The sequence below is a fragment of the Harpia harpyja genome, chromosome 10 (assembly GCF_026419915.1).
Source record: "Harpia harpyja isolate bHarHar1 chromosome 10, bHarHar1 primary haplotype, whole genome shotgun sequence".
Taxonomy (NCBI): Eukaryota; Metazoa; Chordata; class Aves; order Accipitriformes; family Accipitridae; genus Harpia; species Harpia harpyja.
In genome coordinates, this window is record NC_068949.1 from 18,387,792 (window position 1) to 18,448,739 (window position 60,948).

Genomic DNA, 60,948 nt, shown 5'->3' on the forward strand with positions numbered 1-60,948 from the left:
TTTTGAAAAAGGAAGGAAAACATCCCAGCTATGAACTTTAGACAATGACTATAATTTTTTTATCTACCTATAATTACAATTCAAAAATTATTGTATCTAGTATTTTTCAGAAAGCTGCCCCTAAGCATTGAGATACATTAATCTCATTTGCTGCAAATGAAAAAAAAAAAAAGCAGGAGAAAATTTGCAATAACCTCTGTCATGGAGAATTCAGCTGAATAGAAGATTTTCTTTCCTATCGACCTGCAAGTTTGCAGGCAAGATGCATGACATGTTTGCTCTCTCCCCCTTCTACATATATTTATGGGGCTAAAGAACTTGATAATCAAAAAGTTTGTTACAGCATAAATTCTTCACCAAAAGAAGAATTATCTGATGCCAGCATCCCCTGTTGTACCTGACATCTAACTGAATTAGCAGGTGTTTACCACAGTTCTTGTGTGTGGTGTCCAGTTTGCCATAGTGAAAATAAAAAGGCAAAACACAAAAACCACACAGCATTTTGCAGCTATAACTTTGCTATGCAGAAAAAGGTGAAATGTCCTGTTGTGGGGTAACAGAGGCATACAGCATGTCCTCAGTGGACAGGAATAGCCTCAGACAGTGATGAGCTATGACTCGGCAAGCACAGCTCAAAGCTGGGTATCTCAGCACTGTAACAGCACACACACTCAGTACAGGTTAGCTCTATGCACCCTAAGATCAAAGGCCAAAACCTCATGGTCTGAAGCCCTCTTCTCTAGAAACACATTATCAGCTTCAACACCTACAGAGCATTAGCTCAAATCCAGCAGCATGAGGAGAATACCTTTGTAAAAAGCTTTTCAGCTCCAGCCCAGTAAAATCAGATTGCTCAGCTAAATTAAAAGGGTTTTGGGGTTGTTTTTTTTTTTTTATATACCATTCAGGAACAATTAAGTACATAATGTACTCAAACTATGAATCTGTGGAATTCTCATATTTAGTTGCCAGTATAAAGCACTTCTTTTTTCCATTCCTTTTATAATATTAATCATCAACATACAATCATACTCCATGCAAAACTATTTAAAAACAGTGAGAACAAAGAATATGTTTAGAAGATATACTTGCTATTCGATTGCAGAAATAAAATTATAATGGAATTTCTAGAGACTGAAATATTTCAATTATTTTTTGTGGGAATGAATTTAAAGTGCTTTATACTTTTCCTACCTTTCCTGCCTATATTTGCATGAGCTTTGTTGAAAGAAATCAGTCTTGGCTCTTCTAACAAACCAGAAAGGTTAAACCCCCGTCTCAATAAGAAAAGAAACAAATTAAGAAAATGCTAGAACCGATGGATCACGTGTGCTTTCTACTATCTTCAGCGTAAGCACCAGCATGTTTTAGACAACAGAAATTCTCCAATCCTATTTTACTTCAGTAGTATTTGCAAGAATTAAGTAAATCTCTACCACTTCTCCAGTAACATAATAAATATGAATCACACCCCATAATCGGTAAAACACATAGCATCCTGGTACAGTGATGAAAGCCAGCAAGAGCTAATGTTGTGTGGTGGAAACCAGGCACAGCCAGGAGACCCCCATGCCTGAGGGCTTGCCTGTGGCATAAAGCGGGCTCAGCTGCCTTTCCTGCCTTTGGCCATTCTTCACACCTACCGTATATTCTTTTGTACCATGAGTTTCCTTCCCAGAGCATGGAATAAAAAGGTTACTTCAGTCAGCCCCTTTTGCACTGTAATCCAGCTGACCAGGGACATGCTTCAGTGGGTAGATGCGCTGGTTTCATACTTCACAAGTAAGCAAAACAAAGAGCAGCAACAAGCTCAATGTGCGAAGTTACACATCACGGAATAAAAACACCTGGCTCATGTGCCCACTCAAGAAAACCTAGTATTAGCCAAAATATAAATTACTAGTATATATAACCTCTGCAAAGAGCATTTCTAGATCTACTTCTCAGTGCCCAGTAGGTCACAAGACACTTCCATTTCACTGAGAGAAATCAGCCTCATTTCTCTTGTCTTGAGGAGGGCTGATTCACAGGACCAGGAAACAGGAGGTACAAAAAGATCCATACCAGTCTTTCTGTTGCAGGCAAGAGCTCCACACGTGCTGTGGACTGCAGAGCAAAAGGTAACCTCTCTTGGTGCTGCCCCATGTGCAGCAGTGGCTGAGGAGCATCCTGTCATCCTGGGCTGCCAGTAGCCCCTGCTGCTGGATGGGCAGCAGCTGCCTGACACCTCACCTCCCTGGGCACCAGAGAGGGGAATGTCACATAAGAGCAGTGTCTGGGGAAAGAAGTAGCCTGTTGAAGTGTGTACAAACTTGATTTCCTTCCTGATGTCCTCTCCTTTCTTCCCTTTAATAAGGCACCGCTTTATTACGTTACTTGGCAAAGAGCAGCTTGTTCAACACAAGGGCAATTAGCTTAAATTTTTCTGTGTAGGAGCTTAAACCAGCATTTGTTAGTGACTGCTAAAATTCAAGCTGGGTCCTTGTTGCTGTCAGCAGCATCCTGACAGGAGGTTAGAGGTACAGTACAGTAACAAGCAATACAGTGCTGCTTATTTTACGGTGTGTGCACCCAGTGACCAGCCAGCCTACTGCTTCCACTTGCAGGGTAGCAGAGGAACAGACATTTGGGACTTCAGCTACCAATTCAAGACAAAGTCAAAAAATTGAATTAAATCAACAAGATTTCCCCTTTTCTTAACACAGAAAGGAGAAGAGAACATACCTGAAGCAGCATGCTTGCCTTGTCATAGCAGTCCTCTTCTCTGCCCTCATATCACAGTTTAAGAAAGCAGGCTGGGATTACAGTAAGACTACAGTGATGACTTAACTGCTGCTCTGAAAAATACAGACCCTTTGCCTCTTGTAGCCCTTTTCCTGTGCTTCCAACAGAAGACTTCCTAACAGGAGAGGAGACCTAACATCTTCATTTCTTTTCATTGATGAAAACTGCTAAGGGTAAACACCTTTAACAGAAATTATGTGTTATCACCAGCATGACTGAATATCATAGACAATGCCTAATGTCCTGTAACAAGCCATGGATTTTAGCTGTATGACATGCATTTGTGCTAACATTTGCAATGGAGACAGTTTAGGGAGATGGAGAGGATTTAAAACAGTTCGCACAAAAATGTATCAAAATAACAATCAGTAATAAACCAACTGCAATCCAGCTCTCGAGCTCTTTTTAGAGAATGTGTAAAACTCGTTGAGCTTTCAGCCTGTTACACAGAAACAGTCTTCCTAGGCAAGCCCAGCAGGCGCTTACCCAGAGCTTTGCTCAAAGGCCAGAGAGGATAATGGGAGTTCGCTGAGGCCTGGGACATATGGAAGCAAACTACTTCAATGTCCAAATTAGAAAGCTGCAACAGAGACAATGAAGGGTGTTGAAGTTAAAACAATGCTTTTTAACAGATATTTCTTTATAACAAAGAAATATTTTAGCAAACCTATATTGCCCAGGTGAATACAAAAAAACGTTCCTTCAAACAGGGATAGCACATAGCGTCATTGGGCTCAGCAATGTCAACCCACTCAGCCAAAACCCATCACTGAAGTAAGAGCCGTTTCTCAAACTATTTTACAAAAACACCTCTCTCCCACTCTGCTGAGCAGGCGGCTCATTCTCACGCTTCTTAACCCACTCTGGACCTGTTTGGCTGCACACCCTGGTCACAGTGAGACATGTATACATACGTACATACACGTGCTTCTTGCCAGTCAGGATGTGCAGCTTCATAAGTACTACACCTCCTGTCACCGAATAGGGCTGAGCCTCAACAAAATGCCAGATGAGTTTACTGGTCTAAAGACTGAAAATGTAGCCATTACAATTAAACCTTAAACTTTTTCTGAAGGAGAGGTTCAGGCTGATAGTGTGAGTCTCCAGGCCAGCCATCACTCTGCAAATGCCATTTCCCAAAAGGCAACAGATGACTGTACGCTGGCCTGTTTCCACCTCAGATTTATTACACTCTATGGAGAATAAATCTTAGTATCCAAGAAAAAAAACAATGTAAACTTATTACAAATGCATGGTTTATGAACTTATTTTTAGAAGTTGGTTAAAGAATCAAGGGTTTTTTCTTGGTTAAGTTTTGTTTCCTTTTTTCACCTCAAATATGCCGGTGATTTAACTAATGGGAAATTAGAGAAGACAGTAAAAGTTAGTTGAAAAAGTACATCCTTCCCGATGTAAAAGCTTTAGTAAGGCAAAGTATTCCCTGAATATTGAAAAAAAAAAAAAAAACAACAAAAAAACCCACACCAATATTATTATATACCAAGACAGAAGAGTTATATTTGCCTACTATTTACTAGTTACAATATTTATTCCAAATTTTCATGGCCTTGGACACACAGCTGAAGGTACAACATGGGTACTGATGGAAGAATAAACAACAGCCACAGCTTTTCCTTACTACCTTACATGCCACATCAGGTGTCATTCCTGCCGCAACACTCAGGCAAGAGGCACCAGCCACCCGGTGCTGCTGCTCAGGGATCACCAAAGGTTTGGTGTGGGGAATGGGACCTCAACCAGAGAAAGAGGAGAGGAGAAGGACCTGGAGATCTGAAGCCTGTCTACCTGCTCTCCCAGCCCCAGGTCTGCCAAGATACCTCCTCACATTTACCATCTATGAGCACAGTTACTGCTCCTGCAGCCGTATTTCTAGCTTTTCCGTCTAACACATCCCTTTGCCATCCATTCACTCAAGGCAAATGCAGCAACTTCTGCACTAGAAACTCCTTCAGAGCTGCATCATATTTGTAAAACAAACCTTCAGAAGGAAAAAAAAAAAAAATATAGAAATACTCATCCTTGGCTCTTTCAATGTATTTTTTACACTGTATTATACCAAACCCACAGACATAGAAAGAAAGGGGGGTAGGGGGCTGCCATTCTGTTTGTACAATTTATTTTATCCAGTGCATAGCATTTTCTACAGTTGCAGCACTATATTCTGCAGGAAGAAATGCAGTATAAGTATTCTTAACCTCCAAGGAAGCTTAGGTTAAAGAGCCCTCCAACTGAAACCTCTGTTTTCTCATGTTTGCTATACTTCCTAACTTTCCTTTCTCCTCCACGTCTCAGAACAGTTGCATTAATTACTCAAGCTATAACATCAAACCTCCCTCCATAACTAATACTGTTGGTCAAATCCTGGAGATATTCACTGTTTTTGTTTAAAATATTTTCTCTTTCTGCTGATAGTAACAGTGCTTACTAAGCCTGAACTCTTAATCACCCAAGGTAATCAGAGAACAGTCTTCAAGGCCTACATTTAGTTAACTAAGCTTACAAATTTGCATGCACCTAGGTGTTCTTCTGGCAAAGAAGAAGAATATGGAGTTCTTCCTCCAAAAATTTTACAGCACATATCTTTCCAATCACTTTACTTGGGGAAAAAAACAAAAAATAAGCTATGGAGTAGAAGAGTGTGGATGGTTCCAAATTTTACAGAGTATCAATTAAAATCCTTTTCAGTGCAAAACTCAATGTAAAAAAAAAAAAAAAAAAAAGATGAGATATGAAAAAGTAAATTGTGTGCAAACTTTCCACTGATGGCAACTGAAGAATAAAACACACAGTTATCCAACAGAGAGAAGGTTAAGAGGACAAAAGAATGATTGGGTGGACATGAAAAATTGAAGGAAAGACAAATTCGGAACTGATGTCAGGCCACAAATTTTAATTGCGGAACTGCATGCCAGACATTAACACAGAGCCAGGGTCATTCAGAGAACGATCAAAGGGCATTTGGGGGACATTGGGCACTGGGGTGCAACAACTTCCTGCAAAAATCTTCTTAGTCTTTACTTGTACTACTGCTGTGTTACTTGAAACAGCTAGCATGAACTGTGGTGCTCCTTTAGGGGAAGAGGGGAAAAAAAAAAAACCCAAACCACCACACAAAAAGAAAGAAAATAGTCATACCATTGAGGTTGTCAATCATAAGCAAGAAAAACTACAGGCATTCAAAACAAACTGCCCCTTCGGAGCTGAGGTCACCTCGTCAATATCAATCTTCTCATTTTGATGCACATTAAGAGCTATTGGAGTGTCCCCTTTTATCCTATGACTGTGATTTGACCTTACTGACACTACTGAATACAATACAGTCATTTAAGGATGTGGTAATTATTGGTAACTGCACTAACTAAGTTAGTAGTGCATCATTGCTCTGGGCTTGTGTTGCCACCTGGCCTTTATTTTAAGAGATTTATTCAATTTCATATGCCTTGACTCAAACTATATTCTCATCAGTTCCTTATTTACAGTTATTTTCCATTGGACTCCCATGAAAACTTACACTAAAAAGGAGTATTTTTCACCTGAAAAAAAAAAAAGCTGTTGCTTTACAAATTTTAAGTAAGCCTATAAAAGCTCATACTACACAAACACAAATACCTTTAGCCTTCCAACCTTGTCATAGCACCATTCTGCATGCTCTTTCTTTAAACATTATGTCAAGACACTGGTAGGAAAAAAACACTGCACAAGTACTATCTTGCCATTTGCAAAAGAGAAGAGCTTATTGGAGAGAAAGGCACATCTGTGAAGCATTACAGAGTGTGATATACACACCATTATGCCATGATGCAATGTGCTTGCTAAACTTCAGCCCTTTAACACAAGCACTGAGACCACCTGCATGCGGGGTAGCACCAGTCTAATGACCTTAGTTTAGATAAAACAACACGTGTAGGATACAGTTATCAGTTTAAAGTAGGGTAAGAATTAAGTTTATTCAATAACAATTTAAGATGTGATCCATGCACAAAACTATGACTTTAGCAAGACAGGCTTAAAATGCAATTAAAAAAACCCAACAAAACAACTCACTGTGACCGTGTGTTGCTTTGTATGAACTTCTTGATTATGAATAGCAGTTCTCAAAAGGGAATACTTTGTGCGCACTACTACCATCAGCATGGTATTAAAATGCTCTTTGTCATCTCACATTTACTCCTTCTGACAAAAACACTTGCAAATGAATCAAACAAGGCTTCTGTCAAAATACAACAGAGGAACAACAACAGCTAGGTCATGAATGAGACCTCCTGCTGTGTATGTCACAGCCCATCACTACAGAGGTGACACAACACACACAACAGCACCTCTGATATGCACGAGCTCATCAGAAGCAAAACCCACCAAATTGGAGCACCCTTTCTCCAGGATCATACTCCACTTCCAAAGTGAATCAAAAGGTAAAACAGCCTGCCTCCAAGACTCAAGATCAGGAAGGGCGGGTGCCTAAGATACATATACATGCTCCTATTTGCGTGACTTCTGAGCAACTGCAGCCTTGTGAGCCCAAGACGTAGCCTTGCCAAGAGGACACTGATCAACATGGGCACACACGCCAGCTGCTGCACCGCTGCCAAACACAAGCCACAGTGCTTCCTCATGCAGCAGCTTCCTTTGGTCTGAAATTGGCTTTACTGATTTACTGATGAAGATATATAATGTGATCACCATAGAGATGACTTTTTGTTAAAAGGAAAAAGAAATAATCAATAGTAGCTTGGGCTGGAAAGGGACCTTGGAATTGATTTGCAGATGACATGCTGGGCTTAGGCCCAAAGCTGAGATCCTGGCCGAACAGAGAGTCTAATGCTTTTGGAGTTCATTTAAAGATGACCCCAAATTAAATTTCCAATTGTAGGGGCCTGATTCACTCCAGACTGTTTAGAAACACTGCTAAGGAAAAAAAGAAAAGAAAAATAACAACACAAATATCCTTCTGAGGTTTTAGAGTTCAACTTAATAAATTTTTAATCAGACCTTGTATATTCTTCCATGCTTGTTCACTTTTGTTGCTATAGGTTGTCACATTCTGCTAACCCAGACAATCAATAAGGAGGCAAGCTTCTCCGACAGCTTGCAAACACTACCGTTTTCTTCACACTGTTTCTATTCAGTGCTACTTCTGCCATAGATACACCCACATTTTTAAAGCTATTTATTTTCCCCCCAAATAGATACAAAATGCTGTAGCAAAGAGAAGACAAAATACTCTACCTAATTAAGCTAAGCAACCAAAAATATCTCACCTTGTTTTGCCATATCACGTCAGACTTGAGAAGTTACCTGGCTTTAGAGATTGCCATACATTCATCCCTGCAGACTGCAGCCGTCCCATCACATCAGATTCATCTGCAGTGCAGTCTTACCTACAAACTGTGCCAGCAGCGTTTTCTTTGCAACTGTATGAAAAGTGACAATAAACTACATGCTGATGACCATCAAAAGCTCACCGAACTCGGCCCCACTGTGAAATGCCACTATATACATCCAGGAAAAGATCCAGAGCACCAGAAATGCAGCAGTGATGGAAAACCTGTCATCTGCTACTCAGAGAATTTCAGTAGCTCCTGCAGCCTGAACAGTACCTTTGCACAGCTCTCAATGCCAAAGTCCTAGTACTTACCTAAAGCATCACTCTACAAAGATAAGGGTGATGGGGTCAGCAGGGAGGGAGGAGACAGGGAAATAAAGGTGAAAAACACTTCTTTAAAGTGAGTCATACTCACTTTCACTGCAGCTTCAACTGTGTCTTGACAAACAATTAATGCTAGATTTTCACACTACCACTCATTTGGCAGAACGTATTTAAGCCAATATAAAACACAGATCGGATTTCAAATTAGCAAGATCACCAATGAATTATATGATGAGAATGATAGCAAGTCTGTGCTGGCATCAGCCTTCAGCATGCCACCTGGTATTCCAGATTGCACTGATCCCAGCCTGTGCTGATCCCCACCACCTGGTGCATTGCAAAATGCCTCTTCTGCAGTACTGCAAGGCTTTCTGAGCAGCCCTCTTGGAGGGGCAGCCCTTCTGTTCCCAAGGTCACCCACATTTCCAAGAAACAGCCTTGCAGAAAGGCTGCTCAGCTGAATCAGACCTTTATTTGCATCTCAGCACTGCAAGAACTGCACATTGTTTTAGCCTGCTGACTGACCAGTGCTCCTGACACTGCATTCATTCTCATGACCAGGACTACTTTCTCATGTCCATTCTGCTCATTGAGGGCAGCTATACTGTGGATTGTACACAGTACACACCCCCACTCCAAAACAGCATGCATGCTTCTGCCCAAATCAGCTTCTCCCTGCTGCTTCAGTGCTACTGTAACTTCACTGCATACAGCACTGAGCATCTATTCTCCACAAGAAAAGAAGTGAAGGCAGTCGTTGTGCCCTCACAGCTCAACAGATAAATAACACTTATGGACCATCTCCTTTTCTCCCGTTGAGCCAGTTTGCACAACAGCTCGTCCCCGGTCACAGCTGGGGCCAGACCGTGAGCTAAAGCATACCCAGACGTGCCCAGCACACACCTTAGCAAGTCCTGCTCTTTGCTGAGTTGAGGGCATCCCATGCTGTATCACCTGACCAAGAAACAGAACTTCTTAAACATGAGCAGACAAATTTGCTACCCCAGAAACTACCCACAGGAAGGTCTGTTACTATATTTAGCTACAGATAATATTGTAAGTCCAAACAATAATGATCAACTGTATAGCAGAAGAGGTCAGATACCTGGTCTATGTTGATGTGCGGAGGGGAATCTTGCAAGGGTCCAGCCCAGCTTCCCCACAGAAACCTCACTTTTAGCAGGAACAAGTCACCACTGTTGTTGCACACAGGCAGCTCTGCATTTCTATTTATCTTCTTAAATACTGACAGCAAAAAGCTCTAGGGGTAAGGGCTGAAGAAAAATGGACAGAGGCTGCAAGCCTTGGCCAGGGTCCTTCCAGTAGCACTCACAGGGACACAGCACACAGTACCTGGTGCTCCAGCCCTTGCCACCCCCCAGGGACATGCAACCAGCTGGACCCCACACTAGAACACAAAGCTCAGCAAGCAGCAGCATCTACAAAATCAGCCCACCCCATTGACCCCCTGGCACTGCACATAGTAAGTACCAGGACTGATGCAAAATTCATAACAGCAGCAACATGCTTGGCTTAGAAAGCCTTTTTCTTGCATTAGCCAGTGGCTCCTAAAGGGGCTTCCAGCAGTACTAGGTAATCAGTAGTGCAAAGGATCATTCTTACTTACCTGGTTTCACCACCATTCTCCAAGCACAGCAGCTTTTACAACCATGCTCAACTTTTAAATGGACCAACTTCAGTCACCTGACACTGAACAGCTTTGATGCTGAAACACCTGCAAAACAAGGTGTAGCAGATCGGTTATCACTCACCTTAATCAGAAAAGCCTGTGTCTCACCTGTTAAGATCACAGAGCCCTAGCAAATTTTCTGGGGTCTAGCTAGCATAACAGTGGGGAGGGGAGCCAAGGGACTATCAGGGACATACAGAGCCTGCTTGTGTGAGGTGCGGTGCTGGCACACCAGCTGAGCTCCTTGGACAAAACAAGCACAAGAGAGCTAGAAGTAACCTGTAGAAAGATTGGTGGAAGGTCTGGTTATATACTGGAAAACAAAAAAGATATATAAACTGGAATAAAGCCTGCTAAAATGTAGTTAAATAACTATGGTGGGGTTTTTTTTAAATACACACATTTTAACTCATAGGATAAAGATATATGGAATTACTGCTTTGTGTCTCACAGCTATGATGTTCTAAATCCAGTACCAGGAACACTAAAGCACATTGTCATGCCATTGCTCTGTTGCCCACCTTGGCAAAAGGAAATAATTTACGATCTCTCTGCTATCAGGGTAGCTTAGAGGCTTCTTACACTAACATGAGTAAAAATCGTCGAGACTCTTAGAGTAGAGGTAGAATAAAAATGCAGAATAAATTAACTCTCCACATTAGCTATGGCTGGAAGGAAAATAGGAGGCTCAGCAGACTAATTGCTTTACTCAATATGGCAAATTATCCATTCCAAAAGGCAACTGGTGGCATGAACATAAGTAGTGAACGTTAGAGGGCATTAGCAGAGGTGCAAGAATTCCTTACCGTTAACAGTACTAGTTTAAGCTTTTAAGTTTACAGCAAATTAGCCATACCTTTCTAAAGCTTATCAACACTTCTCTCACTAGAAATTAAACCTTGAACCCTAAAATATTGGCATCTCTGCCTTTTCATAATAACAAACCTTAAATGAGATAAACTAATACTTTTCTGTAGTGGTTAGGAAAAAACACTGATTCAAATCATGCAACAGTAGCTTTAAAGGCAAAAGTCCACTTATCCTTGCCTCTCCTAATGTATGATCATTTGATTCAACGGGAACATTAACATTCAAGAGGAGCCAGATCTACTTCACCTGCTCCAATTTACCAGAAAGGCTGCTTTGGAGTCACAGCTGAAACCCCAGTCGCACAGGCTGCCCTCAGCAGGACACGCTGTGCACACGTGGCCAGTGTATGCTCCAACCCACGGCATGGATGTGTGTTCAGGGGCCCCGTTCATGTCAGCGAGGTGAAGGAGCAAGGAAAGCTCTCAGACAACGTGTTATGGGTTTGAATGGAGTAAGTTACTTGATACTGTGAAACAGTCAAAGGGAAATCACTTCTGGGCTGGGGGAGCAAGAGGCTCCCACACACAGTTAGGTGTAGTTAAATGAAGGGCACATTTCCCTAATGAGCCCTTTTACCCCTACAACAACAGGATGAATTATGTCCAATATATATTCCAGTTCACTACTTGAGAAGATTAAAATGGCATCTTTTAGTTTTCCAGAAGTGAAAGGCTGGATCACTATCTTTGCCACTTGCAAAGCCTCTGGGACTAACAGGCATCGCTCCATCTGGGAGAAAAAAATCTGCCCTTCCAGCTGAGACCATAACCCATGAGTATTGATCAAACATCCACCTCCCTTCCACATAATAGAATTTCCCAGTGAGCTAATTGTTTTTACTTCTTTCATCTCTGTAAATGAGGTCAACGGCAAGGGCAAAGAAGAGAGAATTAGCTCTAAGTGTTCTTGGCTTCAAAGCAAGAGGAGACAGAGCTTCCAGATTTTGGAGTGCCGTAGCGGGTTTATATAGCACCATGGGACCTTCCAAATATCTGAACTTAGAATTGCTTCAGCTTAGGATGAGGCTTGCCTGTGCTGCCCAAAGATTTATGCTTTCTACGTCTGCCGTTACAGTTTGGCAATGCCACTTGTGGGTCAACGGTGGCCTTAATTCATGCTGTCCTTCCAACAGTGACCAGCTCTCATCCACAGCTCCTAAAGCACTTCTTTGCAAAAATGCATGAAGCTTCACAACAGGTGTGGAGGCAGGCAAGTACCACAGTGTGTATCGGTGTCTCATCCTCATTACCATCTGCCTGCAGTGACAGAGCTGAACAGCACCTCCTGCCCTGCAGCCCTGCATTGTGAGAGTGTAAGCAAGGCAAGGCAGAGTCATAACAATGCAGATTTGTGCATGCAGATATACACCAACATCAGGTTTACGGAAACGAAAACTGAACCACCAACAAAGATGTGAACGGCAGAATTAAAACCTGACTCTCAGGAGAAAAGTGGGTCCTTTGGCTTTCTCTCCCAAAGCAGCAATGATTCTCTGAGGTCTGGCCTTCAGCCCTCATCACTTTCCCCCCCCCACACACACGGGCACATGTCCTAAATCAAGGCTTTCCCTTGTGCAATACTGCAGTTTCCTGCAGTATAAAAACCCTACAGGACCCATTAGTGTCTCAGCAAAATAATATTTTATAGCATGGTTATCACAGGCAGAACTATTAACAAAGATCAGGAATGATGGCCTGAGACAGGCACCTGCAGACTTCTGCTTGTATGGGTGGGGAAGCAATTAATTTGCTGCTGAACTCTTTACAGAGTTAATTCCCATATTTTGGGAACAGCTAGAATTGACAAGAAATCATGCTGCTAGTATAAAGAGCAAGAGCAAAACTTCAGTTCTCCAACAGAAAGGTTAAAAAAAACCCCAACACCTCAACTTTGTATACAGCACAATGACCATATCCCATATTTTTTCAGCGCTGAGTCCCAGCACTATGAGACTAGCAGCCTGAATGCTGGTTGCATATGGTGAAGCCTCTGGCATGCTCAGGGCTATTGCATCATCTGCTTTACAGCCCTCAGGTTATAACTGGTTCATAACTGCCCAAGTACAAGACAAGGTGAAGAAGTTAGAGCAGGGCTGAGGCTTTGGGAGGTGTCAGGTCAGTTATGGCCTCACCAGACCTTGCTCCTGCCAGTCTTCAAGGAGGCCACTAGTGCCAACCACCACCTCTGCAGGGCAGCTGGGAGGAGGGCTCTCATCTACCTGGGCAGCCAAACAGCCAACAGGTGGAAACACTTTTGCTCTCTCCCACTCGAGGCAAGAGAAAACTCAATGCTGGAGGTCTCAGCAGTTTGCTGTTCCTCCCTAAACACTGATGCTAAAGCTTTACAAATCAGTTTTGTGTTCAGAAAGATGCTTTTTAAGCCAAGCTCTGATTTTGTGGAGTTTGCAGAGACCACCTCTCAAGAGACCGAAGAGGCCTAGCAGACATTACTGCTCTCAAAATACATGCAGTACCCTGTCCTCAGGGATCAGCCCCCATTAACCAAAAGCTGCAATACAAGTAAGGTCAATAGCAGCAAAATGTCCAACAATTGTAAATGGATTCTGCAAAGCAAAATTGTTATGGGAATCTTCCTGACACATCTACATATGTTTCCACTGCATTATTGCCAGAAAGAACACCTTATAGAATATAAAACTACCCCAAAACATATGCAGCTCAACACTGGGAGTAATTTTTGAAAGTCTGTTCCTTCCTGGATGCAGGCAAAGGTTCTTATGTGTCTAGAATAGATATAGTCTAGACAGATGGAGCATCATGGGGGGAGGAGGACTGAACTCACGATCTGTTTGTTTCCTGAAGAGCCTTTTGTAATGAACTTTGTAAAAAGCCTTTTTGTAAATCCAAGTGAATTAAATTGCTTTATATAGCACTGGGATAAACAACTTATTGACAATTAGATTTTTTTAAATTACTTAAACAATGAATGTTGGAAAGAGAAGAACAAGCAGGAAAATTCTGATAAAATAATTTTAAAATACACACATTCCAGTAGGCTGGAAATTAATTCTCTTACAAAAAAGCATTTTTAATTTAAATCATACAAGCAATCCCATCAAAGTCAGGGGTTTAATATTTTCAGGAATAAAGATCTCAATCTTTCTTTTCAAGCTATGACCAATGTCAGATCACAGAATCATCTATCAAGATCCTCAATAATCCATCTCTTTCCCTGCGTTGATTACTGTCTGTAATGAATAATGTGCCCTAGAAACTATTGCATGATCCGAAGACCTCTGAATCTTTAGCAGTCTACAGCCTTGTAAGATTTACAGCCTCTCTTGTAATTTTTGAAAGAGCATACAACACTATGAACACATGCTGAAAACTTGAGCATAAAGGAGAATTCCTATAACATAGTTGTGTTTTTGTCTGGCATCAGATATATATTATTAAAAAAAAAAACCACAAAAAAAAACCCCAGACAAACAAAGCAAGGAACTTATGATCTTACAGCCAAACCAGAGAAAGAGAAGACCTGAGACAATCTTAGGAGGCCTGATGAGGCTGAAGTGATTTTCAGCTACAGATGATGTTATTTTAACCTGTTTGTTCCTATTGCTTAACCCTGCTGTGGCACAAAAGCCATATTCTTCATCATGCACTGAAATGTCACGTTTGGTGCAAATCCCAGGGGGAAAATATGAGCACATTTCAGTTCAGTCCCAACTATAATATATCCACTTACTAGCCTGCTTCGTCCCTGGCACAGAGGTTTTACCCCTTTCCCAATTCATATGGAAGGAGCTCCAGCAAGGCAGAGTAAAGGGGTTCATGATCACTCTTTTAGCTCTTTCCCATGACATGGTGGTGGGACTTCTGTCTCGAGGTCCTACCAACTGCTCTTCTCACAGGGAAACAAGAAAAATATTTGTTCAGACAATTCAAAGTAAAAACCTACTGCAAATACACAATTTGTGTTTGAGTTAACTTTTGAGTTAGCCAGTCTTTACCTTGTTTTGCTTACATTCAGGCTATAACGTTCTCCTACATGAAAAAATCTTGGGAACCCTTCACAGATATTATCTGCAGATAATTTAAAATGAAGCTTAAATGGCAACCTGTTTATACCACAAAAGGTGAAATTAGTAAATGGATGATACTGTAAATAATTCAACTAGCTTTTAATATTTAATTTCTATGGATCATAAGTTTGTTTCATAGTTCTGATGAAGCCTGCCCTTAATAGTAAGTAAAAATTAATTACAATAGCATTCTTCAAACATCTGTTTGAATGGTGATTGCCCTGAGCATGAGGGGCTGCAGCCAGTTTAGTAAGGTAGTAAAAGCAAAATCTGGCTCAATGAATTTGCCCCCTCCTCTGCCTCCCCATGAGTTTTTGCCAAAGCAGATGATACACTGAGTTGTGCCACATGGCAAACTGGAGCCATTGATCTGAGTCAGAAGTACCTCCCCTGATTTTTCCTTTAGACACCACTGATAAAGGAAGCCAGCAGCATTCACTTGGGATTACTATCCAAATGCCCGTGGTCCTTAGGGCATAGTCTGAAACCCTGATTTTGCATCTAGGAAACCTGGCATTTAGCAACAGAAATTCAAAGCCAAAGAGCCAGTCACTCCAGACTGCATCTTCACAGATGACCCGTCTCGGGTTCACTGCTAAGTTATCTTGCTGCCAGGTAAGTTTTCAGTATGACAGTCTTCCAGTGCAGGAATTTAAGAACCTCTAAAATAGGAAAACATAACCCAGATTAAAAAAAAAAAAAAAAACACGACAAAACAAATCCAACTATACCCAGCAATATCTTGGGGAAAAAGAAATGGAGGAAGAAGTTGTGGATAGCTCTTTATCTGATTTTACACAATCAGCATAGAAATGCTTTATCATCCCCTACAATATAAGCAACCCAACGTGTTTAGTACTATACAGAAGCAAATATCATTTTTGTATTAAAGAGAACTAATTTTAATCTATTTCCTCTGTATCCTCCATTCAGGCAACTGGTTAATACATTGATCTTCCATGCATTTCCATTTTTTCTACCAATACATTTCTTATAATTGGAATGAGCTGCTCTATTAAGCTTCTTAATAGATTCTATGTTCTCAAAACCCAGTAACTTCAGGACAATACATTAAAATAGACAACAAATTAAGCTTGGTGTTTGCAAATGCGAGGCTCCATCAACAGTGACCTTTAAAGCTACAGCAAGGATACTGTTTACAATCAGTTGCAGAGAAACCAGTGTCTAATATGTCTAATTGCTTTAGTTTGTGTCAATGCTACAACACCCTGAGACTCTTTGCAAACAGTTTGTTGGTGGCCAGGACCAAATTACAGTCCTGATGTGAAGCAGCAATGGACACGTACAGATGTCAATGACTTCACATAGAGCTGTGGGTCCATAGCAGTTGTGAAAAAAGCAGGACCTCTGTATTTAGCTGCACCACCCACCACAGACACAGCCTAGTTTGAGTGATGAAGTCAAGAATGGCCTTAGCTTTGTATATGCAAGCAACATTGAGCATTACGCACAGCACAAAAGTATTTTGACAGTAACATAGTTACTTTAATTATATAAATTGAATCCAATAACTATGCCACAATATCACATTAACTTAGTTTGAAATACAATGTGAATGGAGGTTTTATTTGCAAACCATTACAAAGATGTAATTCCATTTTAAAATAGCAAATGATATAAAATAATTCTCTCAACGCTACTTAGCCCTGATATGATTCCTACATCCTCCCATAGCTATACAGCCAGCTATCTTCACACGTATTTTATACCACCTCTTAAGTCAGTCGGAGAGGAGTTTTCCACCACAAGTAAAGAACATGGTGACCTGCCAATGTGTGGGGTGAAGTCTTGAACACACAATGAGCAACTGGACTGGGGATGCCCAGACAGACACTTTTCAAACCGCCTTAGCAGGTATTTGCCAGATACCCACTGCACAATCCAGCCTCTGGGACAGGGCATGAGACCTCATCTGCTCCAGTATATGTATCACCAATTCCAGCTTGAAATCACACTGAAGCGACACTAAGAGTTAGGAGGAATAAGGTCTAAACCTTGCAAAATTAATCCAAAGAGTTAACCCAAAATGGAAACTATCATTCATCTAGCTTTATGCTTCCTAGGAAAGCTTTTATTTAAAAAGCCAGCTCCCAGCTGCTCTTCACCTAGCATTAGCCTTTGCTAACCATTTGTACAGATAGCACTGTGGGTAACAGATCCCCATCAGCAACACGACTGCCCTCTTGATTGTACTCCATCACCCACTCACATCTCATCTATTTTTAATTCTAATTCAAAACCTCATATGGCCTGTTTCTTTGCAATTTCAGTTTTTCTCCCAAGTTACACGTTTCTGCAGCCTCATAGGTTGAACCGTTGCTGATGAAATCCCCTTGCTCACAGGCAATTAGCATCCTCTCCTACCTGAAATATTTTGGGATACAGTTCATTTCATATTACCCCACCTGGAAGACCTATACTGTGCCTTCTACCCACCAATTACTTTTTTTTTTTTTCTCCTTTAACATGGAAATCATCGTACAAAAGACTTTGCTTTTGTTACAGGTTTTGATGTTTGCCTAGGGCTTAATCATGAACAAGATCACTAATTATTTGTACCTCCTGCAGCACTGACTAGGTTTATCCAAGATAAGAACAGTTCAGCCCCTTGTTCCACCACCTGCCAGCACAAGACTGTTGCCAGCAATTCCCTACAATATCTCAGGCTTTTTCTGCAGCTGACAAGGAGAAGTAAATATTGGTTTTGTTTTCCTAGCAGCAGTTTTACTTGGTTGCAGTAAGGGACACAGCCTGCAGGGCAGGCTTCGGCCTCCTCCCTACTGAAGGCCCAGGCAAGAGGGGAACACAAGCCACCAGCCCAGCCCAGTGGCGGGAAATGGGTTTCTGAGGACAGGGGGAGGCATTCGGTTATGTAATACATACAGACATAACTTTTTTTACATAACTTTGGAGGTTACTTAACATAGTGCAGGGCCCTCGCTTTCTCCAAGGCCAGCAGCTTTCACCAGCGCCAGGCTGGCGCGCAGTGGCTCTCCAGAGCAAACCTCCCTCAGCCGGGGTTCAGGGGTGCCGGTGCAGCACCGGGGAGGCGTTGAGCACTCGGCCCAGCGCGACCGCCTCAGTGCTAACCACTGCCCTTTCTCATGCCGGGGCAAAACTAAAACATTCAATGTTAAAAAACAGGTCAAAAGCACTATTAGAGGTCGCTGTTACTATGAAAACCAAGGTTTTATTTAGTCTTTCTGGACGAAAAACAAATACCTTTGTTACCAGGACTCTGGCAGCTCTCCTTACATACAGTATTAATAAACATCTCTCCCAGCTACGCAAAGGCTGTAGCACAGCTGTCATTTTCAGACAAATACTGCAATGATTTCAACCTATACATTGTACGGCGCTCCCTCACGCTGGAGCAGAGGATTTACACTGACCTTCTCCGCAGCACTGTAAATCATGGCCCAGGAACACTTAGCAAACGTACAGGCCCTGGCCAGGCTCCCCGTCACAATGCCTGGGCAGCACGAGGCCTCCTCCAGCCAAAGCAGAGCCAGGCTCTGCTGGCACAATTGCTAAACTGGTTCTCTCTTCAATTTCCAAAATAATGTCAGCACTGCAAGGGATTGCAAAACCTCTGCCTTTCTTTTAGCAGGGCTCACAACACACACCAGCTCCTATCTACAACCCACTGCATATTAAACTTATTTTTTACTTTAAAACAATCTGTTAAATTTACAAAATTTTCTCTCCCTTTGAAAAGGGCTACCTAAAGAGTTAAAAAAAAAAAGTACAATCCAGAACAAGTATCTTGTATAGTCTTCGCAGGTGAAACATCTTCATGCTCAGTTGGCGCTCTGAGTGGTTCTCTCCACAATGAAAACAAGACTGAAGTCCACCATTTCCCCATTTTTGTCTTTACCAGAGCTATTATGAACAAAACTAGATCAGAATTATTTTTCATTACACATAAATCAGAGACGTGAAACCTCAAGTCAAGTGTTGCAGTGGCAACCTCTCAGGCGCTCAAAAAAACGACTACTTGTCACATGTGAATACATGGAAGATGCAAACAACAGCACGTAAGATGGAAGTTTGATCACAACGGCATAAAAATAGGATTAATAGGAAACACTTCCTTGATGGTTTAGATTAGGCCTCGCCTAGCATGGTATGACAGAAAAGGTAACAACCCTGCAGAACAAAGTCATGGTGGACCACCCTGCGTCACTCTGTGGGGCAAAAAAAAGCCAACAGCTTTATTGTAAATCTCTGAAGGCAGCAGTTGTCTATTCAGCAGAGAATCTTCAATTATTTAAGCATAAACCATGTTTTCATATTCACGTGACCTCAGCTTAATCTCAGAGGGGAAAAAAATTACTGACAAATTAATTTGAGTCAGGCTTCAGCCTAATATCATATAGGCAAAGACAGATGCATTAGAATTTCACTATCAGTACACAGAACATTATGAGATTAATTAAGAAAATCCTGAAGTGCTAAACATTCAAAAAAAAGTCTATAAACCCATTCAGCAGAAAGCTTTTGTGTGAGGCAGCCTGATCCCACACGGGATCTCCCATCTGAGACAGCAAATATTACTATGATGTAATAATAATGAATTTTGGCTTGATGATAAAGAATAAACTCATTCAGGAAGGAGACCAAGAAATTACTGATGTTATCTGACCCACTGCCTGTTGGAGGATGAAGTATTAAAGATACATGTATCACTAACTATTTCATGCCATATATGGCATAAAAAAAAAAATAAATTCCTCTGCTCTTCCAACAGAATGATCATTCAAAGCCTCTTGTCATGCAGAAAAAGACTTCCACTCTCAGATAATTTAACAGGATTGAAACCATCTACTACCTCTCCTCTCCATTCATCTTAAGAAAGTCTTAACACCATACCATCAAACTAAGCTGGCTGGACATAGGAAGATGCTCCCAAAGGAAGCAAGTTACCCCACCTGTGCTTACCTCACAGAAACTCACCAAGTAGTTACACACATTTGAGAAGGGTCTGATCCTGCTTGCCCAGAAAGCTGCAGTCATTGATGGACCTACTGACAGTGTGCAAAAACTGGTCAAGTAACAGAAGGTCTGGATGGAACAGTTTTGAAGATCTGCTTAATATCTAGTGAGAAGTAGAAAAAACTGAGATGCTTTCATGCAGGACCAGATGATCTAAGCACAGGAGTGAGCTACTCTGATGGTATCTGCTAGCACATCAAAGCTAGAGAATCCAAAACTCCTGCCCAGTAAGAGCTGATCTTCACGCTTTTTAATGGAAGATTTGCCAAGGGCAAAATTTAGGCCAATGGCTCAAAGTACTGCCAAAACATTAACACATTCAGAGACATCCAAAGGAGTTCTTTCTCCCACCAAAGTCCACTAGTACCAAGACAAAACACTTAAAAACAAACAATATTCTGTAATTGACATTAAAATACTTTATTGGCTAGATAGAACATGTGGTATGGATAGAAATATACTGAAATACAAAGTCCTCCAGAGTCATCATGTAGAAAAACCACAATCCATACTTCTACATCTTATTTATACACATCGCCAAATGTATTCAAGAGCATGAATAAGGACATATTTGCATTTTTTTCTTCTCTTGAAAGCGCATCTAGTGTAGTCCAAGGCCTTTTTGTTTCTTCAACAGAAAATTGCACAGCTACCCTATTTCCTCATTTGGCCTGAAATCTGATGAAATTTTACATACTCTTCTCTCCCTTGCTAGATCCTTTCAAGCTTGACTTCTGCCTCTTTTTCTCCCTTTGTCCCAGTATGCGATAGATTTTTTTCTTAGCCTCCTTTTGCCTCTTGAATTTCTGTTCATCCTCCTTCTGCTTAACTTTGAGATATTCTTTAAGCTGTTCCCGATGTTTTATTTTGGCTTTCTTTATCTTGTAATTATTCACTGTACTTAAAGCACTGAGTAGGGCTGATATCTAAAACAGAAAATAGAGAATCAATATACAAACAATGTGGTTTTGGTGAACAAGAAACACTTTAACCTCAGCAGAAAGCCATATAATGAATTAGAGATTAAGGCAAGTTCCTAATTATTTCTGCACCTGTTAACCAATTTCTAAAATGGTTTAATTATTTATCTTGTTAGGAAGTTAATCAAAGGTTTAATTTTTTTTAACTCTGATTTTTGTTAGATACTATTTAAAAGGCTATGCCTAATTGCTACTATAGAACACTTAAACTGCAGTTTGGATATTCTTGCCTTTGCAAGCACTCTGTAATTCTCAATTTCTGAAGCAGAGTATTTGCTTCAAGTCCTGTCTGTGTTAATAATGCACAGCAATGACAAGTCAAATAAAAGACCACAGCTGCCAATTTAAGTCACCCATAATGTGAGAGCAGTACACCCAACTGAATTATCTTGCAAGTGCTGTGACAAGGACAAAAGTTATATTTAGGCTTCAGGTGACCCAGTAGTCTAAAAAAATCAAGACCGTCCACTCAGCAACAGTTCCATGTACATACTGCGTGCCAAACAGGCACAAAACAAATTGCAGGTGATAATTTTTCACTAGGAGCATATATGTCTTCAGCACTAGCAGTAAATTCAAGTGCTGAAACAATAGTCAGAAATGGTCTAAGCAACACATTTACTCTTCGGGAGTCCTCGTTTGAGAATAAGTGATAATTACCTTCTTTTCATGAGGCTCCCTGATAACAGCTGGTCTCCACTGGTCTTTTGGAGTCTTGCCTTTCTTCTCAAGATTCTTAGGCTTGTTCTTAAAAGGCAGTGCCTTCTGCAGTGCTTTAGGAATGTGGAGCTTATTGAAATGCCTTTTCTCCCTCACAATAGGCTAAAAAAATGGATATAGAACATACAAGATTCATGATCTTAAAAAGCTTTCATTTTGTTTTCCATCTTTCAGGGGAAAAAACCCAAACCACCACAAACAAAAAAAAAAAAAAAACCAAACCCCCACCCCCTCAAAGAAGAACCCCCAAAAACATTCTGTGATGTCCTTGCACTGAACCATGAATCTGTTCACCCCAATTTTACTGCTCTCAGTTTGCACAGGTCTGAGACAGAGAGCAAATTTGACAGTGATCACTGGTTTAAAAAAACAAACAAACAAACAAAAAAAACAAAAAAACCCCAACCTATCAAATATACCTTATAGAGAGAATCTTTGTTTTGTTTCAGTTTGATGCCTCGCTCGTGCCTCAGCTGGCCTGTTGTCTTCATTCCACTCCAACTATCTTTCTCACCTGCTGGCTTCAGCAAGGATGTTACGGGGTTATAAAATGTTGGGATAGAAACAGGATACCAAGTCCTCACAAAGACAATATCTGAAAGAAAAGTAAACATTACTTGGCTCTGTAACACCACAGTTCATCACATCCATTTTCTAAGCAAGGATTGCCTGAATAGAATAGATAACTAGCATCTAGACCACATGTTTGGTATACATACCAAGTCTCTTCAACATTAGGCAAAAGCAATGTAACTATTTGTACACTCGGATTTTGCAAAACTCCATAAAGTCATAAACAGTACATATTCCTGAAGAGCAGCCAGCTGAGAATACCACCCTATTCATTATTCACATTCAACTAAAGAACTAGCAACAGAGTGCATATATGCATCTGTGCCTCTACTATTACTGACAAAAACAATTTGCTTTTCCTCTGCCTATTTCTATAAAGTAACTAACTTGCTTTTATTTTGCACTATCCATAATTTCAATGGGTTCAAGAAAACAGAGGTCATATAAACCCAAATAAGCACAAACTCATGTTCTCAACATCACAGTGACACTCAGTAAACACAGGAGATCACTTACCCCTACCCTCTGCATAATTTCCCCAAAAGGTTAGGGAAAAAAGTTAACTAAAGTTACAATGCCACTCTTTGGATTTCCCAGAAAAACGTCCTTCTAGCACTTACACCACTAAATACAATTCATCTTCATGTTCAAGAAAAGCATACCATGCTGTGTAAAACACTTTTGAACACTCTGAGAAATACGTCTCCAAGACAAACCTTTTCATCTGCATACTATACGACTTCTGAGTATAACAAAGAAATCCAACATAAAATGTACTTTCTTTAAATTTCATTCTGCATCTCACCAGATAGTTCATGCTCTTTGAATTCACATCTCAATTATCAGATTCCAGAGATTTTGAAACACAGCTTTTCAATCTGTGAAGCAGGATGAAAGTTGTGCGATAACTTTCATGGAAAGTGCAACTTACCACTCATCAGCAACTTGTCTTCAAATGTTGCTCTGAAAGCACCTACTGGAGTTCGGAGGGCCTTTTTGATCTGTCCTCGGATACCACTCACAGTACGAATTGCTGCACCTTCAAATTTAGCCACTTCCAACTGAGAGTTAAACATTCCCTAAAAGTGTGAATTACCCACCATCATTCAAGATTCTAAGTCTCTCTGTGACCTATGTAGGCCACAAAAACACAAGTAATTCCCACAAGCATATCATATAAAGAAATAGTAAGAACATAACACTGTCTTTATACTAAGAGTGCTGACCATACCATAAACCTACTGAGCTGACTTTAAGGTAAGCTACTAAAAGTAATCTAGTGTCATATACCACAGGCAAGACTTCTTAGCATTAAATATAAACATTTACAATTCTAAACCAGAACATATTTAAGAGAATCTGTCCAGTTCTCTTTTAAAGTCATTTGCTGGAACACAGCATACCTTAAAAGCAAGTAAGCTGCCTTAAGTTGCTAGCTCAAAGACTACTACAATACAGCTCTTCAAGGTTTGTGCTTCTTTCGTAAGTCACAAGGAAGTCAGGAAAAATTCTGTGTAGGCTTATTAGTGCGATACTTGAGTGCCTCACTGTTGAGATCAATGCTTAGTTACTTACTGCCCCAAATGCAGAATAACCCAAGCTCTTCCTGAGCCTAGAAGCTGAACTAAGGACAACTGGAATGTCAATGAAAATTCATTTCTGCAACACTTCCTGCCCCAAACACTTTTGTAACTGTAATTGTGAAGTCCTAAGCACTGCTAGAAGTCATCTTTGATCCCAGAGCTGAAATTCAGTGGGATCAAACTGCCTGAATGACACCAGGGACAGGTTCACAGTCTCCAGAGGTGTCTGCCACTGTGGGAAACCAATCAGTGGGTTCAAGGAAGGAAGGGGACAGGACAAAAAAAAAAAAAAAAAGAAAGAAAAAAATCACACTGAACGTGAGCCAGGAGACTGTTCCAGAATTTTTCTCTGGTTAACAAGAATTCTTATTCATTGGCTAACGATCAGTACCTTTAGAGACCGCACTGAAGAGAGCTCAAAAAAACCCAAGCAGCTACTGAGATCCAGAACAGTATGCAACAATTACAGGGAACTTCTGCCTTGTGAAAGACAGATGGAGTCCCAGGTTGCATTCCTCCCTAACATCGGTTACATGTGGTTTTACAGTATACATACCTACATACCTACCTTAATAAAAGAAGTGTTCTTAAAAATTTTGAATGGAAAACCGGTTAGCTTTAATTTCTTTACAATAGTTATCGATTTATCTAAATCGAGCACAACTCCTGTCGCAGCAATCCGGAAATCAGGCTGAAACAGACAGATGAAAGACACTACTGAATGTATATTTTCCAGACAGTGAAGAAACCATTTCACTGATAAAATATCACTCTTTTTTAGAGTTTGAGTTCAGAATTTATAACCTTTACAGGAGTACAGCAGCATGACAAATGCAAATTGACTTTGTACAGACTAGCTGAGGTGCTGCTGACATAACATTCCTACTGCTCACTAATGAGATTTTCAGAACTGCCATTCTAATTACCTTGGAAGCAATCTAAGAGTCCTTGTTACCTACCTGTGTTCTCTTTATGAAACAGAATCTTACTCAGACAGAAAGTCTCAAAGGAGAAGTGCTTTGTGCACTGCTGTAAGTCACTGTATTATGCTAGGGACACATGATGAAAATAGCCTTTTAATACATATAAAAAGATGACTGTGCAATAGGACTTAAACAAGGCGTATTTTAGGAAGGAGATAATAATCACCACTCTGATCACTATCGTGCTCATTACAATGCCATGCAAAGCTTTCATAAATACGTTGTATGTAAACATAAATCTACCTTTGGGTAATGCATATGCAACAAAGATCATATTTGATAAATACTGCTTTAGCACTATTTAAATTAATTCAGATACCCATAAATATTCTAACAAGATGAGGAGAAATCACACTAAGAGCAAACTTTTAACAGGAACATCAGTATCTCATCCTGCAAAAAGGTTTTAAAAGCTATCTAAATACTTAGTACCTGAAAATCAAGTAGGTATAAATCCTTCCACAGAAAATAATAAAGCAGTATTTGTCACTTTCAGTGTAGCAGATGAAAATTGAAAAAAAAAACCAACCCAAACTTCACAAAAAAGACAACAACAATCCCAAAACCCCCAAAACCAACCCTCCATCCAGTTTCCTATCTCATCACAAGACACCTTTCAAAAGCTTGAGTCCACTACTTTCTCAGATCCTACATCACTGCTTTACCATATGTAAACCTTCCCCAAATCTATATTTTATCCAAAGACCCATGGAAAGCAGTAATCAACATTTTGCAATAACAAACCTACCGTTGTGCCACTGACAGACTGAACTGCCAAAAATCCTGTCCCCTGAGGAGTGATAGGCCCTGCAAGGAAATTAAATTTAAAAAAATTATGAAAAGTTTTATTAGGCAACATCTAGCCTGTATTTAAAGAGAGAAAGCTTAGAAATACATGCCAAATATTCTCAATGAATAAAACCAAAGAAAAGTTTAACGCATTCAACCCGTTACTCGCATATATAGCCCCACGGAAGTTAAAGGAATGGTTAACAAGAAGTTACTCATGTACAGAAGCAGGGCAAACTCATGTACGTTTGCAGGGCTGGGCCCATAACGTGTGCAAGTGTGTCTCTGTACACAGCCAACAAATCAGGTTCCTCTTTGATACGATACAACCTAGCAGAATGCTCAGAATTTCATTAAAAGCCAAATAAATCACAAATAATAGGCAATTGCCTATTTTCCCATACTACTTGGTGTTATTTTATATTCCACGGAGAACACAACTTTTTAAAGACTTCTCATTCCAAAAGCTACTGGCTGTATTTCCTGATACATCCTGTAAAGCTTGAGAATTTTATAATGATTAAGTGATACAGGACACTAACTCCAGAACACCCTCACCCCAAAAAGTTGCTCCACAATGCATATGTTGTGGTGTGTACTTCAGAAGCCTATGACGCCCATTGTGATCTTCAATGTAGAACATGGGGATAGTCTGAAATCGCCTCCACCCTAATGAGAGGATTAAAGGATCACGTGTCTTAAGTATCTTCTTATACCATCGGTGCTTCTTCAGGCGCAACTAATTAGAAGAAAAGATGAACAATGCTATTACAGGATAACATCAATTCTGAAATTCAAGCCTTAATTTTCAGGAATGATTGAAAGCAACTTCCATCTACACTAGAATGTTTTATTCAGTAAGCTTTATATCTTCAAACATTCTCATTAACACTAGGTTGACTGGAAAGATAAAGCTAATCAGTATTTCACTCAGTTTGAAGTCCTGTTCGTATGCATACAAGCAAATATTGTACTAAAAAAAAAAAAAAAAATATATATATATATATATATATGTGCTAGTAACTTCTCTATAGCCACTCGTCCATTGACCATGAACCTCAGAGTGCAATTTAGGTTTGCAATTTAGCAATCACAATCAGACCTTAGTCCTGAGACATGTCTGCAGATGAACATTCAACAACAGTAACTTCTTCTTCCAGTTATCCAATTAAGCCTGTAAAAATCCAGTGTCTGCTACTGTACAGTTAATTGTGTCAAAAGCAAATCCCTTATTCAAGAGACAAAAGAAAAAGGTTTCTCTCTGTGTTTACAGTATCTTTAGTAGACAGAAAATAAATAGTAACTCCAGACACTCTGAAGCATACCTGTACCGATATAAAGTGCACTCACAGCTTTGGCTACATACCTGTACATATCCGACATTTCCTTCGCTGTTGCCTAAACCACCCAGGATAATAGGATAATGAGGGTCAAAATTCAAGACAAATTCACATGGGACATTCTCAATCTCTATTCGAACATACATCCCAGGCCGGAAGCCCTCATACTGCACTCTGGTCTCATCATCTTGATCTTCAAATTCTGCTCGATTAAGCTATGTGACAAAGAGGAAGTCACCATGTGTTTTACAAAATTCAAGCATTAACAACTTGTTCATGAGGTGCCAGTTCTATTTAAAACATGCTAACATTTATATAATCTTTTGCGAAAGATCTGACAGGTTTTGTGACTTTTTATTCAGAGCAAGATCTCTGCCACCATGAATTCCTTCCAATTTGAAATCCCAAGTGGGCCTGTTAGTCTACTTGAAAGACACTACCCAAGAGAAGCAAATGACTGAATGACTTCTGATATACCTTTCATTCCAGTGACTTTGGATTTTAAAGATACAACTGTCAAAAGTACATTTTTGATTTAGGAGCCCAAGTACCTTTTAACGCTAATGTCCTGATCTTTAAGGTGTCCCTTTATGACGGCTCCTATCTTACTCAGCAGCTTAAAAATATTTCTGTGCATTCTCTCACTGTGTATCGTCAAAATGGTCTTTTAAAGCTCTTCTGTACCATATGAATGCAGATATTGTGTAAATATTTAACATATCCTTGGGAATAACAGAAGCCTCACCCTCCTGTTCTAGCTCCTGATGTTCAGCTACCTATAGGACACCAAGTTTAAGCAAACTAATTATTAATTTAATTTGTCAAGGTATTGAGATATGGCACAGATCTTCTGGTCCAAGTGTATTTCTGTAGAAGCTTTTACACATCCCCAGTCTGAGATCCTTGCCCTTCCATTCTGCAGTAGGAGTATTGCTAATATATATTTCTGTAACAGACCTCAAGTGAAACAGTTGTAAATTGTCTTCTATTCTTTTACTGGAATGTCCTTTCCACTTTAAGTGCTCTTAGTAAGTACATCAGCATACCAGAGCTCTTAAGATCACTTATGACAGAGGCTAATGCAAGAAGGTAACGATTAATTTAATGACTATTCAGGGCAAAATTTTGTCAGAAGAGAAGACAGTGAAGTTATTAGCAATGTAAGGCAATGCTCTTCCAAGTCAGCCAAAGAAAGAAGCTACTTTTAAGCTTACAAGATTTTATCTAAAAAACCAAGGCCTGGAGCAAAATCAACACCTCCAAATTCTAGATATAGTTACCCTGAAGACTCCTACCACATCTACAGAGCAATGGTCCTCAATTATTTTTTCCTCAAAATAACTTGACAGTTTGATGAAAAGACTGCCACACAGAACTTACTTATCCATTAACATTGCAAAAATCACACTAAAAATAACACCAGAAAAGTATTTGACACAAATTAGTATGAGAAGGGTTTTCACTTTCCTACACAAAAAAGAACGCCTTCCCTGGCCACCCCCCACCCTGCCCCTACCTGGAGGGGAACCTTCTCTCTCACGTTTTGGTTTGTTGGTTGGGTTTTTTGGAGACCTGTCATGCTCGTTCTACCACTAAGGGACAAATGGATAACTGTTAAAAACTTTTAAGTAGATGAAGTTTAGATGACACATCCTGACTTATTCCGTGATTTAGAATATGGTTAACTACTTAAGTCAATTTAAGTTAAGCTTTCAGTTGTTTGGCTTGTTTTTCTTTCCAGGTAATGGAATCAAAAATTTCAACCATAAAAAACAAACAAACAAACAAAAACCACAAAACCCAACAACAACAAATCACAAGCATGTATTTCTTTCTGTGTACTTTCTGAAGTAGCTCCTGAATGTCATGCATGTCTCCAGGAAAAAACCTTCAGGCAAACTCTGTGGGATATTTTTGAAGATGTAGAGCCAGATAAATTGCCAAGTTAACAGCTTGTACCTGTGCCTGTTTATGCATTTCTTCTTTAAGATCATCAAAGTATGTGGCATCCCCTTCATCATACTCTGCATCAAACATTTCTTTCAGTTTCCGTTTCTTGTCCATGCGCTCCTTTTTCTTTTCTTCCTCCTCAGGTTCTGGTTTGGACATTTTTCCATCTTCCTCCTCTTCTTCACTTCCAGACTAATCAACAGTAAGTTATCAAACATGTAAAACGTTTCACTGAAAACAACCCATTCTGATTAACAGTTTACTATATATTATTAAGTTGTATTTTGTCATAATGCAAATGAGACACTTTGAAAATATTTCAATCTTAGACAGAAATTAAGTTATTCATACAAGATGATGTAACTTCAGCAATGGCCAAAACATTTCATGATCTCATCATATCCCTTTTCACTGAGAAAACTTCTTGACTTAACATTTATTTTAGTGTCAGGGAACAGACCCTAGAACTGACCTATCTGTTATTCTACAGCTAAAAGAAACACACATAATAAAAGAGGAAAAAAAGTAACTGTTGATAGCACTGAGTAATACTGTGCTGGAAGGCAGCACTCGTTAGAAGCCAGAGCAGAGGAAGTTTGTTCACAGACCATTTGAAAACTGCCAAAATGATGCCGTTGCCCTCAATTTTATAATGAAATGCAAAGCCATCAAGTTGCTCCTTCCGAAAAAAAATTGATTTTTCAATCTGTATTGTCACAGACAACTACATCTCTGTTCTTGGAAGATATCCAAGCCACAGCATAAAATCGCTTCCACCAGCCTCTTTTATGCAGATATGAGGAATGACTAGGAAACTGTGTCAGCTTCCACAATTTGTTGTGTTTAAACAGAGCTCTATAATCTTCTGCATCAGATTAAATGACATAGTACAAACAGTTATGATCACATTTGGTTTTAAAATACTTCTCCCATACCTCCAGATCCTCCAGCTCTTGATTAAGCCTGACACCTACTGTTAAATAAGTGAGGTGATTTCTCCTACATAATTAACTTTACACAATTCAGTTTGAGACAAAGAACATGCCATTCTAGGTATTTATAGGTTCCAAAGTCTGTAATACATATACCTTTTCTTCCTTGTTCCCATTGATTTCTTTCCTATTGATTCATGAAAACTAAATTTATTACATAGGATGCCTATCACTTGATCAGGAACTTATATACATATATGTTGCTAAAAAACATAAAAATACAGGTCAGACCTCATCTCCTTCAGCAGCATGCTTTCCTTTGTGCACAACACCGGTTTCAAGATCTTCAAAATCTCCATACAGTTCTTCTGCAACAATAAGCACCCAAGATATCTGACAAGTTAACCACTCTGTTACACTGCAGTTAACCACTGTTGTATTGTTCCATACAATTTCTCATATTTTCAGTATTGTGTATTTCTCAGTACTGCTGTGGTAGATTAGTTGCAGTCCAAATATTTTTTTCTTCCCATCAACAGTTTTGTAAGTCTGTTCTGCCCTCTCTATAGTTTCAGCTGAAAATTCTCAGCTGAACTCCAGTGACTCCTCCTTTTTGCTTTCAATACCTTTAACTTAATGATTTCAAAGATGTAAATAAAGTTTAGATCATTCCAAAGGACCACACAGCACATTTGTTAGCACTCTAACGACACAAGACACCAGCCAACCAATCGAGCTCCTATCTTTAATTTAAAAAAATAAACTTAATAAAAAATTAAATACAGTAGACAAATTTTAAGTTAAAACCAAATGCTTATAGAAGCCTGTCAAACCACAATAATTTTGCATATAAGGTACAGGCATATTATTAAAATTTTCTGAATATTTCCTAATTAAAAAAACAAAAACACCACCTCCAAAACATCTGAAGATAGATATCACTTCTCAGCCAAATGTGAATGACCAGTTTATTAAAGAAGAATTTCTGCTTATTTCTACCGAGAGTATCCAAAAGAATAAACCATACATAGAGGATGAATAGCTAAACTTGGATACATAACTTAAAAGTTGGCATGGCCATGTGATGACTACGGACTCCAATTCCTAATTAAAATTATATACCCTATTTTTCAGAGAATAAAATTCCAGAATGTGCTACTTGCCTACTGTTTGTAGAGAGTTTTACAGCAATGTTTTATTATATCAGTATCTGTATAATACTTTACGTAATAGTTTGAAAAAATTTGCAAGTATATCACTAATGCAAAACATTCTACAGCTGTAACTACAAAACTGTACTTCTCTCAAAAATCTTGTATGCATTAATCATTTTTAGAAGTCTTACACATACCATCTTCCTCCAACAGCTTTGCTGCATCTTTATCATCTTCCCACTTTCCAGTAACAAAGCAGTCTCGAATACTGCTCATAACCTGCAAAATAATAGTGTCGTTGCCTTGTACAGTTACATCTTGTCATCAACAGAAACAGTCTCTAGTATGTTCCCCACTCCTCCATTACCTCAGGGATCATCTGATATTCTCACACACAGCTCCACATCAAGCCATCATTACCAAAAGTATACAATGCCTTAGCAAAAGCAGGAATGTGAAACCAACTCAACTCTTGCTCAAAGGTCTTTACACTAAAGGTCTCTACCCAGATCATATTTTCACTCAGGATTCCTCTGCTTTTTACTTTTCAGTAAATAAATAGCAAACTGTGATCCACCAAATAGTCAAGAGCGCCAAGCATTAAATTGACTTATTCTAACTTTCCATTCCTGTAAGAACAGACCTTGGAATCTGTTAGCTAGTAAATACTTCTAACGACAGCAAGTAGCAGAAGATACTCTAGCTACTGGCTGTAGCTCCCATAGGTCTGTTTCAATGACAACTCAGTGGCACTTCATGAGACACAGCCAGGACATAACCAGTATAGGATATGCAGAAACAATTATCCAATGGTATTACCTCTTCTAAATCCCAATCTTGCGGCTTTTCTATCAGAAATTTGGAGCAGTCAAGAGCATTAGCGTTCTGTTTGGATGCTTTGTCTGGACGGCTGACACGAAACAAACCCCCAAGTTCATCACCAGCATCCTCATTCTCATGGTCCTCATCCTCGACAGCTAAATGAAACACACAAGCTGCAATTATTTACCCCACAGTACATGGATTACATTCATTAATAACCTCTCTTCTGCCTCATGTTTCACAACACCTGCAGTAGTTTGAGGAAAAAAAAAAAAAAAAGATGCAAACTAAAAACTAAAAATAGTTTTAAAGATAAAAGACTGAAGAAAAAGGTATACTGATCCAGTGTAAGAGTTAAATTAATACCCTCACAAGGACAAAATAAGGTAAGCAGCAACCACAGAGATACTAAACACTGTGATCATAGTGAACTTCAGTTGTACAGTTGTTCCACATGGAAAGATGTAATTCATTTCACAAATTCCACACAGTGCAAATTTCTTTGAACAACCTGAAATCTGGTTCTATTTGCATAACTGGAATAATCTGAAAAAATAATGCCCAATAAATAAACACAGGATGTTCATTCAATATCATAAGTAGAAACAATACCAAAACAATCTGTGGATAGAAATGACATTAAGCTAATCTGTAAATCAAGAATACCAGACTTGAGAATCTGTCAGCAAATCTTCCTGCTCCTGCACCGTGGAAGGTTTACAAAAGCCAAATTCTCATTGTGTTCTACAGACGTTCTGCCTGATGAGGTTTGTACACTCAGACAACTACTGGAAAAGTTGTTAACTAAAAAGGACAAGTTACATAAATAGCACTTTTCCTTTTAAGCCAGGTAGCTTTTTCTTCTTGACAAACACCCTTATTACAGCCATGATAATACTAAGTCACACCTAAGAGAATATTCCATTCTCAGTCACTGTGAGACAGATACTCCTCAAAACAGCCAACAAACGACATCCCTTTATGAAACACATCAATTACCACAATGGATTTGCCTAATACCTACCAGATAATTATACAAATGACCAAACTTGAAATGTCTGGAGGGAAATAGTTGTACAAGAAAACATGAGTAACAACCTAGTAGTCTGGAAAATGAGCTCAAAATGCTTTTTATTGAAAAAGTCAAAATTGTCTTTATTATTAGTGAAAATTAGTACCAGCAACTAAAAAAGTCAATTATCTCTCCTCAAGCCTCCCACCAAAAGACAGTGCTCAAAGATTCAGACTTGCAAACTTGGTAACAGCTAAAAAGCTACCATATATTAAGACAGTACAAGTTTCCCAACAGATTTGTACCTGTTCCATATACGAGTTTACGAAGATTGGGAGTTGAACGCTGCTGTCTTAGAAAGGCCTGAGCTGCCTTCTGTGTAAGGTCCTCTTTCCACTTAAGTGCACCTGAAAAGGGAAAAAAATTTGCATTCTACCTTCAAGAAAGAACAAGAATAAGAAGCTACAAAATTTAAATACAATCATGACAACAGGCTTAAGAAGCGTAGACACAACCCACAGTTTCTTCTTTTCATAGAAACATAGAATCATTCAGATTGGAAAAGACCTTTAAGACCATCAAGTCCAACCGTCAACCATGCCCACTAAACCAATATACTATAACCATACTCCGTAACTATAACTATACTCCATATATACACAGAAACATAAATTGTGGCTAACAAGTTATATCACTGATTTTTTTTTTCTGATGAGTCCTAATTTTAGGACAAAATTTTAAGAGATTAATATTAGCAATAGTAACAGATTTGATTATTTTCACGATGATACGTGTCTTCTTCACAGACTCACAGAATGGTTGAGGTTGGAAGAGACTTCTGGAGGTCATCTTGTCCAGCCCCACTGCTCAAGCACGGTCACCTACAGCAGGTTGCCCAGCACCATGTTCAGACAGCTTTTGAAAATCTCCAAGGATGGAGATTCCACAACTTCTCTGGGCAACCTGTTCCAGTGCTCACTGAGTAGTTAATACATTTTAGTAACGTTCCCCCAAGAATGTTTTATTCTTTCTAAATGTAATAGAGCATCATAATTTGTTTTACACACATAGCCATAAAGATAAAGTTAGAGAAATGTATGCAGAATCAATGAAGTTTACAAAATGAATCACCTCTATTTCAGAGGAAGGAAACCCAAGACCTGTATACTACATTGCAAATCAAAGTCTTAATAGCAGATAATGCCTGGTTTCCCAACTTGAAGTTTGCCACTTAACAACTATATATATATTGGAGGGGCAACATTATATAATATTTACTAATTACTATATCCTTTAACAATGAACCCAATTAAAAATGGACAGTAAAAATTTTTAACATATATCATTTACCTGTCGTGTCAGCAGAAAAATCTATTTTTTCTTCATACTCCTCTTCCTCTCTCAGTAGATTCTCCACATCATCATCCACAGCTTCTAGAGCTTTAAGTTTAGTCTGTCTAATACTATCAGCTTTCTTTGGAGTGTGCTGGCATCCCTTCCTATTTGACTCTTCAGCTTCTGATTCATCATGTGATCCTTCTTCATCATCGCTCTCATCAAGGGAAGAGTTTTCAGCCTCAGATTCCGATGCCTCTTCTGCTGTGCAGTTTCCTGAATCTGTAGTGAGCACTGCTTTTCTTTTCAGACTGTGATCTGAGATTTGTGATCTCATTTCTGTATCTTCACTATTTATTTCATACTGCTTAGGTTCAGCTACTCTTTTGCTTGCAGCCTCAAATTCACTATCTGAGCTTTCATTTTCATGAGTCCTTTGATCATCCTCATTCTCCTCCTCCTCATCATCATCTTGCTCCATCTCATTCTCTTCAGGGGCAGTTTTTCCTTCTCCTTCAGAACTCATCTCAAGATCGTCATCACTGTCTGCAAACGCTGGCAGTTCATTCACAGCTTCTTCTTTAGCCACCTCTGTTTTCAGACGTTTGGCTCTCCTAACAGCCATCTCTTCCCGTAACAGCTCTCTGTCACTTTCTTCCTCAGCATCATCTTCATCATCGCCATCACTTCCATCCTCAGACATTGCCGCTGCTTCTTCTTCTTCTTCATCTTCCTCATCACTTCCTGCATCATCATTTTCTTTCTCCTCTTCTTCAAATAATGCCTTCCGACGTACTCTTCCAGTCATCAAATCAATCCACCTCTCTTCTCTTGGCATCACAAACCTGGTTTCCCAAAGATCACATTTTGGGGTAAGATGATAAAGTACAAGGAAATTTTAATGAAACAATGAAGCTTCATGTCAATATTTTAAAATTTTTTTTTTTTAATTTTTTTTTAAAAACAGACCGAGGTTATGGAGAATGTTAAAAAGGCAAAGGAGTTCTTTAAGTACAGAACATGGGTCTTAATTCAAGAATATACCCTATGTTATAGCCATAAATAATTCCAAGAAATTTCTTCATTTTCCACAGAATGCAAATAGGTTATACAATGAATTCTACTGAAGATTATAACTGCCATTCTCCAAAACTCTGATGAAAAACAGAGGTATGTTACTTACGGCTGTAACAGCAAGGAATTCCTGGAAGGCAGGGCTATACTGCTTGCAAAACTTTTCTAATATCACTTATTCCTATCTCAAAATACACGTGGCATATGAGTAGTCTCAGAAGAGGAAGAATTAGGCAATAAGCCATTCAACTAATGGTGCTCTATTGAGAATTCTTCCTGAATTAGAGCCTGAAATTAGAGATTCATTCATGCTCAAACACTGCTCAGCATTCAAAACTTACTCTTGTCCTACATCTTCTGAACCTAAGGGTCTAGAGTCCATGAAGAGAGAGACCTTGCTTGACGCCATCTTAACATCAATGGCTGAATGTGTGGAGATGAGGCTCTGAACTAGTTCATGATTTGGTCTCACTTCCTCCTGGAAAGCCAAGATTTTTTACTTTTCAGTTAAAATGAATAAACAAATGTCTAGTGAACAGCTAACAGAGTCATTAATCTGCCTAGAATAGTAGAAATATGCATATGCAAGAAAAAATTCCAAAGCATTTTAAATAAACATTTTCTCAGAATAGCAAGGTCTCCCTTCCCCTCTTCACATTTGAAGAATGCATACAATATTAAACAAAGAAAAATTAAAGAGGGCCTCCTTCACAGTATACAACCACTACAGTAAATATCAGCAAGCACACATTATCGTAGATCCAAACATATTTAACATGTAGCACAATACAGGGGAAAAGAGCTGGATTTAATGTATGTATGCAAATGTTTTCCACCTCTCCCTTTGACCAGTCAAATCCCGTAAGTGTTCTCCCACAAAGACCCTGCCCTGCAAAATAAGAGTGATAATACCCCAGTACCAGGAGTTTTTATAAATCTTAATACAATGCTTGGAAAGTTAATGAAAGTAACTTTAGGTACTTATTATTAACTGATCCTCCAAATGTTTTGCACAATATTTTACACAGAGATAATAAAAATATCCCTCCTCTGAAATCACCAGAGGAAAAAAAAGTTACCAACTACAAATGTATAAAGATTGATTATTTTAAAGCAGCTTATTTTTAAACACTTATTTTGACTCTAAGGATAAAAACTACATTTTGCAAGAGAATTCAAGTCACCAACAGCATTCCCTTACCTCTTCTTTTTCATGAGCATGGCTTCCACCAAGGTCAATATAAACAGCATCTTTATCATATACAATGCCCCCAACTCCTGAAAGGGGGGCATAGACTAGCTTCTCTTTCTCATTTAAAGAACGCTTCTTCTGCTGCTCAGGTAGAGCACAGGGATCCGGTAGGAAACTCACATCACTCACAGTAAAGTCTCCTACACCTGGGGTGACAGACAAGGGAAGTAACAAGGTTTTCACAAAGTTTTGATTCTGAAATCTGTACAATTCACCATGAAGAGATTTAAAAAAAAAAAACAAAAACAAAAAAACAAGACACTCTAGCATTCAGCAATTCATCAACAGCGAGTTCTGTATCGAACATCCAATTCTTCTGCCTTACCACTGAACTTCGAGAAGCATTCTTAAGTTCACCAGAATACTGCAAAGCTTTGGGTTTGTTTGCTTGTTTTTAAATGAGAAAACTAGAAACTCGCTTTTCTGAGTAGGTCTGTAAGTTTATTATTAAAATATTGCCCAATTTAAGCTTGTAAATCATTCACTTAAAATATTAAATTTATTCAATGAGCATGAGAAATTTTACATAACAATTTACAAAACTGCATAATTAAAAGCAAAAGTATTCACAAGGATTTATTTTTACAAGAAGATGTATTATGAAAATTAATTTCCAAAAGCATAACATGGATTTAGAAAGGTCAAAAATCGAGTTTACAATGAACAGTTTAAAGATACAACTCATTCCACAATAAAAACAGCAACAGCTATGTTGTTACGCACAGACCAGTACAAAAACAGTTTTAAGAACCCGATAAACTACCTGGCATATGAATTTGACTTTTGTTTTTTAGGTGTGCTCCTCTCAAGTATCCATAAAGTGATATCTTCCTGTCACATTTGGGATTGATTCGAACATCTTCCAGGTTTGTCAACTCTTCCATTCTACCCAACATTCAAAAAAAAGTTAGAATATCCAGCAGTCCTAACAGTAACTTTTGAAAAAAGGTAATTTAAGAAAAGAGAATTGCAGCATCACTGCTGCGACTGCATGCTCTGCAGACTCTAATAATTAAAATAGAAGGATCATAAGAAAAAAAAAATCCATGGAAAAAAGAGCTTCCAAAAATATTTTAAAATTATATTTTAAAACTTGTATAATCACGTTCAACAATATATTTCCAGAAGACTTACTGACATTTCAGTAAACATGTACTGCTTTCTTAGCACAATTACTGCTTATACACTTTCCACACACAACCCTCCTCAAATCAATTTTGCCATTAGAGGGAAAACAGCTGAAAGCCACATTCCCTGCAGCCACACACCACGTTCTTTTCCCTATTAATGGCAGTGAGCAACACAAAGACTACCACAGGAGAGAGGAGAGGGAAAGAATGGCTGTTATCAGGCAGATGAGGAAGGAACTCCTTCCAGAGCTTCTTTCTACACTGCACAAGGGAGGCAAAACAAACACACAGCCAAGGAAGAGGATGGGACACATGTTCTGCCTGCAGATCAGCTTAAAAGTGACCCCACAACCAAAATAACTGTAACAGTTATAGCAACCTAAAACAATGTTACTGAAAGACTATGGAGTGTTTTTTTCTCATTTTCCCTCTCATTGCTTTCTGTATTTTGCAGGACTTAGCATGATGCTTATGTTCTTCTCTGACAATTTTTTCTAAAGAATTAGAACTTTTAGAGAGACTTGTTCTAGGCACCTTGGATTCTTGTGGGACTTCAGTCATAACTGTAAGCATTCTGACAATAAAATATGAAAGGTGAGGTAATTTCTTAGGTAGGCACAGCCACCATCAAGATTACACTCAAGTTTCAAAGAGACTGTGAATCAAATGCTATACATGAAGATGGAGCAGAGGGATGTTCCAGGGAACTCAGATGACCAATTCACCAGCTGTTGTTAAATTGCTGGAATACTGTTTCTTTTCCACAGATATTCAATATAATCATCAACAAGCAGGATTATTTTAATCTTTTTTTTTTTTTCCTGTGTTTCAAAAGTATTTACAATGTATCAAAGGCCTAACTACAGGATCCCATGCAAGTGAAAACTGAATGGCTAAAGTTATTGGCACAAACCTGAAAAGTATGCTTTCATTTCCCTAAAGCCATCTAGATAACACTAAATACCCACTCACACATAGAGCTGACTGGCTCTAATATTACAGTCTTTTTTAAACAGCAAGGTGCTATCTATGCTGAGATTGAAGAACAGAGAGAAAAGCACACACCTGTCTGCGAGAACATACGGATGAGACGTTTGCCAAGTAAGAGGTCGGAATTTCATAACTGAGATAAAACGCCCCAAATTGTGAACTTCCTGCTTTTGATATTCTCCGTGAACCATCCCAGACAGATAAAACAGCTTAGCACCCTAAACACATTAAAAAGACATAAAAACATTAATCATCAATTTAATATCTACAAAACTAAAAAAGGTAATGCAATTCTCATTTGTAAATCATAATTGGAAATTGCAGGTTACAACCGCTTCCAAAAGATCATACTAACTAGTTTACTTCAATATGAAAATTGCCCCCTTTTTACTAGTATCACGTTTAGTAGCGAGTCACATAGTCACACTGGGAGAGAATAATTACACAAGTAGTTTAGCAAATAGAAGAAAGATTTCATAATTTGCCCATTTATAGTATTATTTAAAAGATGTGAGAACATAATAGAACACAGAAGTATTGCCCCATTTTTAATTTAGCTTCCACAATGCAAAATACATGGAAAAATCAATGTTGAATATCATACCGGATACACTTCAGTCCAGAATCTGTGCTTTAACTTCTTTTTGGTCTTCTTTAATTGTTTGCTGTTCTTGAATATATCCAGGTGGGTAAGAACTCCCATAATTTTGGGAAAGCCATGTACCTGACAAATGTTCAGGAATTCAAATGTTTCCATCTCAAATCCAAAGCTGGCATCAATAAGCATTAGAACCTGAAAACACAACATCAGCATTTCACTATAACAATACCACTGTGCCCACATGAACCAATTTCGAAGACCACACCTTTAAAGTCATAAGCTTCTTGGGAACCAAAGTCTTGCAAGAAGTTTTGTTCTTTATTTTCATATAACCTGAAAATCAACTTTGGCTTTTTAATTAAAGTATGGATCTTAGCTGCTTTAGAAATTAGTGTGGCTTATGAAATCAAATCTCTTCTTCCAGTCAGTCAAATCTCCTTTATATAGATTTGATTTGCTCATTGTGTTCAAGAAAACTATAGAATAATAAGGCTGCTCTATGAATACAGTAACATACAGTATCATAATAAGTTCTGAAGAGGTGTTTACTTGGAAAATTTAAAATATGCAAAATAGAGTATCCTTCAATATTTGCAGGAATGTCTGAAAAAATAATAATAAGATTTTTATATCTGTATCTCAGATGCACTAATGCCTCTAAGGCCACATCTTTGGGAAAAATGAGACAAACTTAATTCACACATTGCAATTACTGTTACACATCACTAAAACACACTGATATGGGAAAACAGCACCCAACAGTCACACAAAAATGGAAGCAAAGTTGTATTAGAGCCTCAGCAGTTTAGAACTTAAAACACATGGGAACTGATGACAGAGATCTGCAAGCGATTATGTAATCTCAGCCTCCTAACAATAAAACCAAATAGATTCTCAGCATCACCATGTGCATGCAAAGTCTCAAACATCTGTCACATCTACTAACAAAAAATTTTTGTATTTTTTAATACATCTCCTTTCCTCAAGTAGAAAACATGCAAGTAGAAAAATATCTGGACTAGTGCACACATGCATTTAGATATTTAGATACTTAATATTTAGATAAGGATCCCAAACCCTAATCAGTTATAATACACTCCAAATCCACATGTAAAGTAAATTCTAAATAGACAAATGGATCATGCATTAGGTCCCCAAGATCAGTTGACGTAATCCACTGAACCAAAAGTTACAAGTAAATTACAACAGTAACCACACTCCACTGAAATCAGTCGTATTACCACACAGCTGTCTTCAAAGACAGAGACATCAGAGTGCATCAAATAAAACCAACTAGTAAACTAATACATATTTCTACTTTATACATTAGTTGAAAACTTCTTGACTAAAAACCATTTTCAGATTTTTGACCAAATCCCTTAATGAAAAGTTACTTTATCACCTTGGCTTGTTATTAGATCTTCCACTAAGTTTACCAGTTGCATTAGCAATGAAGTTCAGTTGCATTTCCCTTCTTCCACATCCTCCCCACCACCACATACACACACTTTATTCCCCACCACCGCCGGGATAAGGAAAGTCCTAGGGGCTGCTCCAGAATATTAGGTCTATTGTTGAGCTTAGTCCTGTTCTCTCTCAAACCAAAGACAGTTTTGCCTTTGATAGCAATGGGTAGAGAAATCAGACATTGGCGCAGTCCAGTCAAAAGTAGTATTTTCAATATAAATTATAGTAGAAATCACATGCCGTTGTTAACTTACCAAATCAGCAACTTTAGCCAGGTCAATCATTGTGTTAATGTCACATCCACATTCAATAATAGTTAGCCTGCGTTTTTTACCTGAAAACAGAATTAAGAATCAAAAACTGAAACAGAGAGAGCAAACTTATTAGTCCACTGTTTTCTTTTCAGGTCACATTCCTGAAGTTCCTAAAGAGTATCTGGGACTCAAATTCTTGTCTAACATACAGATTGTCCAACTTGCACCATTGTAGAAGTGCCTGTTTTCAAATGTTCATAATTGCACTAAATTTTAACTTTTTGGTTTAAAATTATCAGGTTGAGTACATGTTTTCAAGAGAGTTGTTCAGTCTTTTCCAAAAACACTGCTAATAGCAAAAAAAAAAGTGGTTTGTTTTTTTTTCACTTTGGAAAAAAAAGTCTCTGCTTCTTTTCTCTTTAGCGCCCCAGAGTTAATACTATGGATTTTATTTTACCATATATTTTTGTTCTTTTGATGTTATTAGGAAAAATACACTCCATTCTAGCCTTTAAAAAAAGGGCTAGATTTACATACCAAAAAATTTCTTAACATGCATCCAAATGAGAAAAAAGTACCCACTGTTAACTTGGCTTGATTAACTTGAGTTAGCTAACTGAACTTTCGACAACAGGAATAAAAAACTTTAAACAACTATAGACAACAGGTATTGTGTTCTTTTTCTTCAGGTTATCAATTGCAAAATTCAACCTTTGTGTCCCAATAGACCAATCAGGAAGCCCAATTTAACACATGAATTTTCCTTGCCATTTCTACTTTCCCGTATTTGTCAATCATTCCTTGCAAAAAAAGGAGATTTGTTAAAGTCTCTGAAGAGTCTAACTGCACCAAACATACAGTTGTCTGCGTCCAGGCAAGATCTCCCTTAGAAATTGGTTCCTTGAGCTGCTGTGGGCTGTACTCCCCCTTCACCATAACAATCCCCCCAGTAATATTCAGGGAAAAGTATGAAGGGAACAGAGTAAGACAAGTGAAAACTGGGACTAAAAACTTAACAAAAAGGAAAAAGGAACTGACCGGGGGTGAAGTGGAGAAACATAACTGGAAATGGCTAGGCAAACTAATTCTTTGCTTAAGAAAGAAAAGGACACAAAGACGGGATTATAGACAGGGAACCTGAAAGAATGGGAAATGCGTGCAGAGGTTAGGATGAAGCCAGAGGAAAACAGTTCAAAAGGGAAAACAGAACCCAGTGGAAAAGGAAAACTTGGGAGAAGACTGGGGGGGATAGAAGAAACTGGGAAAAAAAATCCAGAAAGGGGAAAAAAACCAACCAACCAACCAACCACAAACCACCAAAACACCCAGAATTAGGATCCCAGCAGGGTGGAAAACAAGTCTAGAGGAACAATTCCCCCAGAAGCCTAAATCCCACTATTCTTTCACTGTTAATAAGTATGCCTGACAACACATCCAATGATTTCTTCAAAATGGCCAAAAATTATGAGAACATGAACACGTCCTGGCTCTAAAAGCAAGACAAACGAGGAGTGTAAAATAAGCATTTCCATTTCTCATATCTTTGTTCTCACCTGAGACAATTGTAACAGGACCCCGAATTTCAACCAGTTTTTGCCTTGTGAAGTTCTTAATGAGACACTTTATTAAGGTGCTCTTCCCAACCTTGGGAGGGCCGACTACAACCACCACCACAGGAGGTGGCTCCAAAGGAGTACGGTCAACCACAGGAATGTGATGCTTTTTAGTCTTCAAGTCCTGAGTTCTGAGAGACATTTGTAATAAATAAATACAAGAACTTAAAAACCAGTAACATTTATTCCTTGAAAGTCTTCAGTATTTGCAAAAGCTTGGACACAAAGGTTTGCCAAGAGCCCAGATACTAATATGTGTGTGGAACTCCCACCAAGTCTAAGGAGCTATACACTTTTCTTCCATTAAGACTAACACAGCTGTACCACATAACGCAGATGCGGAAAGCATCGCGCTCCTGACACACGGATAAACTACAACACGAGCTGCTGAATGATGAAAGCTACACGAGCACACCAGTGAAAATTACAGTACGTATATTTCTATGCAGAGTAACAAAGAAACTGCCGCCAGCACCTATCCATCCAGCCAACCTCACATGCTCTATAACCAATTCCCATTTCTTACCTATGGAAAGTCCTGGCCATCCGCACAGCGGACTGGACCGTAAAGGCTTTGGGGTTTCTCTTCCGCGCATTCTCCTCGTCTCCTATTCTTAGGTCATTGAGATAACGTTTCCTTTTCTTCTCTGCCTTCGGCCCGCTATGCTTTGCGTGATGCTTCTTTTTCTCTTTTTCCTCCATCTTACTCTTTCAGCAATTGTTTACGATCAATATGACGTAGAATGCCTCTGCACGATACAGTGCACAGCCAGCACTGGAAGAAAAGGTAGTTAGCGCGTATGCACGCAGCATACCTGCGAGAGAACAGCAGCACTATGCAAACGTTACTTGACCACCTCGGCCAGAACAGCCGGTTCTCGCCCTGCCCGGAGGCACACGAGAGGCGCCGAAGCCCGCCCAGGGTACAGCGGTGCTGCCGGCAGCCCCCAGGCCCTGCGCGACGGCCACCGCGCTACCACCGCCACGGCCGCGGGGCTCGGCCCAGCCCGGCCTCCGCGCCCAGCGGGACGCGGGTCTCCGGGCCGGCCGGCAGCCCGCCCCCGGCGCTGCGGGCCCCTCACACGCAGCGGCCGGGCGGGCCGGGACGGACACGCTACTTCACTCCGGGCAAAGCCGACTTCCAACGCCACCGCGGCAAGGAGCTGCCGGCGCGCCGCGGGCCGGCCTCACACCACTGAGGAGAGGTAGGGGGAGAGGGTCCTCCCGCGAGGCTGCTCCCCACGGGACGGGGCCGCCGCCGCGACCGACCACCTACCTGACCTGTCCTGTCCTGTCCGTCCCGCCGCGCCACGCCGCCCGGGCCCGCGTGGGCCCGCACCGGCCGTGCCGCTGTAGCGACCCCCCGGAAACAGCGACTGCGCCCGGAGTTCCGGGAGAAGCGGCCGCGGCGGAACCCTATCGCCGGCACACACGGCGGCAGCCCGACGGGGCCGGGAGCCGGGGCCGGGGCGGGGCCGGGAGCCGGGGCCGGGGCGGGGCCGGGACCCGCCCGTCCCCTCCGCCGAGTTCGACGCGCCGGGGCCGGGCCGGCAGCCCGGGAACCGGCCCGTGGCTGCGCCTGCCTTGTGAGTAAATACCTTTCCCGCAAGTGCTGCGAAGGTCGGCGGCAGCAGTGCGGCGGTGCCGGCCCCACAGCACCGAGGGCTGAGGCGGCGTGCGGCCGCTGGCGGCCCGGCGGCCCCTCGGGGGTTCCCGCCTGCTGCCGCGCAGCCGTTGGGCCTGTCCCCGCACGAACAGACTGCTGTGGCCCCAGAAATCAACGGGAAAAAGATCGCTTTTAAAAAAAGAAGTCTCTACCGAGGACTATGGGAGGGCAAACACGTCAGAGGGTAAAAACCTGTGAAGGGCTTTCCAGCGCTGTGGACTGGGGCGAAATGTACTTAGGTGGGGGCTTCTCGCAGATACCAAGTCCGCCACCCCATAAGGACGTGACTAGGCATGCAGGAGTCGAGGTACTCCAGGTGAGAACTGAGCAGTTGTTTATCTGTGCCTACGCCTTAAGGCAAGTCCTCCTGAAGTTATTTATAAGCACAGGCCCTGCTTAATTAAGCAAAGAGCCCTCTTCCCCGGGGTAATTTGCCTCATGCCAAGAAACAGCGAGGCTTTAGGGCTGCTAAAGAGGTGTCCAGGTCATGAACTGCTGTCTCTGTGATGCTGGCCAGATCCCGCCTCCCAGGCGGGCGGCTTCCAGCCCGTGGACTCGCAGCTGCAGGTGCAGGGGCCGTGGCTGTCACTCTGGTCCTGCTGCTGGAGGAGGCGGCTGAGAAGAAAGGAATGGGCTTTGCAGGCTCCCACAAAATGAGAACTCGAGACTCCTTAGCAGTGGGGTAGGCCCAGGCTGACTATAAACCACAGTGGTAAATTTGGGTCCTCGCTATTCTCTCTTTGACAAGTTACGTGGAAGAAAATACAGTTTTCAATATTCAACACGCAAAATCCTCCTTTCTTTTATAAATAGGGGCGTTTTTACAGGCAGTAGAAGAGTAGTCCAATACTGAACAGGCTTGGTTCCTGCTCCACCTTTTCCACAGCATCACCTACTCGTATGACAGCAGAGATGCTTTTGGCATGCAAGTCCAGGGGAAGCTACTAATACCATCACTGTTAAAGTACCTCCTACATGTTGAATAAGCATGTAATTTGTGTTCTGGCATTCTCCACCTCGTAGCAAGGAGTGAAAGTTCACACAAACATCACAAGAGAGCATTGCATCCAACTGCTCTGCACAGATTTTTCTTATTTCTGAAATACACACTAGGTAGGTCTGTTAAAAGCAACTTGTAACAAAATAAAGAAAACCAGTAACTTACAGAAAAGCTCTACCCTGAGCAGTAGGTAGCTCTGTGATGGGAGAGTGATTTATGTTTTTTCTTGGACTCGCTCATGAGAAGTATTCAGAGTATATTCCACTTTGGTGTTGGAAACATGGGTTTGCTAATAAGGGAAGCATGTTCCCTAGACCAGATGAAGGGGTTGTAATGCCCAGTATTATTAGAGCAGCCAGGAGTGACGGCTCAGTGCCAGTCGCCTAACACAGCTGCCTTGGTACAGCTTTGTGAGCTGTGACAGAATAGGATGTCTACAGAGTGAGAGGGGCAAACAGCTGGATGCACTGCAGAGACCAGCCTCACTTAAGAAAATCTATAACAGCGACCCTCCAATTATTTACCTCAGACCCCTATGAGATAAGAGGGTGCTGGTTACCATGCATTCAGATCAGCAGGGAGGATACCATGGGAAGACCCAGTGCTACCTGCCAGGTGGCCACTGATTCCAGGGAGGAACCAGAAGCCCACATCCTTGTTGGTTTAATGGGGCATGCTATTCTTTCAGATGTCCTTTTTCCTCTTCAACTCACTCTTTAGGAAGAAAGGCTGTTTTCCTACACACTTTTGAATACCAGTTTCTTGTCTTTTTCATGGGTAAAATCATTCTTGTTCTGTCTGTGCCTAGGAACAAGTCTCACTTCTCATTAAGGAGGTCTTATGAGGGAGAGGGTATATGTAAATAAAGAAGTAAGTCTTAATGCACCAGTTTAAAAAAGTTTACTAAGGGAGTCATATATACAATCATAAGTATAACCATCACCTTGTGCTTGGCTCTCAGATACAACTTTTTGTGTTCAAAATGCCTTGCAGCTATTGTCTGAAGCTATGGCTCTTCCCTAATACACGAGTGTGTTCCAATTCTTCAGGTCAAGGCAAAAAAGTTAAATAACTTCTTTGCAATCACAGCTAAAAATTACTGACAAAAGCCAGGACTAATTTTCTGGACTTCTTGCGTACACATCTCAACAGACAGCTTCTTCACAGAGATAACTTTATTAATAAAATAATGGTCTTAAGTTTTATTTTTACTAGAGTTTCTTTTATTCTATAAACAAAATAATTAAGTTAGTAACATATGTATTAAAATCTAGGCATACTTAAAATATTCCAGAGCCACATTTATAGACACAAGAAAGGATTTGCATGTATAGTTTTCAGCATCCAAGGCCTGATATTGCCTTAATACACAACCATGGCAGCTCTCCAGAGATACACGTGAAGAACACTTCCATGATTACAGTGGTCTTCCAGATGGCCGTGGATCTTGAGAAGTCTAAAAATAGGCTCAATGTGCGAATGCAAAGATGGAACACAATTTTTTTTTTTTTCCTGTGAGTGCAGTTCTACAAGTTCATTATCACCCAAGTAGTAAACCTTCATTTGGCAAATAGAAAACTACAATTTGAAAATAAAAGACAATTTGAAAAAAATTATACAAAAGGAAATCACAGAAATATTGCCTTTTAAAAGGCTACACATGTGGTCATTTTTAAATGAAAACACTATACATTCAGTATCTAGGAAAAGACCAGCAGTGTTCTTTATCAGGAGCACACCTAAAATGCAAACACACCCAGTGAGCCATCCCCTGCCACCACCAAGGCTGCTTTTCTTGTGCTTATACCCCCGTCTCACGTTAACGCTTTCTCCACTAAAAACTATAAATAAGTCTGTTTTCTACAGATTTCTTAAGTGAATTCTGGCCAGAATAGAAACAAACCTCAGAGCGCTAAGGTCACTAAACCAATGCCATAGTCCCAAGCCTCCTGGCAGAATTAATCCAGCACAGTCTGAACATAGAAAGAGTAAACCTTCAGTACTGATGTATTTGCGAAGAAGATCGGTCTGTACGTGCAAGTTAACGTGATGCTGCTGATAACCAAACGCATGCAGGAATACTGCAAGCAGCTTGGTGACAGTTCCCGCAGGATGGGGCGGGGAGGCAGCACACATTCAGCGGGTTACTCTCCCACAGCCCTTGCGAACTTTGTTTATCTTCCTTCCCCTTCGAGACAGCACACAAAACTCACAGCAAGCACTCCACTCTTAGGCCTGCAAAACCTCTAGCCACTTTGGACAACGCTGCCAATCAAACAGAAAAACCACACGAATTTTTCCATCAGGCAAGCAGACCCACTGTCGGTTTCACGTGTGACCCAAAGGACAGATTGAACTCTGGCCACCAAAAGCAAAAAGATAACTTTTGGGCCCACCTTGCTCCCCATTTTGCTCATTTTCAAACAGCGAATCTAACCCAGTTCCCAAAATTTCATTTCTCACACCCAGCCAATGAGGGTCACAGTCATTTACTGTCTCCAGCAGCTGCTGCCCATACGATGGGGCTGGAGTGGCAAGCGTCCCTTGATACCCCCCTTCATGTTTTGGAAGTACCAAAGGAGGACTAGCATGACTGGCCACAACCAGAGGTGAACTGTGCCTCATCTGCTCGAGCTCAAGCTTAGATTCCCCTTCACCATAAATGAAAGCAGAGCCCTTCCCAAAGGGAGAAGTGTTTGACTTGATATACAAATAGTTCTCATCGCCCATGCCCTGGTTAGCATTTACATAGTTTAAGACTGGCCTCCTATACGCGTTCTCTTTAGCTGCCAGGTACTGGTGATCTTCTAGACAAGACTGGAAAACACCTGCATCTGAGTAGTAGCTTTCAGGGGAAGATTTCTTCAGGTATGGGTATTCCTGCGCCTGCTGCCCAGGGAGCGAGAGCTGGGGGGAACTCCCCACGCTTCCCGCACCGAGCGGGACCCCTTTTCCCACGTAGTCCAAACCGAAGTGAGCTGGGGTCTGACCTGGGGCTCCAAAAGCGTTATCCAAGCTCCTGAAGCGAGTATCGAACCTTGAGCACGGCTGCCCCGAGTAGGGCGACGGCTGACCAGAGAAACTCTGGTTTCCTGCCGGTAGGCCGGGCTGCGGATGGAGGGGGCTCTGGTCTGGCCCAAGACCCTGCGTCGTCCGGGACCTCTCCTGGCAGCCGCCACCGCAGCGGGTCGGCTTTTGCTTGCCACAGGCCGGCTTGGGGTAGGCGGCGGCTTGGGTCTTCCTGTGGTTCAGCTGCCGGGCTCTCCTGTTCTGAAACCACACCTGCGAGGCCAGCAGGGACTGAGCGCCCGCCCCCGCCTCGGCCCTGCCGCGGCCCGGCCGGGGGAAGCCGCCCCGCCGCCCGCCCGCCCGCCCCTCTCACCTGGATCCTGGACTCGGGGATGTCGGTGAGGCCGGAGAGCTGCTCCCGCAGGGCGATGCCGGGGTAGGGCTCCTTCTCGAAGGCGCGGACCAGCAGCTCCAGCTGGGCCTTGCTGAAGGTGGTCCGCTTCCGCCGGCCGCCCTCCCCGCCCCGCGCTGGGGGCGGCGGGACGCGCCCGGGCCTCGCCTGTGGGGAGAGGCGGTCAGCGGGTGCCGCGGCCGGCCGCGCTCCTCTCCTCCTGCCCCGCCGACGCCGACCCCGTCAACCCGCCCTGCCCTTCCCGGCCCCGGCCCCGGCTGCACCCCTGGGAGGCTTACCGCCGGGGCTGGGCGGGAGGCTGGCGAGCTCCATGCGGGCCGAGGTCTGCGGGCAGTGGGGCGGCACAGGCCGCTCCTCGCCTTATGAGCCCTCCGCCCCGGCCCTGAGCGACCCCCCCACCCGCCCGGCCCGGCCCGGCCCCGCCAATGGGGCCCGGGCCGCCGGGCCTCCGAGGGTGACTCAGAGCTGTCTCCCACACCTCCATTGTCATCCCATCACCAAAATACACATAATGAGGTCTCGCCCCGTCGAAGGAGCCAAAGCGTCTCCCAGCGAAGACCCTGCTGCCGCCACAAACCCATCCGCCTTTCTTTAATTCAAATGGAGAGTGGATAATTTAATGAAGTTATCTTTCACCTTTGGTTCGGCCCTCTGAGAAGGCTCCCCTTCCCTCCGGAGGCACGGCAGGCCTGGGGCTCTGCTGGAAACACGGGGCTCCCCCGGGTGCGGGGAGGCCTCCACACCGCCCTTCTCCCGAGGGGAAACCATCCCAGCTCTTATTGCACCGGGGTGACAAGTCCTTGTCCTCCCCGTTTAGTTACCCTGCTCCTATTCCCATCCATGGGACGTTTCTCATCGCTGGCAGCTTCACTAGACATTGCATCAAACCCCACCGTTCACAACAAGGACAAAGCCTCCCCCAGCACGCTCTGCAGTCGTCTGGGGGAGAAGGAGCAGTCTCCCTCCCGAGCGTGTGACGAAATGCTCACCACGAGCTTTTCCTTTCCTAGGGCTGCTTTTTTTTCCTCCAGACAGCTCTACTCATCCTAGTCATGTACAGAACAAGCAAGGTCTGTGCTTTCAGCCCAAGGTGAAATCATGATCAACATATTAATCCAAAAGAGAGGCCAGAAATATTTAAGAGAGCCAAGAGTGACATAAGGACTTACAGGGAGCAACAGTTGCAATGCTGAAAGGATTAGATGTTAGAACAGGATTAGAACAGCAGCAAATCAATTAGTCAATGTAATAATTTGTCAAATGAGGCCATTAATGGCTATCACTGGAGGTGTTCAAGAACAACGGCATCATTACTTCATGTGTTTTTCATCTCAAGGTGTCCCCATTAATTTTTCAGATTTGCGACCTGCTCCAGCTTGCTCTGAAGCTGAAGGGTATGGGGACAAAGTTTGCGAGCTGTTACATACTGTTTGCATTCTGCAGGGACCAGTGCATCCACCATGCACTCAGCCACTTTTGGGTTGAGCTTGGGTGAGGGTTTTAACATTATACACACCACCACAGTGGTTCACAACAAAAATTAATATCCTTCCAGACAGGGGCGACAGTCAGCCCCTGTGAGTCTAGTACTTCAGAGACTGGATTCCTTTAGCAGCTATGTCCACAAGGCAAGGTAAATGCCCTTAGAAACCACTTTACCTAAATAATGTTTTCAAGTAGAAGTGCACATGAAGGCAGTGAGAATTTCAAAGGGATAGCAGCATGTAGTCCAAAACATCTGGAAACAACAGCTTAAAGCAATTTCTCAGTACTCCTCCCCTTTCTTCTACCATAGCATTGCCCTAAGCCTGGTCTGTCATAGCACAGATACATCCCACAAGATTTCTTTTCTCCCCTAGAGCTCCAGGATAGTTCAGAGATTTTCCTGTCCATGTAAGCAATAAAATTTGTATTTAAGCAAGAATTTTCACGTGGGAGAAGAGAAAAAAGCAGCCAGGTGGCAAGGGGTTCTAGGTACAGTCAAGGTATGCTGCTACTCCTTCGGTTTCAGTTCACTTTTAATATTCAGATACCTATGTAGGGAGGCGTGGGTGAAGGCTCACACACAATAAGCAGAGATATAAAGCTTGGTGGCATAGTTTTATTGACAGTCTTCTCTGCAGCAAATCCAGCTTCAGCTATTCCTTCTTGTTCTAAGCATGCAGGCTGCAATTCTACCTGCCTTTAAGCCCCGATATGGCTTCGCACGCAGTCCTGCACATGCCACCTCCAGTGCACACTTGATTAGCAAACGAGCCAACTCACAGAGCTACTTCTTCCAAAAAACTGATCACTTTTTTTTTTCCAGGTTAGTTTTTGGCAAGCTTAGTTCAAGCACCAGCATGGGACAGGGATGCACAGGAGAAGAGGGTAAAAGAGATTTGTGGAGCCCCAATTTAAACTGGCACAAGCAAGTATGGAATTGTATGTGAGCTTTCCATCTCTCTGCAATTCCAATGCAACTGTCCATGGGACACATCATAAACTGGATCAAGGATACCAAGGATGTTTGCAGGGTACAAAGAGAGCTTACTCATTCAATCTGGCCACAGGGAAGGTTGGAACAAATGCTGTCATTCTTCTTTCTGGATTTCAAATTTTCATGACAGAAAACACCATCTCACAGGAATAACTACAACACAAAGCTGACCCTGCAGGCAGCCTGCAATATTGATTTCAAAAGGACAGGGAAGCCACCTCCTCCAACACACACATATACACCTTATAGCCCCAGCCAGTGCAGAAGAGATAAGGAGGAGTCAGCAGGGGCTTGCACTGACTTGCACTACTTGCTAATAGTGACTGTCCATCACTACTAGCTAGGTCAAATAGACCAGGCTTTTGTTAACATCCTCTGGCTATAGGGAGAGCAGTTCACACTTCCCAGAGTTATTGTTTCAGGCACTCTGCCAGGCAGCCTCTTTACACCCTCCATTTTCAGAGATTTTCTTTGCAATGCTAATTGATAGAGACTTTGATTGTGAGTTTTGTTTTTAAGTGAGATTCCAGGAAAGAAGATGGCAATCTTTGCCTCCCCCTCCTCTTACCCCTCTTCTGCTGAGACACATGGACTTGACCTAATATAAGAGCTGATTTCTGCTACAGCTACAGTTTGACCATACACTAATCCAGGCAACAATACTGACCAGCCCTTGCTGCCTGTTTTCACTTGGTATCATCATGCTGTTGCATGTCAGTCCTAATCAAAACAACTGTTTGTGAGCTACTCAATCTTTTCTCTAAACTGTGTTGGTAAAATAGTATATATCCCCCCCCGGTATCTTTTATTAATTTCACAAATACAGGAATGGGAAGAGTGTGGGGAAAGAAGCAGGAATACCCAAAGCAGCATGCTTAACAAAAACAGCATCTCTTCAGTTCATAGATTGTCTTCAGGCTCCCACCAAAATCCATGGAATTTTGTTATATATTTCACTAGAGTTTAAATGTGGAAACCCACTGTGTCATCTGCCAATGCTCCTTTTATGCCAGAGTCGTGGTATAAGTGCATCTACAGAGGAATCCAAATCATATGTGGAACATGCTGAAGATAAAACAAAAATGAAAGATACGTATGTAAAGGACATTTAGGAGAGACAACACAATTGTTAGACAACGACTAGCCACAGTGCTCTTTAAAATGGCTCTCAAAAAAGGTTTGCAACTATCCTAGTCCAGATCAGGGCATCGGGAGCTCCCCTCTCTCTCTCTCCAGAGCAGCCCTAGTGTTAGGAGTTGCAAAGGTGACCCCAAAATCATGCTAGCATGAATGGGATGCCGAATTACCCAGTATTAGGACAAGTGCAGCCCCTTAGAAACCCCTGCGTCAAACATTTTCTAGGGCAGTACAATGCTATTGATGTTTAAGCAGAACTTTCATCCTGAAGGAGGCAAGATCAATTTCACTAGTTGGTCTTCAGACATTAACACCTCATAAAAAGGATGCTCATGCCCTGCTTATCTGGAGCGCATCTTTAATTTTCTTTTGGTACACATTTTGCAGCCCATTACTTACCAGTCAACACTGCTTTAATTATGGGCTTGGCAGTAAAAGGTGGCTCTTACATCACTGAAATAAAAATGCTACAAAGCAACCCTGGAGAATTGCAAAGAGATTTCATGTTCAAATGGAAAACTGTGGAATTCAGCAAAACAATGTGGATTCTCTTCCACAAAGATTTCTCCCTATGCACAGTAGTGTCATAGCCAGACCCGCCCAGGAACCCTCCAAAGAACATGAGCAGCCAAGTGATGGTTGTGCTCTCACCTGCTCTTCAGGGAAAGGAGCATTTACAGCAGCCTGTCTTGTTTTGAAAATAATTCAGTGGCCAGACATGCATGCTTCCATGATGTGTCAGGGCAAGCAGGATGGAGGCATGTTTTGCACCTTGAGCAAAAAGAGGGTGAAACTTATGATAATCCTTGCTTTCTAAGAGCATTCATTCCCCAGTCCAGAACCGGCTCTTGAGAGCTGTCACCTGCACCACTGAGCTTTCCCTTACAATAAACGCCTTTATGATGCCAAAGCATTGCTCTAGCCTTTTTTCCTACCTGAAATGAATGTTGTTTCTAACATTTGAAGGTGGAAGAAAACAATATTGCTGAAAACACCACACACTTTTGAGACATACCAGTCTTGCTCTGTTCCCGTTAAAATCTACAGATTTCAAGGTGAAAAAGGCATCAGACCAGTTTCACATAACTTTGAATAATCTCACACTTAGGTTTTTCTCATATTTAACCCTTAAAATAATTCATGGCACTGATTGTAATTATCTGAAATCTAGGGTAACTGTAAAAAAAGGGTCATACTTGCTAAGACCAAATGCCTGTCCAGCCTGATATTTAACTCTTCAGCAATGGCCAAAAATGATACCTGTCTAAGGAAGGAAGGTATCTATAACTGGCTCAGTCAGCCACATACTGGTACTTTTACCTAGTAATGATGATGATGATGATCTCAGTCATTTTCAGCCCAGAGACTTCCTGATGTGGATGAGAGTTTCTAAGTATACAGAAAACACAACATATTTTGTGAATTTAGTCAGTCTTTTTCTCAACCTATGTAAAATTTTAGCTTCCAAAGCATCCTCTGACTAGGACTTAACCATGTGTTACATGAAAGAAAGAACACGTACTTTTATGTGTTCTTAACATGTTGCTTGCTAGAATCATTTGGTGCTCTCTCCCTCGCACACAAGAATGTGGAATGACCTTTGCTGGTTCCAGCGATTCACGCTGCCCATTTTTTCATCAAACCCCATCACTTTCCTCTTTCAGCCACCTCTTTTCCAGACTGAAGAATCCTATCTTACGGTAGCTGGTCCATGATTACTCGCCCTATGGTAACTGCTCCATGCCTTTGATCATTCATGTTGCCCTCTTCAGAGCTTTTCCAGTTCTACTGTATCCCTTCCTGAGATAGGAAGACTAGAATGACTCCCAGAATTGAAGATGTAGAGGAATCACGGTGTTTTAAGTATTATGATGATAATGGTTTTTTTCTCCATTGCTTTCCTCATAGCTCCTAACATTTGCTTTGCTTTTTTGACCATCACTGAGCTTGCATTCTCACAGAACTATCTATCAAACTGAGCTCTCATTTCTGAGTTGTAACGGTAATCTATCACCTGAACCTGAAAATGGTTCCTTACTTGTATTGTCATTATGCTGCCTACTAGTAAGTTTTTGAGCCCTGTGACAATCTTGAAAGAAATTGTCATCCCTTTTAAAGAGAAGACTGCCTTAATTTTTAAAGGAAATAAGACTCCAGGTAAAACTGAAGCCAAAGTGTTTGCAAACTTTGTGTCTTTTATTAAATGGTAGCATGATGGTACCCAACACCATTCATTTTTCTTCTGGGCAGTAGAAAAAAAGTCTTGGGAGATGGAGGTAGGATAGCACAGACTTGCTGGCAAGGTAGTGATTAGTGCTCCCGCTCTCATGCAATACGACGTCTCCTGCTCTGGTGGAGGGAAATTTCTCTTCTGTGGGACAGATCTGCCTCACACAGCCAGACAGAACACTGATCTAGAGTTTGGACAGGCTGAGCCTGAGCCTGTAAAGAGTTAGGATGACCACAGGGAAGGGCAAATCAGCAGAGCAGAATCTGCACCAGTGCGGGAATGGGCTGGAGTAGGATTTCCACTTTTAATAAGCCTCATGCATAGATTGTCAGTATTCTTGACCCCTTTGAATGCCGAGTAGAAAAGCTGCACAGGAACCCATGCAGTAGCAAACCTGTGTTCAACTAAAATCCTGTCTCAAGAAACAGCAAAAAATTGTGTATAAAACATCCTCCCGAAATCAAGCCTGGGCCTCCAGAGGATTACTGAGTGCAGCTCAGTCTGGCAAGCCTTCGCTTGTTCCAGCACCGAGATAAATACAATTCATTTAAATGTAGCAGTATTTTATGCCCAGTACGGTCAGGTTCCCAGTCTGCATTGCTTTATGGTAATCCTTTCCCTCATACTCCCTGCCGCCTCCTTCCCTGTCTTCTTTCCTTTGTCAGAAAGTCTCTGTCATCATCCTCACCGGTGCCGTTTGTGTAACTGGTAGATGCCCTACGACTGATTAGCTCCAGAAACACTTGTGGACTCTCAGCACCTGAGAGGATCAGACCTCTGAACTGTAGATGTTTTAGGACAAGGACTATATCTTTTTCTTGTGCTGGCAGAATACAAACACACCCACATGTTACTATAGAAATACAACAAATCGCAACGTCATAGTCTGCCAAACTTGATTACGATAACTAGTCGCCTAAAGATGAGTGAATTTGGCCTTAAGGCTAGTCTGCTGGGACTGGAGACAAGTTGTCTGGAGTCTTCTCCTCCCTGTTCAAAGAACTATCGCTCTAACCTCCCTTGTCAGTTCTATTCCTTCTCATCTCCCAAATAACATCCCCACCCATGTGGTTGTAATGAAATGTGTTTCCCACCCGTCTCACCCATCTGGTAGTGACCCCATTTCTTTGCTAGATATGCACTGGCTTTTTTGTACTGCAGCTAGCTTTTCCATCACAATATTCCTATTTCAGACATGTAGGGAAAAAAAATACTCAGAGCTTGAAAACTGTGTCAATTGACATGACTTGTTCATTAACTGAGAAACATAATAAAGATGCATTAGCTGGTCCCAATAGACCCTCAAGAACAGTGAGCTAATTGGAAACCTTTCCTTTTCCCCAACACTGCACTTCTGTGTTTACTACCATGCATGTGAAGAACTTGGCAACCTAAGACAGTGCCTTTCAAAACAGGAAGCAGAAATAAAGAGTTAGGAATTCCTTCAGAGAGAAACAAGAAGTGATATCAGATACTAAATACTATGTACTAAAATACACATGCCCTGTCATCAAGTGGTTAAGGGACAGAACAAGGCATCAAAATGCTGATGGTTTGTTGGAGACTTACTCCTTCATCCTGTTTTAACCACTCAGTCTATAACGCTGTAAGACGCTGGTATGCAGAGTCATAGCCCCTTACCTGTATGTAATACAGTTTTGAATAGTCTAAACTACTCAGGTTTTTCCAACATGACCAATATGAACAAGGCTGTCTGGTCACACGTAATTTATCCTTGCAAGGTACGTTCAGTATTATTAAATAGCTTCCCCAAATGATGTAAAATATTTTTTTCCCACATACCTTTAAAAAAATCCTGCCAAATACCTGTAGCATATATCCAATTTTAAAAATTCCACCAAATACTTGTAGCATAAATCCAACCTTTATAAACTGAGATTTCAAACGGATGTTACTTGTTACTCTTTCATTTTTTTAAGCTACTTCACAATAAAAGAAAGCCATCAGAGATGTTCACAAAATATTTTTAGTAGGACTAAAGTTGGACTTCCAGCGAACATCAGTAAAAACAAATACAAAACTGTAAAATGCACAACTGCGATCAAAACTGAAGCTCTCTGTGCAATCTGGACTTCAAACTGGTGAGCTTTGGCTGTCTATTTAGAAGGGTTTACTATTGCAATGTTGGCTGAAGCACATAACGATAAAAAAGTCTGTTTCATCTTTCTGTTCCTTTTTAGTAAGACAAAAAACCCACAGTGTTAGGATGAGCATATAGAAGTCTGCCATAAATTTATCTCAAATGCACAAACTGAATTTGTAGTAAAATCAGTGAGAAATTCATACCTTTATAGCTTATAGGTATTACTTCATTCTTAACCCTTGCAAAGAATGAAATATTTGGCTGGGACCTTTATAGCTGACAATTTCCAAGACTTGAGTTATGCTCCCAATTGTGCTAAAAATGTGATAGAAGAGAATTCGTTTTATCAGACATCCAAGGAATCCATTTTCCTACGAGAAGGATACAGCAGAGATATGTGCAAAGGTTTATTTACTTCCAAGTCACAAAGGATATTCATTACAACAAGAAGCAGAATTACTATACCCCATTGTTTCTTCTTATGCACATCTCATTACTCTTTAAATTGTTTTGTAAGTATGGGAATCTGCTGAAAATCTTGACCAATAACTTCAAAATTGTAATGCTTATCAAACTGCAACATGAAATATTTTTAAAGACCATACTTTTCCTTAGCTTCTCTAGTCTTAGAACTGAAAGATTAAAGTGATATAATTTTTAACTCCCCATTAAAAATGACAGAGGAACTGTTGCATGTTAACTAGTTACATTAGGAATCAGACATTGCTTGCAGTAGTTTCATTACAGCATTGTGTCATTTAACCCTGATTAAAAAATGTTTTATTGATAATTTCATCTCCTTAGGTAACTTTCACTGAATGTATCTCATCTCTTTCATACCATCTTCAAATCCAGTTTAGAGTTGTCTGCAGTTCATTTCCAAGTAACTTCCTAAAAGCAGCCCAATCCCTTAATCCTTACTTACACAGAAAGTTGCTGTTTACACAAGTCACATCACTGACTCCAGCAGGATGACTCATGCCATAAATGTTGGTCTGAATTTGACTAATCCCCCCCCTTTTTTTTTTTTATTTAAAGAATTTTAAAAGACACAGAAGAGCTAACATGTCTCTATCTAGTCTCTGGCATCTACCAAGAACACCAAACAAAAGAGGCAGACTACCTGGCAAATACCCTTTGTACTTCCCGATGAAAGTGAGATAGTCAATATCTCTAAGTTAGAGATAGCAAATGTTTTTAAACTGAAGGAGGAACAAGTTTTCTCCACTACTAGGTACAACAGAAACTTTAGTATTTGAAAATCTAATTGATAGAAACAGTGTGTGAAATGAGCCAGCTATGTCTCAGGGATTAGGCAAGAAGAATGCACAGGTCCATTTTATTGTTTTCAGCAGAACTAACCCATCTCAGTTTACATACCCAGTCACTATGGAGACCTCAGGACCATATGGACACAACTTTAGTGAAAAAAACTTCTTTTTAAAACTAATGTAGTTGTCTTTGAAATCTCAAAGAGGATCATACGTCCCATTTTCATGTTACTGTACAGTTAGTAACCTTACCTGTTGATCTTGTAACGAACATCTCTTTCAGTCTTAGATTCGTAAAAAGTACCTGTGGCTTTAATTACCAACCTAATCTGAAATCTAAACTAAGAGACGCAAGTGAAAGAAAAAAATGTTTGCATGCAATTATGAGGGAACACACTTTTTTTTCTTTCCAACTTGTTTTTAAGATTATGCTTTCTCTCTCTTTTCTATGGCCTTGACTACTATAAAAATAGACTCAGTTTAGCAATCTGTGCAGCCTGAAGCAGGGTAAAGCTGGATTAGCTCATCTTCTTCAAATGCTTACAGAGCCCTGTCATCGTGATGGCAGCTGTGCCGATTGCTAGCTACCAATATCTGTATGTTCTCTAGCGTAGGAAAGGCCTGAGAAAGAACATGGAGCTGTGTTAATCCTGTCACAACAGAGATATGGGTTCCAAACTATAAATCTAAATTTGGCTTCTAGTAAGCGTGGCCAGAGCTGCCCAAGCTGGCTGTCTGCACTCAGCCTTGGTGATATTTTGGTGTGTAGTATGCTATTGAGAGCTGCCAACTTGAAACAGCATGCCAGGTCTTCATTTAGTCACTTTGTGGCACTGATTAATAGAAAAGGAAAGGAAAAAAGTAGAAATCTCAGAAGTTATGGTGAAGTAAAGCATGCAGAAGTAGTTTTATTTCCTGTAAACTTGGCAAAGTAAGTTGGTTCTGCATTTTTTCAATAATTAACATAACACTGTTGGGATTTGTGGTTTCTAATTTAGATTATAGTTGTCAATAAATGCAATTCACTGACAAATAACATTTCCAGTGTTGAAGGTACAAAGGTAGCTAACCTGTTGGTCCAAAATATGAAGGCATAAATACAAACATTTTGTAAAATATGACAGAGCAAGCTTTTCAGCTAGAGTCTGGAAAATGACTCCCTCAAATCAGTTGTTACATACATACTAACAACACCTGAGAAACACAAGAAAGACTAACCATTGAAAGGAGTGGATTTTCTGTCTTTTGACATCTTCGGAGTAAGATAAAATACCCCTTGAAAAGTATGCTTTAAGTAAGCGCAAGTTACTGAGCTCAATTCGGAGAAACAAGGTAATATTTAATGGCCTGTGCTGGCCAGACTAGATGGTGCTACAGGACTTCTGGCTTTAAATTATAAAACTGGAACTATATTCAGCTTCTTAAATACTCCAAAGACTCCCCTCGTTGTCAAGAGAAACAGCCTTTTTTGAAAAGTCAGGTCAAAGACACTGCCCTGGATTAGAAAAGGAACCTGGAAAGTCCACCCCCACAAAAGGTCCGAGCAGGGAGTTGTCTTCATTAACTATTTCACTTTCAAGTCCGAGGCTGTGGAGGTGCCCAGGGCTGGTAGAGCTACCTGTGTCAACAAGGCTGGCAGCGAGCAACAGCTGCTGCCACACATGAAGACTGACCCTTCTGGTGGGTGGCACGCTGGGCTAGCTGGTTTTGCAACCATGGTCTATCCGGGCCAGGAAGAATATCACTTAATGTTAATAAAAAGGTAAATCAATTATTGTTGGTGAAAGAGAAAGAGGAGTAAGCCAGCTCCCCCCCCCTCTGCCCAAGATGACACAGCATGGGCAGTCTTCACTGGAGCATGGCAGAAAGGATAACACGACATCATCTCTGACCTCACCTGGCTGCTTTTGGCCCCCGAAGCCAGTCTAAGAAAGCACACGTGCGCAGAGGCACACGAGCAGCCGAGATGTGCGTCCCGCTCCAAGGCGCAGTAGGCAGGGGAAGGCTTTGACTCTCCGGGCCCAGCTGCGGGCCACACACCCCACGGCCGAGAGAGCAACACCTTCCCTTCTCCTTCCAACACCCTGCTGCCAGAGCAGAGCCCGGTTGCTGACAGCCCCTTTCTTTCCCGTGTGCTTGACTGCCCTCTCCAGTCAACTCGGCGCAGCAGCAGCACATCCATCCTTTCCACAAGTCGGTTGCTTTTTGCTGAACGTTCTAATACAACTGCCTCGCCGTGCCCGCGGAAGGTCCTGGTGTGTGGGCAGAGCTCCTGGTGTGGGGCAGTCCTAGGCACTTCCACCGCAAAGCTCGGGCCATCTCAGGGTCTCAGGACAACCTTTGGACACGGATTTACAGGCAGGCAGAAGCGATTTGCGTAGAATGTTCTGAAGAGCAAGAAATTAAGTAACGGGCTACAAAAAAAATGTGTTGAATTTTAGAAATTTCTGCCAGATACCAAGTTGTTGCAGGTGGAGCCACACACACACACTTTTCCCCTGCATCAGCAAAAGCAACGCAGGCAACTGTATGGTGCAGATGGTATTCCATGTAGCCAGCAACTGTAGCAATTTCTTGCCAAACTCTCCTGTAATCTCCACAGAACACCCCAGCAAAAAAGCACAGTGCTTTGGGCAAGAATAGCTGGGAATGAAATAGAGAGGGAAACAGAATGGTCTCAGGACAGAACAAAACTAACCCAAAGTCAATCCCCTCTATAGGGACCCTTTTCTGCGGCACGGTGCTCATGCTGGGAAAATGTCAGGACTTGCTGCATTAGTTGTTGAAGAAAACAGCTTTACAGGCACATCATTAACACATAGTTAAAAAAGCAGCTGTATTTAGCCTTCAGGCAAGGAGAGAGAACAGCACAGTCAACATTTTTCACTCTGTTTATCCTCTACCCTGTCAAAGTCACTGTCAAGCAAACAGGTAGCAAAGTGCTAAGGAAAGCATGAGACACCTCCCCCCAACATTTTTATCTGTGGGCACCTCCCCCAAGGCCCTAGTGACT

The 60,948-nt window shown here is 41.1% G+C and overlaps 2 protein-coding genes across 2 annotated transcripts; both read right to left on the bottom strand.

Moving 5' to 3' along the window:
- Positions 1-20,469: 20,469 nt before the first annotated feature.
- BMS1 (BMS1 ribosome biogenesis factor) lies at positions 20,470-43,416 on the bottom strand. Its single transcript, XM_052799213.1, has 22 exons — positions 43,154-43,416; positions 42,568-42,758; positions 41,015-41,094; positions 39,297-39,485; positions 38,768-38,910; positions 37,336-37,457; positions 36,522-36,718; positions 35,662-35,798; positions 34,262-35,091; positions 33,217-33,318; positions 31,897-32,054; positions 31,275-31,356; positions 30,215-30,291; positions 29,001-29,183; positions 27,068-27,256; positions 26,260-26,440; positions 25,661-25,719; positions 24,498-24,620; positions 23,278-23,425; positions 22,193-22,368; positions 21,714-21,875; positions 20,470-20,999 (listed from the first exon to the last, which is right to left on the bottom strand). Exons 1-22 carry the CDS (start codon positions 43,327-43,329, stop codon positions 20,763-20,765), a joined length of 3,942 nt encoding a protein of 1,313 aa, XP_052655173.1. The 5' UTR covers positions 43,330-43,416; the 3' UTR covers positions 20,470-20,762.
- Positions 43,417-46,500: 3,084 nt separating this feature from the next.
- On the bottom strand, positions 46,501-54,088 carry LOC128146750 (uncharacterized). Its single transcript, XM_052798457.1, has 4 exons — positions 54,030-54,088; positions 53,651-53,719; positions 48,676-48,913; positions 46,501-48,575 (listed from the first exon to the last, which is right to left on the bottom strand). The coding sequence occupies exons 1-4, from the start codon at positions 54,086-54,088 to the stop codon at positions 47,622-47,624; spliced, it is 1,320 nt and encodes a 439-aa protein (XP_052654417.1). The 3' UTR covers positions 46,501-47,621.
- Between the last annotated feature and the right edge of the window lie 6,860 nt (positions 54,089-60,948).

Coding starts and splice junctions, on each gene's coding strand:
- BMS1 (XM_052799213.1), bottom strand. CDS start 43,329: ATGGAGGAAAAAGAGAAAAAGAAGCATCACGCAAAGCATAGCGGGCCG. Junction 36,719..37,335: donor AAGTCAAATTCATATGCCAG/GTAGTTTATCGG, acceptor CTGTCACCCCAG/GTGTAGGAGACTTTACTGTG. Junction 26,441..27,067: donor GAAATGTCGGATATGTACAG/GTATGTAGCCAA, acceptor TCTTCTAATTAG/TTGCGCCTGAAGAAGCACCG.
- LOC128146750 (XM_052798457.1), bottom strand. CDS start 54,088: ATGAATGATCAAAGGCATGGAGCAGTTACCATAGGGCGAGTAATCATG. Junction 48,914..53,650: donor ATCATCATCATCATTACTAG/GTAAAAGTACCA, acceptor TCGGCGGGGCAG/GAGGAGAGGAGCGCGGCCGG. Junction 48,576..48,675: donor TCCCCGAGTCCAGGATCCAG/GTGAGAGGGGCG, acceptor CTGGCCTCGCAG/GTGTGGTTTCAGAACAGGAG.